This window comes from Ovis aries, chromosome 3, assembly GCF_016772045.2.
Source record: "Ovis aries strain OAR_USU_Benz2616 breed Rambouillet chromosome 3, ARS-UI_Ramb_v3.0, whole genome shotgun sequence".
NCBI classification, from domain to species: Eukaryota; Metazoa; Chordata; class Mammalia; order Artiodactyla; family Bovidae; genus Ovis; species Ovis aries.
Genome location: NC_056056.1, coordinates 68,400,429 through 68,461,613, shown reverse-complemented (window position 1 = coordinate 68,461,613; position 61,185 = coordinate 68,400,429). Strand labels below are relative to the sequence as shown.

General features: G+C 36.3%; 1 protein-coding gene across 3 annotated transcripts; it reads right to left on the bottom strand.

The window, feature by feature from the left end:
• Positions 1-3,420: 3,420 nt before the first annotated feature.
• Positions 3,421-43,698, bottom strand: PNPT1 (polyribonucleotide nucleotidyltransferase 1). 3 transcript variants are annotated; one of them, XM_004005936.6, is made up of 28 exons: positions 43,515-43,698; positions 39,242-39,302; positions 38,558-38,632; positions 37,808-37,913; positions 36,619-36,668; positions 35,571-35,634; positions 35,424-35,471; positions 34,399-34,512; positions 30,700-30,886; positions 29,629-29,680; positions 29,300-29,357; positions 26,739-26,835; positions 26,147-26,249; positions 21,719-21,789; positions 19,734-19,770; positions 16,995-17,061; positions 16,823-16,912; positions 15,594-15,647; positions 10,564-10,670; positions 10,026-10,097; positions 9,877-9,940; positions 9,471-9,554; positions 9,069-9,152; positions 8,179-8,285; positions 8,037-8,092; positions 6,509-6,587; positions 4,971-5,018; positions 3,421-3,785 (listed from the first exon to the last, which is right to left on the bottom strand). In XM_004005936.6, the coding sequence occupies exons 1-28, from the start codon at positions 43,673-43,675 to the stop codon at positions 3,627-3,629; spliced, it is 2,355 nt and encodes a 784-aa protein (XP_004005985.1). In that variant the 5' UTR covers positions 43,676-43,698; the 3' UTR covers positions 3,421-3,626. The 3 variants fall into 3 exon arrangements, with proteins under 3 accessions (XP_004005985.1, XP_012026598.1, XP_042102069.1); XM_012171208.5 differs by having other exon boundaries at positions 38,558-38,628; XM_042246135.2 differs by lacking the exons at positions 37,808-37,913; positions 38,558-38,632; positions 39,242-39,302; positions 43,515-43,698 and having other exon boundaries at positions 35,424-35,496.
• Positions 43,699-61,185: the final 17,487 nt, after the last annotated feature.

Below are 61,185 nucleotides of genomic sequence, written 5' to 3'. Positions count from 1 at the left end.
AGTGAGATAAGTGGAAATGAGCTTATACCATAACAGCAGCTGACTGCTATTTATTTTGGCAGATACACGTGCCCTGTTTTAAAACAATTTAAAGTGTGTTTTAGATAATCATCTGCAAATGTTTTTTCTTTTCCTCCTGTTTTTAATCTCATCACACTGGTTAGGACCTCAGAACACTGATGGTGTATTATGTTCATCATTCAACACTGATGAATCAAATAGTGGTGATTCTTGTTTTGTTCCTGACTTTAATGGCAACATCTTCAGTGTTATATACATGTTCTTCATTGCTGATAGATGCCACTTACCAAGTTGAGGACAAATACTAATATTCAGAATTCTCTAGGAAATGTACACTGAATCCTATAAATTGCCTCTCTTGCATCTAGTTATCATATGGTTTTTCTCTGTAATTCATTATAGAGATTATATGCCTACCCATCCTTGCATTCCTGTAGTCTATTTGGTCCTAATAGCTATTGCCAATATTTTATTAAAATAATTTATCTGTTTTCACAAATGATAATGGCCTACACATTTTAGTGTTTTTAAAAATATCATCTCTTCTGAGTCCTTTGGCAACTGCATTAAATTTTATGGCCACAATATCAAAACTATAGCCGGCTATGCAATTTTGGTTTTCATGAAACAATGGGTATTCTTTAGTGTTTCTCAGTATATGCAGAATAAAGTTCAGAGTCCTAAGTCTAATATCCTAAACCCCTCTACAATCTGGCCTCTACTTACTGCCTTCTTCATCCACTGCTAAAACTGTTCCATTCCACAGGCAGCCTTTCCCTTTATAATCATTCTTAAAAGCCCAACTCAAATATCACCTTTCCCTAATGATGTCCTATTAAATTCCACTTCTTAGAAACTTTCACTTTTTCTTCCAATTAGAATTAACCTATTCTTTCCCCTATTTTTTTATGACTTTTAAAAACCTTTACTAGACTGCTTATCAATCAGCTTTTCATAAACTACTGACTCTATATGTAAATCTCAGAAGGAAACAAACTATTCCATAACTTAGTACTGTGCTCATAATAGGTAGTTTTAATTACCTTTAATTTTGTAAATTTTAGAGTTACTCTGAAACCTGTTGCAGTGATTTGAGATATGCTTGAGATGGTAAAACTAAGATTGTTTTAAAATATTATCTCTGCAAAAGTCATTTATGCCTCAGTTGCTTTTTCAGATATTCAGGTGAATATCCAACCAATATGTTGGTTGGTGATTTCATGCTCATATTTAATAAATCAAACACTTCTTTCTTTAAAACTATTTACCCCTCCAGGTTTACTATTCATGTCATAGATCCACCTGTCTTCACAACCCTCAGGCTGAAATCTGCCTTTTCTTCTCTCACCTGCATCCTCTACTATCTGAGTTAATCTAAGTCTATCCATTTTCTTTTTATGTTTGTTCTGCAGTATCTTGGGTATAGGCTCAGTCCATTTTTTCTGTACATTCTCCTCGCCCAGGAATGAGCCCTTAAGAATTCCTCGTTGCACTAGGTTTAGGGTTATCAGATTTAGCAAACGAAAATACATGAAACCCAGTTAAATGTGAATTTCAAATAAATGAGGAATAACTTTTTAAAAATGTAAGTATATCCCAAATATTATAGAAGCCATACTATACTGAACATTTGTTTACCTGTAATTTCAATTTCACTTGGCATTCTGTTATTTTATCTGGCAATCCTGATCAGGTTTGACACCTTTCTCAAGTTAAGCCTGTCCTTTTCTCCTCAAGAAGTTGAACTCAGAGACAAGTAACTTCCTGTGGACAGCCATCTTTTGCCCCATGCTATGAAAATATATTGACTTAGAAGAAAAAAGCTGTTATATGGAAAGAAGCTCAAATGAGAGGTCATGAGACTCCACAGGTAGGGAGAACTGTCTTAGTTCCTAATAAGTACCTGACAGTCCTAGTTCCATTCCACCATAGGGATTGTGACTAATTTTCTGTAAAATAAATTCATAGTCCTATGATAAAATTCCCTCTTAGCTTTAGCTTAATTTAGATTGGTTTCTGACCCTTGATACCAAGATACATTCTCTTTTCCATTTTCGCTGCCTACCACCCTAGTCTGTCATGAGCCTGGAATTTTGTAAAAGCCACTTAAACTTACACGACCTTCATATCTTTCCTCTTCTTACAAGTAAGCAAACATTATTCTTTCCAGATTAAATGCTTTGAAAATTATCACCTTGCATTGATTATATCTCCTCTTATATTCTTTTATAAAATGTTTTCTAATTTTGGTGAACAACAGGCACACTACTAAGGAGTAAAAGGACTATGTGAAATTGGTTCCTAGAATAGAAAGGCTGCTGTATATTCTACACATACCATACTAATAAAGTTGTTAGTCCCTTTATTCGGAATCTTTTTTCCAAAATTGCTGTATATCTTCCTCCACTTGATTTAGGTCTCTGCTCAAAAGTTACCTATTCAGAGATGCTATTCTGGATCATTTTATCTACAATAGTACCTTTTTTTTTTTTAATTAAAAAAAAAAATCACTCTATCCCCTTACCCAGTTTTTCTTTAAAGAACCTACCACTATCTGACTTAGTTATTGTTTCCATCCACTAGAATGTGAGCATTGGAACTTTGTTTTGTTTACTGATATACCTCGTGTACACATTCTAGAACTTGGCACATAGTAAGTATTGAATAAATGAATGCTATGCTTGGCTGAACTGAAGTAAGAAAGATAATGATGTTAGATCCAGAAACTCAAGATATTCTATAAGAGAAGAAAAAAATTTTGTATTAAAAAAAATCTGTGATTTATGGGCAGGGAAGTGTTAGTAACAAAGATTATAAAGAAACAAGTCTTGTGAGTACCTATACTGCATTACTACCAAAGATAGGTAGTCAGTTTGAGTTATCATAAATTAGAGATCTTAGCATATAATAGCCCTCACAGAAAAACTTTATTGGAAAGCAGGGAAAACTACCAAGATATGAAGACAAAAAATAAAAAAAAGTTCAGACATAAAGTATATGACCTTGGTTTAAGTGGAAATGGAACCCTTTAGTGGTTTGTAGTTAGTGACCTATATTTTCAGTTTGTGGCACTGATGCTGCTACAGCTAAGTCGCTTCAGTCGTGTCTGACTCTGTGGGACCCCATAGACGGCAACCCACCAGGCTCCTCCGTCCCTGGGATTCTCCAGGCAAGAATACTGGAGTGGGTTGCCATTTTCTTCTCCAAGGCATGCATGCTAAGTGGCTTCTGTTGTGTCTGACTCTGTGCGACCCTACGGACAGCAGCCTACCAGGCTCCTCTGTCCACAGGATTCTCTAGGCAAGAATACTGGAGTGGGTTGCCATTTCCTTCTCCATTGGTCTCTAGAGGTTAAGAACTAGTTTTATTTTTCCAAATTATTAGCAATTGGGAGTCTTATATGTATAAATGTTTTAATAATATGTATTGATTTATAATGTAAATAATAATACAGGTAACTCAGAATTTAAAAAATGGAACACCTAAAGTAAGCATTTTCATACAAATCATTAGACTATATTTATATTATATATACATCTACACGTTAGAAGATGCTACTGAAATTTTGCTCTATAGAATATCACTCTAGAATTCTTAAAAAAAAATCACCAGGAAGAATTAGATGATGACTGTGAAACAGATTCTCCCATTACAATACTACTTCTGTCATTTAAAGTTTTGACAACAGTTGTAGCTGGAGACTGGAGCACTTTACGAGAAAGCCTCATTCTTCCATCAGCTGGATCACGTCCAAAGTATTTCACCTGTGTTAAAGAAACAAGTATACTTTAAATATACTGGTGTGCTTCAGTCCATGGGGTTGCAAAGAGTTGGACATGACTGAGTGACTGAACAACAACATACTTGAAAAGTTATAGCACACTGACTGATACCCAAATTAAAAGATACTTGGTCTAAAAAGGCAATGATTAAGGTTTTTACTTGTTCACTGAAAGCATACCTCAGTGCTAATTGGAGGTATATGCTAATAAATACTTGGTTAAGGAGTGATTTTAATCTTCTTTTAGACTTATCTGTGCCTTTTTGTTTGTCCCTATTATGGAAGAACAGTAAAAACTATGGTGAATGAATCTAAACAAGAGCTTCTTGACCCTAACTGTGCTACACTCTATATAGGATTATGCTTGGGTCACTCAGACTAACACTCAAAGGACCATCTATCATGTTGAAGGTTATTTGGCTTGACCTTAGACACTGAAAGTCAGAGGGGGATGTACTAACTTTTAAGTCCCTTCTGATGTAAAAAAAAAAAATCTTATACAGAGAGATTATGTTGTAGTTCTTAGCTTTCCCTGGAGGCTTTGTGAATAATGGAATGACAGATTGGGAATAAACTTATGTCTTAGTTTTTACTCAGGTCATAGGTATTAGGTACTACTGGAACAGAATGTAGTGTAGCCAAAAAAAACAAAAGCAAAACACCAGACTGGCAACCACTTCTTTCATCTATTCATAAGGACTATTACAAAGGTCAATTTGGTTATCAAAATTCCAGAACTGACATCATGGCTTTCATCAAACTCAAAAACTTTCAGCCTCAACCAGTATATACCAAAGCAGTTCAAGTCTTAACTCTCAAAGTTACCTATCATGTTCCTCATGTCCTATCTCTGAATCACTGATTATACATATCCATTGCTGAGTTGCTCATGTATTTTTTAAAGCTTTAAAGGGGGTCTGTTGTTCTAACTAACCTGTAAGCTCTTTGAGGGTTAAGAACTGTATCTAAATCCCTAATGAGTCTGTTTTAAGGAAGAAGTTAAAAAAGAAGACAGCATATAAATAATAAAAGTTAAAAAAGAAGACAGCATATAAATAATATAAACCACAAATGTAGATTTGAGTCTTTCAGCTTATTTGATTAAACAAATAATTGAAACTTACAGTATAATTTACAACTTCAAGGCTAAAAGGATGAATACAAGTACCTGAATTTCTTGGCCAACTTCTAATCCTAAAGCACTGGGATGTTTAATCTGAAAGACAACATGTTAATCTATTAGTTGTCATGCATAACTACCTACTATCCATGGTAGTACACATTTTTTTCAAAGTAGAAAATAGCTTTATTGGTTTAATCTATGAATCTAGGGAAAGGTATATGAGTATTTGGTCTATTACTTTTTCAACTTTTCTGTAGGTTTAAAAATTTTCAAAATGCTGAGAAAAAATAAATCGCAGTCTTATAATGATTATATATTCATGTCTTCATCTTCTCAGAACAATGTCCTACATGTGATGGGACTTGTACCAAAGGTACCTGTACCTTTACTAGACACTCTCCAAAAAGTTTGCCCCAATTCACATTTCTGTATGTCCATTTTTATCTCTACACTCTGATGCACACTGGGAATTTTCAACTATCTGAAAAGCTGAAAAATGGGAACTTGGCTTTACTGCATTAAAAAAAATTGCTATTGATACTGAATATCTTGGTCAGCTTAAAAAACAATTTTTCCATGTTCTTTGCTCATTTTTCCTATTGATACTCATCTTTCTTACTGGTATATGAAGTATATACCAGTATATGAAGCCTCTGTCATATGTTAAAGTATTTTTTCCCCTAAATTGCTGCTTGTCTTTCAAACTTACTATAATTTTGTCATAATTTTAAAAAGTGATGGGGTCAAATGTTATCACTTTATTTACATTTTTGGCTATGATATCATGCTGAAAAAGATTTTTCCAGTTCCAAGATTAATATCTATATTTTCATTTAGTGTCTTGCCTCAACCCTTACCCTTCCTGATGTCCAGATTTTCTTTTTCTGCCCTCACTGCCTTAAAATTTTTTTTTTCTTTTTTACATTTAACTCCTTGAGCCAAATAGGACTTTGGTATAAAAAGAGGAAAGATCCAGTTTTATGAAAACAGGCTATTCCAATATGATTTGTTGAATAATCTTGGTTTCTCAACTAAAAATGCAACTTTTAGTATGTATTATATTCTACGCACATAACTGGGTTTATTTCTGATTTTTGTTGTCCATTTCTGGGCCAGTAATCCATTGTTTGATCCTGTATTGCTTTATATAAGATTTTAATATTTGGTAAAACACCTATTATTTCTCTGCCCCATAGTATTCTTGAATGGTTTCATATTCTTAAGTCTTCCAAATATAGACTATAATAAAGATTAAGGACATCTTAAGAATTATCTTTCCATGACTGGCTAGTCAGGAAAATTGGGAAAAACAGGGCTATAGCTAGATATTTTTAGAAATTGCTATGTGTTAACTCTAGAACTGTTCCACCTCAAAACATTCAAGAATGTTTCTACTCCATCACTGAAGGAGAAACATTATCTGGTAAACAGAGTAAACCCTTTTGTCAAGCAGTATTTCTGTCTTTTTTGTTTTTTCTTTGTATTTAGTCTAGTAGTGGACAACGTGTATAGTCTTTATCAACCTAGGTAATTTCACTATGGTTATTTTAAGGCAGTTAATCAAATGCCTTTCTTCTTTTTACCTTTCGTTGATCAAGTTGTGTGTTGTGAAGCAGTACTGCAGTCATATTTGGGTAGAGTTTAACCATTACTCCAGTGTCTCTATAGTAAGGAAATAAGCCTGATTAGAATAAGAAGAAACCTTATTATCTACAGATAATTAAACTGTGGTTATGTTTTCACAGGAGAACAAAGTAAAAAAACACATAAAAACCACTCTCCAGTACACGTTTTTTATAACCATAAAAAGTACGATTATCTAAGTGGGATACTTATTTTTCCAATGGAAAATACACCTTGTATTTAAATAGTGATGGATCAAAGGACAGAGAGAAAATAAGGGGAAAATAGGTAGGGAAAAGCTTTTGGAATATACATTCTTTTATATTTCTTTTCATATTTTCCAAAAACTTTTGAAATGGCATTAAATATTTTAAAGTAAGTGTAGAATGATCAACCTGTTAAATAGTGATTTAAGGAAGTGAAGTGAAGTGAGTGAAAATGTCTGACTTTTTGCAACCTCATGGACTACATAGTCCATGGAATTCTGCAGGCCAGGATACTGGAGTAGCCTTTCCCTTCTCCAGGGGATCTTCCCAACCCAGGGATCAAGCCCAGGTCTCCCACATTGCAGGTGGATTCTTTACCAGCTGAACCACAAGGGAAGCCCAAGAATACTGGAGTAGGTAGCCTATGCCTTCTCTAGTGGGTCTTTCCGGCCCAGGAATTGAACTGGGCTCTTCTGCATTGCAGGCAGATTCTTTAACAACAGAGCTGTCAGGGAAGCCTGATTTAAGGAAGTGGGTTAGAGAAAAGCGGGTACTTATTTTATTAAAAAAATATCTTTTTTCCTCTAACCTACTAAAATAAGCCAGCCCATTTCTTAGTTTTCACCTGTGATATTAAACAAACTATTCCATTGTCTTTTATGATTCATTTCAATTAGTTCTGAACATTTATGTTACATCTGATAATTTCTTTCTTTTTTTTCTTAAGTGAATTTTCTTTCTTCTGGTGGGAAGGTGGGAGGGAGGGGATGTGGGATCATAATTCCCTGACCAGTGATTGAACCCACATCCCCTGCAGTGAAAGCCTGCAATCTTAACCACTGGACCACAAGGTAATTTTCTGATTGAGAAAATTCAGTCTTTTTAGCTACTTTCAAAAAATGAAGTTGAAACTGGCATTTAAAAAATTGTAATACTTAGGCATTTAATACTATCTTTAAAACAAGTCAACAAGAAACTACCAAAAAGAAAAAAGTACAAAGAGAAAGAAAATATGTTTATTGGAAGGTTAAAATGGTGGGAAATGTGGTTAAAGAAAACAATTCAGTCAGAAAAATCTATTAGTATAATAATCATCACAGAACCATGTTCATGAAAATCTACAAACTGGTATAGAAAATAAATTTTATCGTAAGAATAATGATTATATGGTAAATGACACTAATCTAAAAACCTTATACTTTCAAAATAAATAATGCAAATGTGAAGTTAATATTAATATAAAATCTTACAAAAAGTAGCATAGTATTTTAGTTGATATTACCTGATTTCAGTTATTGTGGCAGTGTACACTGCTCCAAATTCTAACTGCTGCTCTTGCTGTAAGTACAAAATAAACCATAAGATTCATAAAGAAAACAGTAACAAAAGGTAGGAAAAAAAACTATCAAAAGCTCAATACTTACATCATCTTTGCAGATATCAGTAATGAAGTCTCTTGCTTCATGCATGGCACTAGGTGTTGGTGCAAAGATAGAAAATGTTTCTTCATCTACCTGGCTAATAGTGACTCCTTTTAAAAAGATAATTTTACATATTGAAGTTAACTTGCTCATTCCGTGGAGAAAAGAAAAGTTAATTTGAGAGCAGGGGGTGACCTGGAAGTAGCTGGGCAGGGTTGTCTGTTTAATCACAAGGAATCACGAAGGGATTCGTTCATCAACAAATACACATGGCACACCTGCTATGTACCCAACACTGCGCTAGGCCCTGGGGATACAATAGTGAACCAGTGTCCCTACTTTCTTAGTGGGAGAAAACATTAAGTTCTAATTTTGGTTCTGTGCTTTTAATTAGAAGAAACTATAGAACACTTTCCTCACCGTTTCTTGTTTTTCCCTCTTTTTAGAGTGGTCCTCGGATGGATGAGGGATGAAACCATGTCATTTCTCAATCTTGGGAACTGCCTGAGGTTATTTGACTTCTTATGCTCCTTCTAGAACCTCAAAGCTGGTAAGTGACTAGGTATCCCAAAGATTGATTCCAGAAAAAAAAGCAAATTAAAGCATACTACTTCTACACATTCTCTAAAGAAAATAAGAGTCTAAATAAGACTAAGTGAAAAATAGAACTCATAATAAGAAAAATTAAAGAAAACTCTCTAATGTGAAAAAGTAGTTTTTCTAAATGTCTGATTTTAAAATGTTAAAGCAAAAAGGATTAATTCTAAGTCACCCTTCTTGAATATAACTAAAGATGATCATTTCAAACGTATTTTTGGAGAGAAACAGTAGAGATGTAATGGCAAACTTACATGACCTAAATAAAAAAATCCCAAACTTCATACAACTCTTACCTGTTTCAGCCTGAAGTTTTTTTAAATGATATCCACCCGGTCCAACAAATTTTGCTCGTTTTGATAACGGAACCTGAACAGTTTCTGAAATGTAGCATAGACAAAAATAGAAATAATTCATATTCATTCATATATATATGTATGTATGAACCTAAAAATGTACTGTTCAGTCAAGTCTTGGCTAAGACACTTGTACAAATATTTTAGTATGAAACAGAAAAACAGTTTACTACGTGACTAAGAAAGTTCTTATGTTTCAGATTATCCCCTCAAGTTTAAAGTATTGTAACTATAAAAGCATTTAAATTGTTTTGTGTATAGATTTTTAAAAAGTTTTTAAATAGCAGTGTACTTCCATATAATGTTTACCTTATCATCAAATCTATAATTTTAATGTATTACCTACAACAGGTCCATTTTCTTTTCTAGATGCTCGAGGTTTTGAAATAGTTTTGTTCATTATCTGTAATATCTCCTTTTTTGCCACTAGAAGAAATAAAAACATAATAATCAAAGTTCTTTGCATCTCAATTACCTTAAAAATTCTACTTGTATTCCCCTCTCCATAAATCCTATCTTGAGGAGTCAGTTTGTAAAAATTGAATTTTCACTGGTCATCCACTTTGGTGATAGTCATGTACCTAGAAACTTAATACTTCTTGATTTAGGTTATTACATTAAATTTCATTTTCTAAAGCAGTATTTTAGAATAAGCCTATTTTAAATAATAAGCCTAATGGGAAATATAATTCACGTTTAACACATAAACAGTGATGAAAGAAGAATCAGGCATACTGGCTTGGCATACCTGAGGCTTGCTGAATGGCCTCCATTACAATTTTTATTGGTATTCCAGGTAATTTGATGTCAGCCTAATATGGAAAAGCCAAAAAATTATATAAATATTGATTTCTGATATAATTTAAGTGTTTAAAAATAAAATAGGTTCTAAAATACCTGCAATGCAGTTATTCCTTTAGAAGTACCAGCTATTTTGAAATCCATGTCACCATGGTAATCTTCAATCCCCTTAAACAATTTAAAAAATTATGATATAGTAATAGTTGTAAACAAAAGTGAAATTCACCCATAGTCAGTATAGAGGAATTTTTAAAAATAGCTTTATAAGTACACTATGTCCTTTAGAACATACGTATTTCACATATTAATAAAGTAAAAAACTCATGTATTATATACAAAAAAATATGGAGTTTTAAGTTACATATATTTCATTAGAAAGTCAGTTTACTTTTAGATAATGTCCCATAAATGCATAAGGACTAATTTGTAATCATCCTAAAGTGAGCCAATGTGAATACTTATACTGTAATATTTGTTTTTAACTTACATCCTATAAAATACAAGGCAGATATGAAGGAGGAAAGTTAAGAACAGAGACTTCTATTTTTCCAGCACTAGCATTCTTCTAAGCACTTTGTTTACAAAGTGTGTGTAATCTTCACCACTAAACATTTGAAAAGGTGAATATACTTGCCAGAATATCTGTCAGCAAACGATAGTCTTCTATTTCACCTTTGTCAGGATTGTTTTTGGTGACCAATCCTATTGCCACACCTGCCACAGCAGATGAAATTGGAACTCCTATAATTGAGAAAAAGAACTTGTGTACAATGTATACATATCAGCCGAACACAGGTTATTCATCGTTCTGCTGACATTTATTTTCATATAACTGGATGGTGTTCTATATTGACAGTTATCAAAACTAAGTTAGAGGAAGTCAAAGTGAAAGTCGCTCAGTCGTGTCCGATTCTTTGCGACTCTATGGACTATATAGTTCATGGAATTCTCCAGGCCAAAATACTGAAGTGGGTAGTCTTTCCCTTCTCCAGGGGATCTTCCCAACCCAGGGATTGAACCCAGGTCTCCCACATTGCAGGCAGATCCTTTACCAGCTGAGCCGCAATGGAAACCTTAATAAATCATCGGCCTGCCTCATTTCTTCTTCAATATATAATAAAAGTTCTTTAACATAATTCTTTGTTCTCAACAAAAACTCCTCTAATAATGGCAAACTTAACTTTGAAAGTAATCCATTTCCTTGTGCTTTGCTTTTGGAGCCGCCTTTTTGAAAAATAATCATGTATTTGATAAATCTTTTTAGCCTGAGTTCTTCAGTCCACTTCCCCATGACCACCATTAGATTTTGTGTATCCTCCCAAAACTTATACCCAGGAAATCTAAATGTGAGTCTAATCTTTTCTTTACCTTATTCTTTTGAATAGCTGCAGAGTACTCCCTGGATGTGTTTATAAGCTACACAGTAGAAGTGGGGTTACTGAGTTGAAGCGGGTGTGGATTTACATTTCTTATAATGTCAAACTGTCTTCCACAATGTGTAGTATTTTATACTTTTACCAGCAGTATATGATGCTCCTTGCTATTCTACAGTCTTGTTAATTTTTGTTAAATCTTTTGACCTTTGGCATCTGGATGATAAAGATGGTAACTTACTCTTTTTAACTTGATTTCTGTTTTTATGATTGAAGTTGAACTTTTAAAAAATGTTTTTAAATCATTTATATTTCTTCATCGGTGAACTGGCTCTTCATGGCCTTCAGCCTTTTTCTTACATGGTTGTTAGTCTTATTGTTATTGATTTATAAGAGTTTTTAATATGGACTGACCTTTGTTAAATATGTAGACTGTTACAATAAATAAAATACAAATGTGAAATACACGATAAAATACTATTTTCTAGTCTGTTGATTTTCTTGTGTTTTTTCCTGTATAGGATTTTCTATGTAATCATAGTTCCTGGATTTTGCTTAGAAAGGTTTTCTTATTAAAAAAATATTTTGGCTGTACTGCATGGCTTGTGGGATCTTAGTTCCCCAACCAGGGGTTGAAGCCAGGCCACAGTAGTGAAAGCACTGAGTGCTAACCAATGGATGGCCAGGGAATTCCCTGCTGCTGCTGCTAAGTCGCTTCAGTCGTGTCTGACTCTGTGCGACCCCATAGACGGCAGCCCACCAGGCTCTGCCGTCCCTGGGATTCTCCAGGCAAGAACACTGGAGTGGGTTGCCATTTCCTCCTCCAATGCATGAAAGTGAAAAGTGAAGTAAAGTTGCTCATGTCTGACTCTTCGCGACCCCATGGACTACAGCCTACCAGGCTCCTCCCTCCATGGGATTTTCCAGGCAAGAGTACTGGAGTGGGTTGCCATTGCCTTCTCCAGGGAATTCCCTAGAAATGCTTTATTTTTTTCTGTCCAAGAGTTTCATAAAATCTTGTTTAATTTTTTAAAAGGAAGTTTAAAGTTTTGATCACTTGAAATTTACTTGGCATAAAGGAATGTGGTAGAGACCTCATTTCATATTCTTTACGCCCACAGTTTTAGCTATCACCTATAATGTTGATGACTTAAAAATCTATCCCTCCTACCTAGTTCTCTCTGGTAAACCTAGATCTGTACAACCCATCTGCCTGCTGGCTATCTCCAGCTAAATGTCCCTCAGTTCAGTTCAGTTCAGTTCAGTCACTCAGTTGTGTCCGATTCTTTGCGACCCCATGAACTGCAGCACACCAGGCCTCCCTGTCCATCACCAAATGTCCCTAATGCATCTTAAATATGTAGATAAATATAAAATTTTAAATTTCAAAATTTAATCACCCTCGATAAATCCCTTTTTCTCCTGCATTCCCTGTCTTGATTGAAAGCAATGGCATGCTAGAATCAACACTTCTTTCCCCATTTCCTTCATCTTAATCAAGTCACTAATTAGAGGTACATCCTCTAAATATTTTTTTGTAGAAAATTTGTCCTTTCCTCCAAATACTGAAATATCCATTGCTACTTCTTTAGTCCAGTTCACACTATTTTTCCCCTGGCAAGAGTTTCCCTGTCCAGTTTTCAGATTTTTAGTTCCCCTACCCCTACCCCAGCTCCTATTCTCTCCCACGTCATCACCTAGGTCTATCATGTAAGCTAGGAATAACTACCCCCAAAAGAATAGCATGTTCACATCATGCTACTTTTCTCTATAAAATCCTTCAAGTTCCCCATTACTTGCTTTCAGGAACTTTTTATGTAAGTTCTGTGGTCAAAAAGTTTGGGAAATATCCTGTTCCTAGAGATTCAATGTTCACATTAACCTATTTAAGTTTATTTAAACCATATTAACAAACTTGTTTAATCCCGTGTAAACGTTTTTTTTTTTTCCATAGTATATAATAACATCCTGTGATACTCTTTTTCATGGAATAGTGAGTTGGGAAAATTTCAAACTCCTTAGTATAATAATGATCTTTGAAAAAAGGTCCCAGTGTATTACATCATCACACCTTTCAAATATATTTCAGAAACACACTGTACTGTTTCATAACTTTGCACATGCTCCTTTCACATGAAATATGGGCCTTATTGCTAATATGCCTGGTCAACAACCACTCAACCTTTAAATTCAAATGAAATGTAGCTGGCTCTATGAAGCCAATTATGTTCAACCAGTTCTTCATCTATATTGTACATATTTGTGCCTTGTACATATTTGTGTTATCTCTTTGATGTGTTAGTATCTTTATGTTTGTTTCTGTTCCTGTAAACTTAAAAAACTGGGTATCCCTGTAGCATAGATAGTGTCTGATGTAAGACATTGCAAGCACTCATGTTATTTGAATTGAATACTATTTGTTGGCTCTTCCCTCATTCTTGTCAACTTCTTTTTCTATTTGGCTCCTTATTTTTTAATGTTAACATTTTTTTTTAAGAGATCAAAACTGTCATGTAACACATTATTCACATACTGCTTTTTATCAGTATCTTTTTTATTGGCAGACCAGTATTCTTAGTCAATTCAGTAACATTTTTAGTCAGTTTTTAAGGACAAGGTTTAGGATGGAGCATCTTGAAGCTCTAATTCAGAACTCTCTCCAACCTACTGATCAGATTATCTAGTTCTGGCTGCTCACCCTTCAACTAGTTATACACGGTATACTTATCACCCCTTATCAATTTCTGCATCCTTTTCTGCCAAGGTCACAAACTGCTAAGCTGAGCTGTAGATATACTATACAAGCCCCATCCTCCCTTTGCTCTATGGTATGGCTTGGAGTGACTCTCTTCTACCTCCTTGTTAAAATACTTATACACTAGGGTCACTGTCAAGTTCACTGGGTTATTACAACTTTACAGGAAATATATGTATCTTTTGAAAGTAAGAATTGTTTCTTTGGTATACTAACCTCCATGATTTCTCCAATACTGCCAAACTGGTTCAGTTATGTTATCCTGAAATTCTCATTACTTAGGATGAATTTTTGTCTAGACCTGAAGATCTGAATTCATTTAGAGCAGATAAAGACTCTCTTGTGATCTTTTATCTTTCAGGTCACCTTTTTCAGGATTTCTTCTGTATTTTCCAATATGAGATTGTAAGAGTGATAAATGCAAGCTGCATGAGACAGAAACTTTGTTTTGTTCACCACCAAGTCCCAGGAGTTTAGATCAGTGCTTGGCACAGAGTTAGCATATAATAAAGATTTGTTGAATTAATATATGCAGGTGACAATAGAAACGGTATTTTAACCAGCTGCCTTAAATATCAGGTTGTTTTCCTTCCACTGAACAGAACTAGAAAAGTGCCTTTAATTGCCTTTAGCTTTTTTTGCTTTGCCTTGTTTTAAGCTTTTTAGATAATGGTATCATGGTGGCTCTGTGGTAAAGAATCCGCCTGCTAATGCAGGAGATGTGGGTTCAATCCCTGGGTCGGGAAAATCCCCTGGAGAAGGAAATGGCAACCCACTCCAGTATTCTTGCTGGGAAAATTCCATGGACAGAGGAGCCTGTGGGCTACATATGATTCATGGAGTTGCAGAGTCAGACATGACTGAGTGATTGAACACACATTATACACTTACACCATTCTTTCATTTCATTCTTCATTATATCATCCTTTCTATCTTTCTCCTTTTCTGTACGGTAAATGTGAGAACTTATAGGGAACTCTGAGTGTCTTTAGGTTCCTCTTCTCTTTCTTCTTAAATAGCATCACTGGTAATTGGCAGATACTGTTTTCAGAGTCTCTTAACATGCTGCCTCTTTCCTTTTTGGTGTTTCAGATCCAGAGATTATACTGAACCACTTGCAGTCTTCCTTCCTAAAGTTCTGTGTACTCTTCTATGAGTGGTGTTCTTCCCAGGGTTTGCTTAAAACAACTGAAAGATTACATAAATTATTTTCCTTTATGGGTCCTAATACTGCTGCTTGCTAAGCCAACCTTACTTAGTGAATGGTATCAATTGCAGAGCTCTCAGAAACCTAAGGGGTCACCAAATAAATAATTTCAATTTATTACTTTTAGCCAAGAATAAGAATTTCAGCAGATATCTGTAGTTGAAACTGTGCTTTTTAATTATCTTCCTTCTGGCCTGGTTTGGTAATCTGTAATCTGACTTCTTCAAAGTCTTGCTAAAATACAGTTTTTAAAAATCCTATATTTTATTACTGATTAAGTCTATATTATATAAATAAGCTTTGGTAGTTTTGAGACATAATTCTTTTACCTGCATCCATTAAGGCTAAACTTCCACCACATGCGGATGCCATAGAAGATGACCCTATAAAAATAAAGGAAAATACTTGCTTTAATACTGATTTTTGTTAAATGTAGAAAATTGCTACTGTTAGTTATTTCCTTACAATTACTCATTTATAATTTAAATGTTCAGTATTCTTTCCTTCTTTTTAAAAGCACTTAAGGCAAGCTCTCCTAAACCACAGACTACAGAGAGCTGCACAGACAATGTGACAGCCATTAGCAACGTGTGCCTAAATTTAAATTATCTGAAATAAATTCAGTCCCTTAGCTGAATTTAGCACAGCACAGAGATAGAGAATTTCTGTCACCACAGAAAGTTCTACTGGACAGCAGTACTAGAGATTCTGCTTCTAAGAAACTACCAGAAAAACCAGCATGCCTCTTTTGTTGCTTAACTAGGAGGCAGTTAAAAATACAGGGCTCTAGCTCTCTCACTGGGCCATAAGCTATAGCTCAATCACACCCAGTAAAGAACTCAAAGTCCTTTTCTAAATTTTGAACTTTGGTATTTTTTACAAAATATCTATAACCATTTGATCTAGGTAGGCTACATGTTTGAGAATCCTGTGCCCTTTCTGCCTTTAATGATTATGCCACCTTTCCTTGACCTGTGGACCAAGTTTCAATTTAAAGTTGACTTTTGGAAATTTCCTGGCAGTTCAGTGGTTAGGACTCTGTGCTGTCACTGCCAAGGCCTAGGTTAAATCCCTGGCTGGGGATCTAAAAGAACTAAAATCCCACAAGCTGCATGGCATGGCAAAAAAAAAAAAAAAATTTCTCTTGAAAAAATAAAAAAATAAATTTGACTTTTTAAACCCAGCCTCTCTGTGTGATATCTTCTTATATCTGTGATACATGACAAGTGTCCCCTGCTTAAGTTCACTATATTCCCCGCCCCCCTTCTTCTTTCCAAGCTGGCCTTGCTCTATGGTTTGCTTATAAAAATAAGGAAACAACCAAAACTTGATCTACTGTAAAAGAGACACAAAGATAAACATTTTTTTATATTATATTGTTTTCAAAAACATTAGGTAAGAACAGAGATTCAGACAAGTATATGATTAAACACATTTTTCTCTTACAGTGGTTTTGGGTACTACAGTAATAAATGTAATGAAACATTACTTATGAAAAGCTAAAACTATAACAGGGAGTCCATTCTTTTTCATTAGGAAAAATGCTTCAAAACCATACCATTTGACTCTAGTACTTCCGATGTGACTCTTATGGTGAAAGGAAAATCTTTAGGAATAACGGGATACAGAGCTCTCTCAGCAAGAGCACCTAAATTAAAACAGAAAATAATGAGAAAAAAAATGCTAAGTCTCTGTAATAAAATCATGTACATACCGAGATTGGTACTTACCATGCCCAAGTTCTCTTCTATTTATACCAGTGACTTTGCCAATTTCATTAGTTGCATAGGGAGGAAACTTAAACAAACAAACAAAAAAGCACGTACATATACAATTGACATGGAAAGATATCCCATATATATAAATAAGTTACAAATATAAATAGAATCCCATATTTGTTAAAAAAAAAAAGAAAAAAGTACATTCATACACACAGAAAATGTCTGGACCTCTAAGACATATACCAAACTGCTAAAAGTAGCTATTTCTAGTGTTTATATGACCTGGGGTAGGAAATGGATGGTTATGAGGATTTACAACTCAAACTTCTATAATATTTAAATTGTTAACAATAACAAAATACTATATTTTTATAATATAAGAAATATACATTTTAAAAAAATGCACATCAAGGAAACATCTTTTCCAATAAGGGTATTACTTAGCCAAGAGTTGCAAACTATTTCATTTGACTGATATACCGTCTTAAAAGAATGTAAACTAGATGTAGTTGTTTAAAAAACAAAAATTTCCTGTAAAAATCTGGAATTCCACTTACTTTAACTAAATATTTTTAAAAAGAGAGATGGAACATGAATCTGATAAAGTCTCTAGATCTAGTGGTCAATTTGCAGGAGATAGACCATTGAACTGTACCATGAGTGCAATTAGCACCCAGGCTGTGGGGAATACTATAGGTCAGATGGCTCTGGGAGTTCAACAGAAAGACTGTAAAGAAAAGAATATGATGGAGGAGAGACCTATAGATTAAAAGAGACTTAAAGAATATCAAATTTAAAAAAAATACGGACAAGACTACACTGTTGTATCTAGGGATGTGTGACAGAAACCCAAGGGTGTGATTACTATTAATATAAAACTTAGAAGAGTAGTTACTTTTAGGGAAAGAAGGTTTTTAAGACTGGGATGAAAAACATGGAAGGACTGACTGGACACGTTCTATTCTACGACTTTGGTGGTAGTTATAAGGATGTCTGTCTTATGAAAACTCATTAAGTCATCCTTTGTTTTATATTGATTTTAGTATCTGTATTTTATGATAAAAATATTTTTTTAAAAATGAAATAAAATAGCAATACAGCCTGTATCTTTCTCCTGCCTCTGCCCTCACCTATTTTCCCAATTATCAGCTAGAGCTGTATATTTTGCAGGTGCCCTTTTTAAAGACTTTATAAAAGATTTTTTTTAAAGATTGCCATGTGCTCTTCACTTCCTGATCTAAGATTTACCTTATCAATTATAATTCCTCTCTGGCTTCTCTAGCATCTGTATATATCCCAAACAGGATATTAGGGATTTAAAACCTGTGAGAATCTCCAGGTTTAGATATTCTCTAGCATATATTTTCTACATGAAAGATTCTCTATTAGCTATAGCAGATTCAACAAAATTGAGATGCTGGGATTCTGGGCAGCCAACAGCAGCCACTCAAAAGGCCTGCTGCTGTACACTAGTCTCCCAAACTGTGTGCTTCAAATACTAAAATTAGAGTGTTGTATGGCTGTGTCACGTCTGGTCCTGAGAGGGTAACAGGCAGGAAGGCCAGGGGTCTCCAAACAGAGAAATAGCCTGCAAGTGTCAGACATTTTTATCTCTCTTAAGCGGCAGGAGGAAACAAACTAGCGATATTTTTTCCTTCTCTATACAAATTTAAAAGGAGGTTTCTCTTAAAATTCTGTGTTGCCATAATGACACCTGGTTTCACCTGAAGTTAACCAATGCCTTTTTCTTATAAAAATGTTTATCTTAAGCTATGCTAATGTACTATGCATTTACCCCAAACTCTGTCTTCAAGTCGGTTCTGCCTTTTGGGCTCAGAACCTACTTGATAAACCAGTATGTTATACTCCGATATTGTTCCTCTAATCTATGTAAATGAAACTATTTGTATGGTGATCTGCCCTTCTTCAAGATTCAAGTTAATCATTTTATGGCCCAAGATAAACCATCTGGTGCCAAGATTATCCCAAAATACATCTTATGGGTGAGGGGCCTGGTGTCATTCTGAGTTCTGAGACATTCCTTTCTTTCATTAACCAGCTGCTTTTGACTATATAACATCCAGCTGAAGACTAACAGGGGGGTACTCTTTCTGCCCCCTTCTGATGCCTATGTCAGAAGCTTTCTCTATCTCCTTTATACTTTAATAAAACTTTATTACACAAAAGCTCTGAGCGATCAAGCCTCGTCTTTGGCCCCGGATTAATTCTCCTCTGGGGGCCCAAAATCCCGGTGTTGTAATTCAACAACAACCTTTCAGTCCCTTAGAAAAGCTAATCAAAAACTCAATTACATGTACTGATATCATACATAAAATAATTTAACATTAAATACCTCAGTTCTTTTGCTGCTAATCAACTGAGTAAAAATATGAACATTTAAATGAACTAAAGGGAGATGGTGATTTGCCAGTCGAAGTATTTGAAAAGCCCCACTTGTTGGACATACGTGTGAACAGTTACAACTCTTTGACTAATACACTACTGTCTACTATACTTTAGCCTTTATCTATTGACTCAGAACAGGATGTTGTTGGTTGGAAAGGTATTACTTGTCTCTCTACTCTCTAAATACCTCTGCAAGCATTAAAATAAGTGCCCAAACCTTAACAGATATATGATAAAACTGGCATAGTAAAATGTTAATGGCAGGAACCTAGGTAGTGGATATACAGGTTATCTACTGTAAAAATCTTTAAAAATAAAATACTGGGAAAAAATTCACCTTACCTCATAGTGTAGCATGAAATTTTTATCTTTTATCCCACTACAAACAAAAAGCATAATATTAAAGACACCATGCAGATATAAATTTATTTAATAAACAATGAAAAAAGATGTAAGGGAATTTAAAAAACAACTGGTTATTAAGGAAAATTGGTCTGAAACTGAATACCAGAAGAATTAGAAGGATGAATGTCAGAGACAGTTGTGTCCCCTGACCAGGGTCGGGGCTTTTGAAGGAATTCTATACAGATTTAAGAAAACAATTTTGCTTCAAATAAAGACTTATTTGATATAGATATCCAAACTTAAATACTAAGACAATAGACACATTTTAAAGCATTAATAACTAGTGAGAATCCTAAATGTTATAAACATATCATTTAAATCTCAGTTATGATCTTCTAAGTCAAACATGAAATGAAAATCAATAACTGAAATGATATAACTGAGAACAATCAGAGGATATGACAGGCAAAGATTTTTTTCAGGGTTTGAAAAGATTGAAAAGAGAACTGTTACTGAATATACAACATTGGGAATAAAGATGAGAAGAAAAAATTCCTGGAAGCAGGAAACCAAATTTTTTTTAACTGAGGAAAAGACAGGCATACACAGGTTCTTGGCACAAACAGTGTTCTCTTTGAGTGGGATTACAAAAGGCACCTCTCTGTACAGAGGCTTTAGAAAGTCTTGAGCCAGGGCTGGATCTATACAACCATAAATTACAGCCTTTTGGAAGGAAATTTGAAAACAAGATACCTCCAGAAGACTAAAGCAATCATAGATTCAGGGGGCTAGAGAGGAGCCTAGGGATCATTAGCCAAGTACCTGCACTTTATAAGGTGAGAAGACAAAAGACCAGCATAGATGTGTGATATGTACCACCTCACTTACAGAGGTTAGAGACCTGGGACTAGAATGTAGAGAGGTACCCTGGCCAAACCCAGTACACACACTTATGAAGCTGTGTTGCCTCCTAGAAGAAAGGAGTCAGCATGAAGAAAAGGGCAATCAAGTTTTGGCCTAGGTGGGAATTTAAAATACAGAAGTTTAAGAGCTCCCCTGCCACAGAGAATCATCATTATGATGAACAGTCAAGTCTTATACATGCAGCTGCGTTGTTATTTTTGTTAGGTACATGAAAAATAATTAGTGATGCTGTCTTGAAGATGGGCATCCCTGGTAGCTCAGTGGTAAAAAAAAATCTTCCTGCCAACACAGGAGACACAAAAACATTTGGGTTCGATCCCTGGGTCAAGAAAATGCCCTGGAGAAGGAAATAGCAACCTACTCCAATATTCTTGCCTGGGAAATCCCATGGACAAAGGAGCCTACTGGGCTATAGTTCACGGGATCACCAAAGAGTTGGACACAACATGGTGACTAAGCAACAACAATCTTGAAGGTACTGGGGATTATCTTCATCAGTTGGGAAGCAGGAAATGGGAGGTGGTCCTTTGGTCATTTGAGACCCTTAATAAAGGAAAGGGAAGCAACCCTGTTAGGCACTGAGGAAAATCTGAGGCTGTGAGTTCAGAACTCTGCTGCAAAAATATTGGTGAGGACTGTAATTCTGATCATGTAAAATTGATCAACATGATTTTACTGCTGACTTTTTTGGAACAGAGGAGGAGAATCAAGTATTGTTTAAAACACAAGTTCAAATGTACCTTAGAAATAGGTAAAGTTTTTTCATTTAACAACTTCCAGATTCTTTTTGGGAACTGGGATTCTTGCTTATTATTAATAGAAAAATCTATCCAGAGTAATGATCTAGAGATAAGAGAATAAACTAAATGTATCCATGCTAGAGAATTAAATGCTTTGTTTGAATAAGTAAATCAGGAGACAAATATAGCACAAAAAAACCCTTGCAATCACTATTACATAAACAGAAAAATTAGGTAGAGAGATACAGGCTTTAAGAAATAATGATAATATGCCACATGAATTATATATTGTGACATCATAACCAGGAAACAACTTACTTTATAGCTGTTATAATTCGGTCTGACTTAAAATTGGATTCTAATGAATCAAATGTAACAGTACAAAGCACCTAAAAAAGAAAAAAAATAAAATTCTTCAGGCTTTAATTTACTAACAACAAAGATGAAAACAAAAAACGTGAAAAACTCATTTAGCTTCTAAAGAAATACGTACATTCTATTCAAAGCTTGCCAAAGTACAATAAACATTTATTCAAGGTACAGTAAACATTAGAAATTATATAATTTACATATAAATAATATATGTAAATCTCAATAATCCAGATGTCTAATATCACATAGACTACATATGAAAGGTATTAGGAGTGCTGGGAGAGGAGAAGAAAAGGAGTATTTATAAACCTGCCCATAAAGGAATCCTCAATAAAAGTTCAGCCAATAAAACTTCCTGCTTAAAACTGGAAAAAATTTTAAAAAGTCAATCTAAGAAGACTGGAGGGACATAATATAATCCAGAGACCCTACACTGTATCATTCACAACATCCAGGATACAACCTACAAGAAAACAGAAAACAGGGGCCCACTCTTGAAAGAAAAGACAATGAATAGAGACAGATCCTGAGCGGATTCAGATGCTGGATTAAAAGACAAAAGATTTTCAACAGCTAGTATTCAAGGACATAAAAAAGAACCAACAAATTCTAGAACTGAAAAATAAGATAATGCAAATAAGATAATGCAACAGTCAGTGAATATGAACAAGGATTGGAAGAAACTGCCCAACCTATAGAACAAAAAGCGGGGAAAAAAAGAACACAGCCTCCAGGACCTATGGGACAATATCAAAAGGCCTTAATATATATACTGGCAATCCCAGAAAGAGAAAAGTGAGAATGAGATAGAAAAAAATATTTGAAGAAATCACAGCTGAAATTTCTCAAGTTTGATGAAAGATACAAATTTACAGGTTTAAGCTCAGGAAACTCTTAGTAGGATAAATAAAAGAAAACCACACTTGTCATAGTCATGCTGCTGAAAACCAAAGACAAGGAAAACCTTGAAAGCACCCAGATAAAACAATGAATTACAGGGACAACGATAAATGAATGAGTCCTGACTTCTGAGAAAAAGGAAAACAAAAAGGAATAGGCCATTTCTTTGAGTGCTAAAAGATATCAACCCAGAATCTATATTCTGGCAAAAATATTCTTTGTAAAAAGATAAAGACATTTTCAGATAAATGAAAAATAGTAATTTGTTATCATAAGATCCAAAGGACAATACTAAAGTAAGTCTTTTCAGATTGAAGGAAAATAACACCAAATGGAAACTTGGATCTTCAGGAAGAAATAAAAACCATCAGAAATGTCAAATATGCAGGTCAATGTAAAAGTCTATCTTTTTTTCTTTAAATAGAAAATTGTTTAAAATAAAGGTCATAATGTTGCCTTGTCGAGTTGTTAACACATATAACTCGTGAAGTAAATACAGCATAAAGGATAGAATGAGGGGCAAATATACCGAAATGGTTGCACTTTACTCACTTTGTGTGAAGTGGGAAAAATTAACTGTAAGAAGACTATGAAAAGTTAAGGATGTATACCATATTCTCTAACAGTAACCATATAAAATAATATAGAAGTATAGCTAAAAAGCAAATACACAAATTAAACTGGAGATCTTAAAAAGTATTCAATTAATCCAAAAAGAAGGCAGAAGGAATAGGAAAAAAACAAAAAAAAGTGGGGCTAGACAAAAAACAAATAATAAAATGACAGACTAAATTCAATTAATAATTAAACTGAACCTTAATGAACAAAACACTCCAGTTAAAAGGCAGAGATTGTCAGAATGGTTAACAAAAGTATACAAAATATCTTAATGGAGCCATTTATTTTAATTTTTGGGAATTCCCTGGTGTCCAGTGGATAGGACACCATACTCTCATAGTGAGGGCCCACATTCAATCCCTAGGTGGGGAACTAAGATCCCACAAGTGACTCAGCATGGCCAAAAAAATAAAAATAATGAACTTTTACTAAAAGGCATAAAAGAAAACACAAAGAAGACAGGTTATATTTATTGAAAGACTGATTGAAATTGTAAAAATACCATTTTTTTACTCATTCCATAAAGTCAGTGCAAAGCCAAATCTAAATCACTGATTTAAATGAAGAAACAAAGGTACCAGAATAGCTAAGACAATTTTGAGGGGGAGGGAAGGAAGAATAAAAAGGGAGGTTTTATCCCTCAGGTATTAAAATATATCCCCCAACTATAATAATTAAAGGAGTTTGACACTGGCCCAGGGAACTCAAGCAATGGAACAGAGTATATAGTTCAAAAATGTACATTTTTCAATATGATAAGGTGACTACAAATTAATGGGAAAAAATGAATTTTTAGTAAACACTGTTGCAAAACTTATTCAATCTGGAGGGTTTTGCCTCACACCATGTATAGGAATAAACTCCAAGACAGATATAGCTAAAACTAGAAAGTTAATAGTAGGTGCATAATTCTATGCCTTTGGAGTAAGGATTTCTTAAAGAAGATCTCAAAATTAAAGATTTTAGGCTCACTGTAGACATATATAGGCATGCCTCATTTTACTGTACTTCACTGTATTATGTTTAACTTTTTAGTTATTTGCCAATAATGATTTTTTTTAAAGCAAGCTGAAGGTTGCTTGACCCAGGCAAACCTGGGTCAAGGAGGTATATCAGCACCATTTTTCCGACAGCATTTACTCCCTTCTTGTCTTTGTGTCACACTGTAGTTAGTTCTTGAAATTTTCAAAACCTCCACCAGCAAAAAGATTATGACTTGCTAAAGGCTCAGATGATGGTTAGTGTTTTTTTAGCAGTATTTTTAAATTAAGGTTTGTACAGTTATTTAAGACATATGCTATCATACTATGTACTATAGATTACAGATAGTTTAAAACGTAAGTTTTATATGTGCTGGGAAACCAAAAAATTTGTGTGATTTGCTTTGCTGTGATATTTATCGTGCTGCTTTGAAACTGAACTTGCAGTATATCCGAGGTATGCCTCTAGTAGACTACCACAGACAAAGCTAGAAGGCTTATGGCAAAGAGGGAGATGATACATACAAATTATGGTGGCTGAAAAGGATTCATATTTAAAACACATAAGAATTCACTAAAAAATAGCATGAAAAAACAGTAAACTATATTTAAAAAAAAGAAAAATCAGTCAAAGGATATAAGCAGGTAATTCATGAAAAAGCAAAACTAAAACTAGGGCTACCACTTTGTTGAACTCTAGGGACACTATCTATAGGAGTGCCTTGGAGGTATGCACCCCACAAGGTATGGTTTATACCATTATCATGTTAATTGGCTATCATATGAAGAGAGATCCATTCCTCATCAGGAAATATAAATGAAAGCAATGACATACCACTTTGTACCCATTGCTAATTGCTAAGTCACTTCAGTTGTGTCTGACTCTGTGCAACCCCATAGATGGCAGCCCACTAGGCTCCCCCATCCCTGGGATTCTCAAGGCAAGAACACTGGAGTGGGTTGCCATTTCCTTCTCCAACTGTACCCATCAGGTGGGCAAAATTAGTGATTTACATAATTAAAGCATTTTACCATACATGAAACAGTGCATACAAATATATGTTAAATATAAGAGAACAGGTGCCTATGTAAAGGAAAAGAATAGGACTGATGTTCAGGCTAAATGGAGAAAACAAGTGAGAGCCTCAAATAGACCAACAGTGACAATGTCATAAACTGAGGAGTAAACTGAGTAACTTGGGACTTCTCTGGTGGTCCAGTGGATAAGACTCCACACTGCCAATGAAGGGGACAGGGGCTCAATCCAAGATCCTACACGCCATGTGGTACAGCCAAAAAAAATGTGGGGCTTCCCTCATAGCTCAGTTGGTAAAGAATCTGCCTGCAGTGCAGGAGACCTGGGTTCAATCCCTGGGTCCGGAAGATCCCCTGCGGAAGGAAATGGCAACCCGCTCCAGTACTCTTGCCTGGAGAATCCCACAGAGGAGCCTGGCAGGCTACAGTCCATGGGGTCGCAAGAGTTGGACATGACTTAGTGACTTGACTAAAGAGGAAAAGAGAGAGATGAGTGACTGACTTAGTGACTAAAGAGAGAGATGAGTGACTTAATTTCTTATACCTAAGATTAAAAGAAAAATGTAATAAAACCACAGGTAATTCTAGAAAATGCAGCTAATTCGTAGTGATGAAAGTTGCCTAAGGAAAGGGAGGGGAGCAGGAAGAAGAGACCAGACAGCAATGAGGAAATTCTTGGGGGCAACTGATATGTTCATTATCTTTAAACATTTTTAAAAAATCAGATCTTCTCAATAGATAATATATTCTATATGCTAAAAACCTACAAAAATGTACCTCTATTAGGACTATCTAAACAATCATGTATTAGCAAATAATTGTAGCTTTTTACATATATTACCTGTGTCTGTCCCCTCTGAAATAATGACGATCCGTGAAGAATTTTAAACATATCTACCTCACAATTTATATTCCTAAGTGAAGTCAAATCTCGACCGTCACACCTAGAGTAATAAAGGAAATGATTATTTACAGCAGTGTTGTAAGTCAGAAAAATCACGTATTATCTCTTGATCACTACCACAAAATTCTCTAACTGAACTGCATATCATAATCACCTGCAGAACTTTAAAAAATAATATAGATACCTGGGCCCCATCCTAGGTCCCACTGAATTAGAATCTCAGAGGTTGTGACCCATACACCTGTTAAAAAGCTCTGCAGGTAATTCTGACATGCAGTAATGGCTTTGAGGCAATGCTCTACACATGAAGCCTAGAGAGAGATAGTCAAAACATATCAACAGAATCCACATGCTTGTCAACAGGTATCTATGTATAAAATAAACATTATATAATCATTTCCTGTTATTTGAAGGAAAAAATCCTAGTTTCTAGCTTTCAGCTAGTTGTCACTTTCAAGGAAACTTGCAGAGAGTACATGCTTCAATTCCATCAAAAAAGGATATGTAAAAAAAAAAAGGATATGTTTACCTTTTGTACTCATTCAAAATAATACTTCTAAAAACATCCTTTGTAGCAACATTGAAGGATTCTATTATTTCACAGGAATCAACCTCTGGAAATTTTTCTATAGAAGAAAGACAAACCAAAACAAAGATTTTCTCATTTTGGAAGATAAAATTTCTCTTTAAATTCACAGTGTCAAATCAATTAACTATGGAATTGAGCCAAAGGAGCTGACTGAACATTAGTCCTCTAAGCAAAAGTGTTTAAGTAGGAGAGACACAACTATTATACCTCAAATGTACCATTAATGGGAACCTAGTTTGCTTTCTACCAGAACAACAGTGCTTTAAAATCAACTATTTCATCGTTATCTGACATATCCAGCCAACCATTTTATGAGAAGATTTAACTGATGTTTTTAACAGTAGTCTCCTTCACTGTTTTGCTTTAGGAACTTTTATTTTAGTCCACAAATACAGGAATAATTTTCTTTATACATTACAAATCCCTACTTTTTTTTTTTTTAATAGACTTTCTTTTCTGTCTTTATTTTTGGCTGTGCTTGGTCTTTGTTGCTGCATGAGCTTTTCTCCAGTTGTGGCGAGCAGGGGCTACTCTTTAGTTGCGGTGCGCAGGCTTCTCATTGTGGTGGTTTCTCTTGCTGTGAAGCATGGGCTCTAGGGCGTGACTGCTTCAGCAGTTGTGGCGCCTGAGCTCTAGAGCACAGGCTCAGTAGTTGAGGTACATGGGCCTAGTTGCCTCACAGTACATGGGCTCTTCCCTGCTCAGGGATTGAACCCACGTGTCCTGCATGGCAGGCAGATTCTTTTATCAGTGAGGAAAGCCCCCTGCTGACTAGTTTTTAGTTAACATTTATCAAGTTCTTTCATAACCCAGGTATTTTACATGTTTTTATTTAAATACCTTTAATCTTTATAGGAATCTGTGAGATAAATGCTATTACTGTTATCTCTGTTTTACAGAAGAAAAAACAGGCCTGAAGAGAAGCAAGTTGCCCGAGATCACCCAGGTAGTAACTGACAGCTGTGACCTGAATAAAGATGTCTGCCTAGGCTTATGCTTTTCAATGTTAAGCTACTTTATCTTATTATCTTAATGTAGTTGATTCATGCCAAGTTCTAAGCACTGTTCTCTTAAGCATTTGGTTTATTAAATATAACTTGAAAGTGGGCAGAACATAAGAAATGGCCAGAGAGAGAGAGAGATATTGTGGCTTTGTCAGACAGGAATAATTTTTAATACGAATTTTTATGGTTTAACTAGGTTGCACTTAGAAAAATAATTAGTAACAAAACATACGTCTCCCATTTTGGCAGGCAGGTTCTTTACCAACAGTATCACCTGCGAAGCCCCACGACTATGTATTATTAAAATCACTTTCTTTTTAAATAAGGCAGCAGGTGTTATACAACTTTTTTTTTGCATCCCCCCCCCCAACTTTTTATTTTGTATTGGGGTATAGCTGGTTAACAATGTTGTGATAGTTTCAGGTGAACAGTGAAGGGACTCAGCTATGCATATACATGTATCCATTCTGCCCCAAACTCCCCTCCCATCCAGGCTGCTACATAACTTTGAGCTGAGTTCCATGTGCTATTCAGTAGGTCCTTGTTGGTTATCCATTTTAAATACAACAGTGTGTACATGTCCAAACCAAACTCCCTAACTATCCCTTCCCTCCTTTCTTCCCCCACTGGCAACCATAAATTCATTCTCTAAGTCTGTGAGTCTCCTGTTTTACAAGTAAGTTCATTTGTATCATTTCTTTTCAGATTCCACATATAAGGGATGTCATATGTTATTTCTCCTTCTCTATCTGACTTACTTCTAATCCTTAATAGGATGAAATATAGTGAGAAAAGACCAAACTTTTTCAACGGCAATTACACAATAGATAATGGATATAGATAATTATAGAAATATGTAATGGCCTTAATATTGATGTTAGCAGCAAAATTTTTGTCTTGAGATATGCAGGTGAGAGGATATTTGTCTATTAGCAGAAAAATTAACAAGAACTATATGTCATGCGTGGTACCTCAGTTTGTGTGACTACTATTAAGCAATAAAATCCTTTTGTTTAATAATTTGTAGAAAGAGTCTCTAAAATCTAAATTTTATAATTCCATATGTTAATACCATCAATTAACATTTACTGAAAACCTGCTATGTGTCAGGCACAGATGTAAATGATTTATTCATTCAGTCCTCACAAACTGTATTAGAATTGCAATTTTATAAATTAAACTCAAGAACTTTAAAGAGTATCTTTTAGGTTTTCATAGGAAATGATACAAGGATACCCATTTTGGAGTATGAGAGTTTGATCTAGAAAAGATTAGGAACACCTCATACTCAGCATTTATTGGTGCTCACTTTGGGTCAGGTGCAGTTCTTACCTATTCACAGAAGTCAGTTTAACAGTAACTTCGGGATGTATCATTATCACAAGTTTACTAAAGATGAAACTAAGGAGTAATAAGAATAACTGATCTCTTAACAACTGAAATTTTAAAATCTATTATTTCCTTTATTTTTTTATACTAGAAAAAACTAAAATTTACCTTTTAGTTGTTCCTCTGTATCTAATCTAATCTTATTAATAGCTTCATCTCTGGAAATCTAAAAGAAAGTTGAAGTTCAGTTGTTATATATGGCTTTTGTATTTAACATTTCTATTTTTAAAATTACTATACAGTTAACACTTTGTAATAGTAATCAGATTTCCCTAATGGTAATTTGTAAGAAATAGTACCTGTTTAATTCATTTAAATGTATTCACACACTGCCCTTTTCATAAAAATATGACAAATATTCATAAACAAAATTGTATGAGCTATGACAAAAAAGAATTCCCAGAACAATTATATAAACAAAATTCAGGTATACCTACTTTATCATGTTCATGATCTGTAAAAACTGTGTAGAGTTTTTCCATGGCGAGTCTATTTTAAGCAAAAAGTAAAGGTCAGCATAATATGTAGAAACATTAGGCAGTGTTTATTATAAACAAGACTGAAATATTTAACAGGCTAAAATACTTAACATTTCATAATTAAAAATATGTATTTATTGCTCTGTAACACTGCTAATCTGTTTACTATTTATGATGAAGTGAAAGTTGCTCAGTTATGTCCAACTCTTTGCGACCCCATGGACTATACAGTCCATGGGAATTCTCCAGACCAAATACTGGAGTGGATAGCTGTTCCCTTCTCCAGGGGATCTTCCCAGCCCAGGGTTCAAACCCAGGTCTCCTGCATTGCAGGCAGATTCTTTACCAGCTGAGCCACAAGGGAAGGAGAACACAAATTTCTTTCTCCTCACGTATTAGGGGAATCACTCACACATACCTTCCCTTAACTGTTCAATTAATTTCATCTTAGATTTTTCTCTCTTCACTCACTCTCATGGAACCAGCTGCCTTTTTTTTTTTTTTCCCTATGCATTTTGGCTGTTATTGCAGATAACCCTGTGATTGGGTAGTGTTAAAACTCTAATCTCTAAGTAATGGCTGTGAGACTCATACTAAGAGAAGTATGAACTTTTTCAGTTTATTTCAAATGAAATAATTCTCTGGTCATTCATTCATAATTTATGAGTACTTTATGTACAGGCACTAATATAAGGACTGGGCATATAGTGGTGGCTGTATTTGAGAACCTCAACAGTTTCCTTAGATATTCAAATATCTTTTGCTTTATACTCTTCTTCCTTGACAGAGAGAGAGGAGAATTATCTTAATTTTGACAAGTACACTCACTCTCCCCTTTCCTTTAAGATTTAAACTTAGGTCCTTGAAGAGAGATGTAGGTTTATCCTTCTAAAAGCATTAGACTGCTATTTATGGCAATGACTATTAAAATAGAAAGCTGGTATTTAGGAAGTACGTATGGACAGTGCTTCTATGAGAAGTTATTTCTGAGAGGAAATTAAATTTGGTGATACGTTCATATTTTCTTACTTATGAGCGTGTTTGACAATCTCTGGCGAAGGGACAAATAACTTCTGAGGTGTCCTCTTGGTAACACCATTTTCTTTTACCAACTGCTGGATGCCCTGAATTATTTGTTGTGTATGTTTTACTCCCACTTTGATAGCATGGCAAAAGTCCTGCTGTAAAATATTCTCTGCAGAGGCTTCCAACATGACTAAAAAGAAAAAAAGAAAAAAAAAGAACAAGACTGCCACTGAACCTTTTACCAATTTTCAAATGTTTCAGATTTGAATTTTCAAATATCAATTTTACCATTTTCAAAGACCATGACATAACAAATACTACAGATCAATTTTCTACCTTTTTGATTTCTCTCCTCAGAATTAACACAATTCCAAAATATAAACAGTAGTAAATGAATAAAGAAACCTTGATATTTGAAGTTAAGTATATATTCTTCATAAATTTACTGAGGAATTTCTCATTAAAAAAATGAAACAGAAAATGAAATGTGCACACAATTTTTTGTAACAGCTCTATAAGATATAATTAAAATATCATAAAATTCCATCCTTTAACATATACAACTGCATCTATTTTAAAAATGTATTTAAATTGAAAATTTTAAATATTAGCACAGTAGGTGTCCAATAACATTTCCTGTTTAACAGTTATTTGATGTGACCTCTCTCTTAATTTGGTCCTTGTCACATTTTCTAATTCTTGCCTGGGTCAGGAAATCTTTGCAGTGATATTGTTTCAAGTTAGCAAACTAGAGGACCCAAGCTACTACCATAAAATGGTTGTTTTTAGTTTTGTAAAGTATAACTCCTGTGGAAAGCAGGCAAGCTCCAAAGTAAGGCTTCTAGCATTTTAGCTTTGGTTTCTATAAGGCTGAATATGTGTGCCATTTCTGGCAGGTATCTCTCAACTTGTCCAAAGTCTAAGATCATGTAATGCATAGCTACCATCAAACTAGTGTGTTTAACCACATCATGTCATTAAGATTTATTATGGCTAAAAAGTCATAATGACTCACTTCTAAAAAGTCACTTCTAAGGCTTCTAAGCATAATCAAGAATGGAAAAAAAAAATCTTATATGCTTTACATGTTGGAATTACATCAGTCAGCTGAAGCAGATCTGTAAAACTATAATGGAAGATCTAACATTTCTGTCACTGCTGTCTTGGAAAGAGGAGAAAGATGGCAGGGCTGAAAAGTACTGGGGGAAAAATAGCTGGAAATTTCCCCAATTTGGTAGAAACATAAACCTGCATATTCAGGAAGCTGAATAAACCCTACATAGAATAACCCAAGAAAAGACATATCATAATTAAACTTCTGATAACCAAAGACAAAGGAAAAAAAATCTTGAAACCAGCTAGAGAAAAATGACACCATACCAATGTGGGAAAAGCAATTCAAACAACAGCAAATTTATCATCAGAAACCATGGAGGCCAGAAGGAAGAGGCATAATATCTTTCAGGTGTTGAAAGAGAAGAACGGTCAACCTAGAATCCTATTCCCAGTGAAAATATTTAAGAGTGAAGGAGAAATCAAAACTCTTAGATATAGGAGAAAGAAGAAAATGTGTCACCCTGAAATGGCTAAAGAAAGGTCTCTAAACAGAAAGAAAACAATAAAGGAAGAAACCATGTTAAGAACGTATTAAGCAGAAATATGGGTAAATACAACACACTGGAATACTTGTCTGCAATTTTCTAAACTGTCTGATGGTTAAAGCAGAAATTGTAACACTTCCCTGTTGTGGTTCTAAATGTAGAGAAATATTAAACAAATATACATGGAGGAGGATGAAGGGAGGTTAGGTTTCAGTTGTTCACTTGAGGCACAAAGAAGCTTCCTCTGATACCATGATATGGAGATGGTTATAGCCTTTCTCTTATCTGTGTTCCCATGACATCTCCTCTCCCTTTCACAGAATTGGAGGTTTCAAAACATGCATTTAATGTATGTAAACTGTACCTCAGCAAATTAATTTTAAAAAGAGCATAGGAACAGGTCAGAACAACAGTTGGAAGGCTGCCTATTGGGTTTCTGCATGCTGCAGATACAGTAAAGATCCTTGGTTCATTCCTCCAGTATCTCTTTAAAATTAGAGTGGTTCAGACACAAAGGCAGATAAAGGTATATGACCATTTAGAAGACGGTTTATTTTGCATCTTAACAGTAATATTAACCACTTGCTTACTAGGTTCTAGGTACTATGTGGGGTACTCTACAAACCTTGACTCTAATCTTCATAATGGTCCTATAAAGTAGCCAAATCAATTCACTAAAAAATTAGTAAATTTCTTTTCTTACTAATTTTGCTGAAAGTTACTAACTTTCAGCAGAAAAATTTCAAATATAGACCAAGTGAACTTCAAATAGCAAACCAACACTCTACTCAGGGCCCTTTTTGAGATGCTCAAATATAATGTAGGGGTCATTCATTATTCACAGCCTCCCCAAATCTTTAGAATCTTCTCTATATGGTGATAGTTCCCCACCTTCTCAGTGGGCACACATCTTTTTACTATTCCTCCTGGTCTCTTGTCCCTGCCTCTTTTTTCCCCTCCTGCCTGTAAGTAAGTTAAGTTGGCTAGAGTTCTGTTAGCTAGAGTTCTGGAATCCCATGATCAGACAAGCCTGGCAGGCTGCAATCCATGGGTTGCAAGAGTTGTACTCAACTTAACGACTATACCACCACTGGTAGCCAGTACATAACCATGAAGATGTGGGCAACACCCTAAGCACAGCAGAGTGGAAAAGCTATAAAACGATCTAGATTTCTTAAGGCATTAGGGGAGCTGCTGTAACTGTCCTGGACTCATTATCTCTGAATTTTTGTTACTTGAGAAGAAATAAGTTCCCATCTTGTTTAAGCCTTGTTATTTAGTTTCACCACACAATTCCTAACTACCATGTAGATAATACACAATTCCTCTTTCACGTATTTTGTCTATCATCTGGTTCTAAGTCATTATGAACATTCCAAAAGCAGCAGCTGGAAATGAGGTATTTTACATGTTAACTGAACAAAAAAAGCACTAAAAGTTTAATACATTTACATTTCATCAAAATGTTCACACATCAGAAGATTCTGTGTCAAAAAGTTCCAGACAACAAATATCAGGTAGCAGGATAAACTAAGAGACCTTAATTTATTTGTCCAAGGTTGCATGGTTAACTATGGCAGATTCTCGGTTTCAAACCCAAGTCATTTTGACTGTTAAAGGCTATTCCCCTTCAATAGAATTAGCCTCTGATTTTTGTTTATGTTGATTATGGCATTTTAGTTGGAAGGAGTAAAGGTGACCCATGGTCCAGTGCATATGTTTATCACGAGTTTCCTATGAGGAAATATGATACCTCTTTCTCAGAGGACAACAGGCTTCGAATGACTGCATTAACTAAATTAACATATTTAATAAAACAATTAATTTACTACCAGATTTAAAACTTCAAATTTTAGACTAGCTTATCAGTCTAAAAATAATTACTAAAATTATCTTAATAAAGATTTTTGCATTTCAATTAGTTATATAACATTCTATAATTCTAGGTATTGTTTGACATGATGCAAGAGCACTACCAAAATGGGGCAGCAATAAAACAAAACAAAAACTTTTATGGCTAATTAACAAAATACACATACATTTTTAGAAGCCAAAACCTGTACATAAAACCCAGAACAAATCTACCACATAAACTACTTACCAATCTGACTTTTAGGTGCTCCAGTAACCACTAAATTTAAAGTACTGTTAGCCATTTCTTTTCGTGTTGGGTTAACTACACATTCTCCATCAATCATTCCTATTCGTACTGCCCCTAAAATATATTAAAATATTGGCAATTGTTTAATAAAAACTCAGTTTTCAAGACATTCCAGTAATGGCTTCAATCCGTATCTTCAATTGTGACCATCTTCTGGCCTCACTGGGTGACTCAAGTTCAGCATTCATCTCAGTGGTCTTTTCCTAGTCTTGACTGTATTTTCTCTTAAGACAAGTGCTTACCTTCTGATCCTACTAAGGTACAGCATAAATATCAGTGACCCCTGAGAAACCCTCTCTGACACCTAACTACACAAATATAAACCTGCCCTTCTCTATCATTTTCTTAACACTCTGACTATACTTTTATAGTATTGTTTATAAAAAATTGTTTCACTCATGCTGAAACCAAGAACTGTCTCATTCATCTTTGTACTACTGATACCTAGTCTGCCTTAGTTTTTTCATTGCTAAGTCCAATATTGGGCATTTAGGACACAATAATTATTTACCTGAGAAATCATTTGTATATTGCATGAATACAACTTACATGAGCTATAAGTTACAAACAAGTTTATATTTCAATATTATCTTGAGAGAGTGTGTTTCCTGACAATTTCTCAGTCCAAAAATAGAGAAATTCTTCAAACAGAAGAGGCAACTAAGAAGTCACAGAATCTGAGAACATAAAATAATCTCTAACACATAACATATTGCTATAAGAAACAAAACCCAAAGCAAAGAGAAAAGTTTCTTAAAAGATCTGAAAGGACTCTTCTTAGAATGTCATCTAATCAGACTCCCCAAGAAACAGTAAATCAAAGTTAACAAATCTATGTCCTTGCTATAGCATGCTCACTCCAATTTTTTGAGAAAAAAAAAAAAAAAAAAGTTTCTTCAGTGCTCTTAGCCAAAAAGCTGAGAAGTGATAGAAAAAATGTTTTTTATTTTCAAATCCTAACTTACCAATAGGTCCATTCCAAGGAATATCTGATAATGAGAGGGCTACAGAAGCTTTAAAAAAGAAAGAAAATAATAGCTGAAATAAAAATATTTCATTGCTTAAAAAAGAAAATTAATAGTAATAATTTTAATCTTTATTTTTATACTTACCACCATTAATTGCCAGGACATCAGGTTCATTAACACCATCTACTGCTAACAGATTACAAAGGATCTAATGCAAGGGAAAAAAATGCAAAGCACTAAAAAAAAAATCTACTTGATGTGGGAGGATTATCATTTGGAATAACATTTTGGCCTAAAATATAGGAAAACTATATGATATGGTTCAAAGCAAAAGCTTTGTAGTCAAACCCCTTATTTCTATCACTTAACTACATGCTTGACTACAGAAAAAATTACTTAAATTAAGCCTCAACAGTTTCCTCATCTTTAAAAGGGAAAAATAATGGTATCTTCCTAAAAAGTTCTTAGGAAAATTATAGGAAATACTGTGTATAAATTATTTACAGTACTGAGCAGTAAATGTTAGTTAGCTATGTTAGTAAATGTTACATAAAAATATTGTTGTCTTCTGTTTGTTAAGCACAGACAAATTACATTGTAATAATATGCTTATGTCATGTACTTAGGAAAATAACTTCTTGAAGCAGTGACATTCTAACAAAGGAATATTTGCAAGGCATATTTATTTTTTTCACACATAAAATAGTTAATTAAAGTATATAAATGGGTCATTATTACAAAAGAAGGTATTATTCAGAAAGTAACAAAATATAACAAAGTAGAGGTTTAGAGAACCCAATGATAAAAAACAGGTAATAAAGACTAGTTGACAGTCCTTGTCTGTTACTAATATGACCTTCGGGGCCCAGTCTGAACTGTCCCCACCCACCTCAATTACTCTAACCTTTTTTCAAATTTACCAATTTCTTTCCTGCCCAAGGATTTTGTGCTTCCTGTTCCATCTTCCTCTACTCCTACATTGGTTAATTCCTACTCATAATTCAGGTATCAGCTCATATTGATACCAAATAAATGTTAGGTTTTAAAAACTAATGTAAACTGCAGCAGCATCACCAAAAATTCTTATTTTATACTGTTAAAATGTTGGGCCTAGGAAGTATTAAATAGAGATTACATCTTTTTTTTTTTTCTTTACTGACCTGGAAACAAATAAACCTAAAACAGAACATACCTGTGTATCATAAAAGTAGCCAGCTGGAAAGAGAGGTCTAATTGAACGATCTGCCAAAAGAAAAAAAAAAAAGAGATTAAATTGTTACTAGCAGAAGTTGCTTCACAATTCAAAACTTTTCCCCCATTAAAGACCAAGCTAAAAAGTAATGTAACTAGCCATTTAATAAAGCAAAACAATAACAACAAAAACAAAACCCTTGGACTAATTTACTCACAGGGACACAGATAAATATTAATATACACCAGATCCTAAAGATGAAAAACTAGCAGGACAGGAGCACCCAATTGTAAAATTGGGGAGCAACTTTTCATTCTGGTTCCACAGACATCAGAATTCATTGCTTGCTGCTGCTGCTGCTAAGTCGCTTCAGTCGTGTCTAACTCTGTGCGACCCCATAGATGGCAGCCCACCAGGCTCCCCCGTCCCTGGGAGTCTCCAGGCAAGAACACTGGAGTCGGTTGCCATTTCCTTCTCCAATGCATGAAAGTGAAAAATGAAAGTAAAGTCGCTCAGTCGTGCCCGACTCTTGGCGACCGCATGGACTGCAGCCTACCAGGCTCCTTCGTCCATGGGATTTTCCAGGCAAGAGTACTGGAGTGGGTTGCCATTGCCTTCTCCAACTGTTATTTATTTAAGCAGAAGAAAGAGGCTTCAGACCAACAGCACACCAAAATAAAACCCTTCCTTGGAATTCTGTGTCTGATGAGTGCGTATAAATATACATAAAGTAGAACTTTTGGTTAGAAGAACTATAAACTACAAATGATCCCATGATATTTAAGGATATCAAAGATTTGAAAAATCATAAACATATTTCAGTAGTTGATGAATACAACGCTTTCAGGAATTACTACGATGAACATACAAATGAAAAATACTTAGGTTCAACAGAGTAGAGGTGTGGGCCACAGAATTTATATGATTAATAGAGATTCATTCATTTGGTCAACAATATTTGTTGCAATATTTGCCTATTTTGTTCCAGGGAGTATGCTAGGTATAGGGGATTCAGTATTAAACAAAAATTTTTTTCTCATGAAGCCCACATTTGAATCGGGGATACAAAAAGTAAATAATCTTAGGTTGTGTTAATGTAATGAAGAAAATTTAAGACAGATTATAGAACACAGATGGAAGAGAAGAGATACTAACACAGGTATATATATCAGAGGCCATAATATCTTACCTATTACTCGACTTGTAAGAATTTCTTTATCAGAAGATCCAATCTCTCTTCTGAGATAGTTTGTGGGAATCCTACCTGCTGCAGCAGCCTTCTGTCTATAGTCAACCTGAAAGAGCGAAGAAAAAAAAAATGCTGTTCATTTGACTGACTTTTGTAGTGGCAGATTTTCCCCAAGAAATTACTATAGAGATACAATTGTCCTGAGGTTGCCAACAACATATTCCAGACTAAGAGTGAATATCTTGCTTACTTTTAGTGTTTTGTATCTCTTAGAGAAAGGAGAGGTGACAGAAATAGTCAGTAAATTGATTTTTTTAAAAGCCTTCCACTACCCAGTTAGATGACTGTGTAGACTCAATACTTCCCACAGTAGCTTATCCTGGTCGAGTTTAACACTGCCTTTTTTTGTGTCAACTCTGTAACTGTATTCCCCTTATCATAAGAAAAGAAGCCATAAAATACTATTTTCACCAAAAATATACTTGTAGACTCATACAAAGGGAAATCTACAAAAGCAATGAATTCACTGCTTACTAAACATCAAAGTACTTGTGCACTTCCACTGTTTCTGTCAACTTGATAAACCTGGATCTTATGATGACCACTGATATAATGACTGAATATCAAACAATTAAGGAAAATCCTTTATTGTGCAAAGTTTACAATTTGTACTCACTAGACATTGGACAAAAATATTACAATTCTATATTTATTCTATATTACAGTTCAGAAAAATCAGCAAATACTTACCACCAAAGGCATGAATTGGGAAGGTGAAGGTTTTGTTTTACTGACTGCTGTGACCATCACTGCAGTGTCACCTGACTTAAACATAAACAACAACACTGGTAAATTCCTTTAAAATTAGATATTAACATATAAGCAGTTATTCATATAAGACTGAATCCTCCCTCAGTTAAACCCAAGGAAAGAGAATTGTTATTCTGTGACACTGTGACTATGAACATAATTATTCACAAGCCGTCCAATCTTAATCACTTCTGCATAATCATGATCTATATTAGAACAGTCACTAAGTTTTTCAAAAGTAACAGAACTAAAAGGGAAAAGGCTCACTGATAGCTTAGTCACATCCAATCATATTTTCTACTTCTTATTAGGAAATTTAGGCTATAAATAAAGAAAAAATTATTACTATTGAAGAAACCAGTAAAATTACTTTCTCTAAAAGAGCATTATAGAATTTATTAACAGAATAAATTAGAACCCCAAGTTTGGAAGAGACCTTAAAGGTCATTTAGTATACTTAGTCCTCTGACTCCCTGCTTGTCTGGAATGATTCTGACACTCCAAATGGTCTGAATTAATTTCCAGTACCAGAATTCTAAGAAGTTACATGATGTTATGAAGATATTCAGTACCAGTCTCTATAAACATTTTTAGGGTGAAAATTTAACAATTTGGACTTTTTACCTGTACTACAGCAGAGCCATCTGCAAATCTGGCCAGTTTTCCAGAGGATATTTCTAATTTTCTGTTCAAAATAAAAATCCAATACAAAAGGACTTAGGTCATTAATACAATTCCTAACTTAGAATAAATCAATCAAAGATTTAAAGAACCAAAGGTCCCATAGGCCCCCAACTACCAACAAACAAACAAATAAACAAAAAAGGGACAGAGCTCACTATCATTACCAAAGATTCAAGGGGAGGTTAAGATCTCCTTTAGAAAAAATACAGAAACCGAGGCACAGAAGTAATCTGAATGACAGTATTTCTGAAGGGAAGAAGCTCCTTTCTTAAGGTTAATTTCCCATTTATCACATCTTTTCTCTCCTGTCTTACCACTCTTGCCTTGTTGACTAAAGTAGCCTTTTAACACACAAACTTTATCATTTCTCTCCTTAATTCCTTTAAAATCTCCCTCATTGCCTTTAAAATATAAACTCCAAAACTTCCAACAGAAACTTGCATGTTCTACAACAGTGCCAAGATAACTCAGTGGGGGAAAGAAACAGTCTTTTCAACCAATAGTGCTGGGACAACTGGATATTCATATGCAAAGAAGTTAATAAACGTTGGACCCTTTCCTCATATTATAAATAAAAATTAACTCAAAATGGATTATTGACATAAATGTAAAAATTAAGACTGTAATACTCTAAGAAAAAAATACAGGAGTAAATCTTCATAAACCTGGGTTACACCACATCTTCCTATAGATGACATCAAAAGCACAAATAAAAAAGAAAAAAAATAGATAAATCTGACAATCAAAATTAAAAACTTTCATGCTACAAAGGACATCGTCAACAAAGTGAAAGAAAATCTACAGAATAGCAGAAAGTATTTGAAAATCATATACCTGATAAGGGACTTGTATCTAGAATATGTAAAGAATGCTTACAACTCAAAAATAAAAAGAAACCCAATTTTATAAACTGGTAAAGGATTTCAATCAATGTTTCTTCAAGGAAGATCAACAGTACTGCATGAAAATACGTTCAACATCATTAGCCGCTAAGGAAATACAAATCAAAACCACAATGAGATACTATTCACATCTAGTAGGATGGTTATGATGGGTATGTGTTGATGGGCATGTGGAGAAATTGGCAGTCTCATACACTGCTGACTAAAATGTAAAATGGTGCACCTGCTTTGGGAAATAATCTGGCAATTCCTCAAAAGATAAAACACAGAAGTACCCCAGATGTTCTCAAACACAGGCTTGGATTAACAGTCAAATACCAAATCCTCCCACTTTCTTTGTTCTTTCTGTTGATCTACACAATGTCTCCTTTAGGTGTCCCAGACCACCCACCAGATAGTTCTGCCTTGGTGACTGACCTAATTTAAACGTTTTTCCCGCTAGGTGGTTACTTTCCATTATGTCTCATGATTTCAGCTGGTGTCTGACAGACACGTACTTTTTTCCTGTATTTCATGGTGATTTTACCTCTTATCAATTTGCTTGCCAATATTTTAATGTATAAAATACCTCCAAATATAAGATTGTTAACATATCAGTGGCTTCTGGAATTGGAACTGGATGGCTATGGAACCGTATGAGAAGATTTTTGAGCTTTTAAAATATTGAACGATGTGAGTGAATACCTAAATCAAAATATACTTTTGAAAAAAATAATAAAAAGGATAAGAAGAGAAAGGAGGTTCTACTGGTGGGCACAAGAGTAGGACGAGATAGCTTAGGAAGAGAGAAGGGAAAAGAGGAGCTATCTGCCACAGGAAGTAGAACTCCAGGGAGAGAGAGATGCAAGTATTTTTGGAGACACTTGCAAAATGGTATAGCTTCCTCTAAGAAAAATTCAGTAGTTCAAAACTCACGCTACTCCACCCCCACTCCAGCAAAAACAAAACAAACACCCACCTTTATGATTTAGCCTTGCCTTTGCTGCCAAACTCATACTTCACTTTTCACTCCATCCACAGTGAGTTATTTGTAGCTAGTCAATACACTCTCTCACTTCTCTGCAATTGCACTTGCCATTTTCTCTGCTACTTTCTCCTTGCTAATTCCTTTTTGCGTTTCAGGATTCACCTTCAACAGCAAGCTTTACAGTGGGATAAACACCCCTTTGTGCTCCTTCAGCACGCTATTCATACCTTTCCCACAAACTGATTTTCTTAGCACTGAATCTGTGTTCTTCCTCATCAGACTATCTCTAGTTGCCTTGGAACTCAATATAGTAAATGCTCAATAACTTGCTGAAATGAAAATTACTACAAAGTTTATTGTGTGTAGTAAAGACGTTTACCACAATAGTATACAACCTTCTAGGACATTGTAAAGGATACACATAGCAAGTATCAAGTTGGTGGTACAAAGCAGTCACCCAAAAAAGTTTGTTGCAAACTTATGACAAAGAAAATAATTGACCCAGCAGGTATGATATTTATGAATCTCACTGCTACAACACATGACACAGGTTTAAAAAGAGGTTACAAAAAAAAAATCCCAGTTGACTAATAAATGAGATTCAAAGTAGACTATTATGAAAAATTTGGAGGGCAAACCTAACCTTGTTGTTTTGAGTCCCTGCTGCTGCTGCTAAGTCACTTCAGTCGTGTCCTACTCTGTGCAACCCCACAGACGGCAGCCCACCAGGCTCCCCTGTCCCTGGGAGTCTCCAGGCAAGAACACTGGAGTGGGTTGCCATTTCCTTCTCCAATGCATGAAAGTGAAAAGTGAAAGTGAAGTCGCTCAGTCATGTCTGCCTTAGCGACCCCATGGACTGCAGCCATCCATGGGATTTTCCAGGCAAGAGTACTGGAGTGGGGTGCCATTGCCTTCTCCTTTGAGTACCTAGTGCCTAACAGTAGCTGTCTGTGTATTGAAATGTTCTGGGACACTTCTTCATAGAAGAATAAAATTTCAGTCCTTGAAGAATGGAAGAGATATCTTTCCCCTCAAAAATCAGAATCAAAGAATGCAAGAGGTGGAAAGAAAGACCTTAGAGATCATCTAGTCTCACAGTCTCTACAGCTCTTTTCTTTTTATAGTCTTTAACCTAACAACTTTTTTTTTTCCTACATTTTTAGAGGGTATGTAAATGCATATGATTATGTGACTGACACACAGTAGGCAAAACCAAAACACCCAGCTTTATGATTTGGTCTAAAATATTTATTATCTGACCCATTACAGAAAAAGTTTGCTGACTCTTGATCTAATAAAAGTCTCCTCATTCAGGGGAGTGGAAGGAGTGGTGACATGGTGACATAGCTTGTTCAAAGATCATTCAGTAAGTCAGGGAGGAAGTGTTGGATTCAAAGCCAGATTTTCTGATTTTTGTATGAATTAGGGTCAGCGTTTTTTAAAAAATACACGTGAAAAGTATATATAAAGTATTAGCAGTTTCATTTTTTAAAATGAATCCCATACTACTTTTATAAAAGTCGTTTTAGAAATGAATTCTGGGAAACAGACCCCAAGAGAAAGTATCAATCTGAAACACAAATTTAAAATCCACCTAGTCTCATAGGAGTAGCTTTGACCCTGAGAAAGTTACCTAAGCTTCTCTGAGCCTCTGTTGCTTTAACTATAAAATGAAAGTAATAGTACATTTACTACAGGCTTCCCAAGTGGCTCAGACCATAAAGAATTTGCCTGTAATTCAGGAGACCTGGGTTCCATCCCTGGGTTAGGAAGATCCCCTGCAGAAGGGAATGGCAACCCACTCCAGCAATCTTGCCTGGAGAATCCCATGGACAGAGGAGCCTGGTTGGGGTCGCAAAGAGTAGGACAGGACTAAGTGACTAACACTTGCACAGGCTTTAACAGAGTATCATATAACCAGCGTCAACAAACCGACTTTGTCCTTTCTTTCCTACCCAGAGTCATACGGGCCAAGCTTCTTAGCCAGTAAACTGGATTGAAGGACGTAAGCATCAATTGTTAACGCGTTATCTTTTTCATTTCATAGCCGAGGAATCACCAAAAGTAAAGAGAATGGAAATCAGGTGGGCAAACTCGGTTGGGGAAAAGAAGCTCGGAACAGGGAGAGAGGGAGGAAGAAGCAGCGAAGGGCACGGTACTGAGACAGCAAGAGAAGTAGGGGGATGGGGCTGGGGGTGCCAAGAAACAGGTTCCAAACGCGGAAAGGGAAATTTGTAACTTAGGTTTAGGGTAAAGAGACTTGGGTTGCCGGATTCGTACTCTAGGAAGTGAATGTACTCGGACCCGCCTTGTTAAAGGACAGAGAACACACACAGTTCCTTACCTGCTGCCTAAATCCACGGCCACGGATCGCGGCCCGATGCCACCCCATAGTGCTCGCACCTGTAACTGGGTGAGTGTCCTATCCCGCCCTGGCAGACGGAGGGGACCATCGCCCAGAGGCCGCAGCCGGAGGCACGAGCAGCAATGCCTGCAGGCCGCCATGACACCTGGCACGCGATCAACCCGGGCCGCGCCCTGATTGGCTTAATCTGCAGATAGTGGGGCGGAGCCTGATGCAGTTTCGTTTCCGCGGTACCGAGGGGAACGCCGGGGAAGCGGATACCTGGCCGCTTTCTACGAAGCGTAGAGAGGGTCAAAACTATCTGAACGCAATTGAGACAACTCATCCTTTATTAGCCAATCAACAACAATTAGTAAAATGATGTGAGTTTTTGGTTTGTTTTTCATTTTTCTATCGTAGTTTAAAAGAGAATCTAAAATAGCACAAGTATTTAAAAGAGTATTGCAGTAATAGCAGTAATCAGAAAACACCTTGTTGTTATCTGGCTTCTGCCAGCTGAGAATTAGGAGAATTTGCGTAGTGGGCCATGGAAAGAGAACTTTCTGTCTTCCATCGTACCCCCTGGCTTTTATTTTATAAATTTCAAGCAACAAATATATTACTACTTTACCAAGGGAGTACCAAGTACCACCATAGGAGCCCAATTTATTTCTAGTAAGTTAATTTCACCTCTGGTTGACCTGTGTTATCATTTTATATATTATTATGCTCATTTTGGGTTCATTTCCATTTTAATATTTAGCAATTAATTTCTCTATTTTTGTCAAGTGTTAATACTTTCTAAACCAACTTGCCACTATTTTTTAAAAGTTTTGGATAATGAAAAAAAAGTTTTTGGAATTTGATTTGGTAAATTTCTAGGGGGTGGATAAATTTCTCCCACCCCTCTTAATCCAGTCTGTTGGAGAAATCTTTATATGGTTCATGGAATGAATCAAATGATTATTCTTCTGAGGATCATATTTCTCTTTTAAGGTCATAACCCTGTTCTCCAAAGAAATCCGAACAACAAATTGCTCTCAAGAGCAATTTCAATCACTGATTTGGAATTTCCATGTCAATAAAGGGATTACAGATAACTCTGTTTATAGGTATTTAATGTTAAAGTAGTTTTTGCTTCTTTTCTACCTTTTTCTTTACCTTGTGTTGCCAGTGTTTTCAAGACCAATCCACTGAAACCTGTCATAAGAACAAATCTATCAGAATCTACCTGCCACAATTCAACATGATTTTAGTTTTATAAATTAAGAATATTAAATCACCTTTTAGTAAAGGACCTAAATACTGTATAATACTTTTCATTTAGGCCTAATAGTTTAGAGCATAGAATTGAAGTTGTTGTTGCTGCTGCTGCTGCTGTTGCTAAGTCGCTTCAGTCGTGTCCAACTCTGTGCAACCCCATAGACGGCAGCCCACCAGGCTCCCCCGTCCCTGGGATTCTCCAGCAAGAATACTGGAGTGGGTTGCCATTTTCTTCTCCAATGCATGAAAGTGAAAAGTGAAAGTGAAGTCACTCAGTCATGTCCAACTCCTAGTGACCCCATGGACTGCAGCCTACCAGGCTCCTCTGTCCATGGGATTTTCCAGGCAAGAGTACTGGAGTGGGGTGCCATTGAAGTTGTTACCAATCCCCGAAGAGTCAGTGACCCCTCAATTGGTCCTTTGCCTGGAGTTGCAAATGCCACTCAAATGAAGCCAAGTTTGGTATAGTACAGCAGAAGTTTTATTTATAGATTAAGGAATGGAGAAAGGAGAACTCATACTTTAAAAACAACTTCTCCCCAAAGGGAGGAGGAATAAAGAAATTTTAAGGGGTAGGAGGCAGATAAGTCATCAGGGCTCTAGGAAAGGAGTGGAGATTGCCAGCAGCTGGGACATATGTAGTCATTCACACTTCTTTGCAGAAGGCAGGCAGTATGCCTAGTATGCGTAGCCTAGTACAAATCATCCCCTCCCCACCCCTTCCTTAGGCAGAGATAGTAGCACAATAATGAAGCAAAAGTAACTTTTAGATACTTCCATAGTAGCACAATAATGAAGCAAAAGTAACTTTTAGATACTTCCAAGTCTTGTCTGTGTAGGTGAGTTCCTGTGGTAAAGTTAGGAGTTCAGGGCAGTTGACCACTACATATCTCTCAGCACAGCAGCAAAACAACTCTGTTAAATACCAGATGATTTCGAAACCAACAGAGATAAATGAAGGCAAGGATCTGTTAGTTCTCAGGGGCTGGTATGGATGACAAAACATCTCCTTTCTCCATTCCTTGATGAATGAATAAAGTTTCTGCTCTACTACAAGGAACCTGGTTTCATTTGGTTGACATTTTCAACTCCAAGCAAAAGACCCATTGACCCATTGAGGGATCTCCAACCCATTGGGGATCGGTAACAAAGTTAGTCTTGAGTGGTCCTAGTCTTGGCTTTGCCATTTCCTAGTTGTCTGACCCTATCTCTCTGAGCCTTAGTTTTCTCATCTATACAAATGGATAATAATACAAATCTCACAGGACTTTTTTTTTTTTTAAGATTAAATGTGACAGAGGGTGTAAGGTGTTTACAGTACCTGGCACACTGTCAGTTTAGTTCAATTCAGTCTCTCAGTTGTGTCTGACTCTTTGTGACCCCATGGACTGCAGCACACCAGGCTGTCCTGTCCGTCACCAACTCCAGGAGCTTGCTCAAACTCACATCCATCGAGTTGGTGATGCTGTCCAACCATCTCATTCTCTGTTGTCCCCTTCTGCTCCTGCTTTCAGTCATTCCCAGCATCAGGGTTGTTTCCAAAGAGTAAGTTCTTCACATCAGGTGACTAAAGTATTAGAGTTCAGCTTCAGCATCACTCCCTCCAATGAATATTCAGGACTGATCTCCTTTAGGATTGTCTGGTTTGATCTCCTTGCAGCCCAAGGGACTCTCAAGAGTCTTCTCCCCAATACCACAGTTCAAAAGCATCAGTTCTTTGGCACTCAGCCTTCTTTATAGTCCAACTCTCACAGCTATACATGACTACTGGAAAAACCATAGCTTTGACCAGATGGACCTTTGTTGGCAAAGTAATGTCTCTGTTTTTTAATATGCTGTCTAGGTTGATCATAACTTTTCTTCCAAGAAGCAAGCGTCTTTTAATTTCATGGCTGCAGTCGCCATCTGCAGTGATTTTGGAGCCCAAAAAAATAAAGTCTGACACTGTTTCCACTGTTTCCCCATCTATTTCCCATGAAGTGATGGGACCAGATGCCATGATCTTTGTTTTTTGAGTGTTGAGTTTTAAGCCAACTTTTTCACTCTCCCCTTTCACCTTCATCAAGAGGCTCTTTAGTTCTTCTTCACTTTCTGCCATAAGGGTGGTGTCATCTGCACATCTGAGGTTATTGATATTTCTCCTGGCAATCTTGATTCCAGCTTGTGCTTCATCCAGACCGTCATTTCGCATGGTATACTCTGCATACAGCAACTCAATAAATGGTAGATTCAGCTTTGATCCAGTCTTTTCATATTTTTTCCTCTAGTTTTCTCTGTTTGAAATATCGAACTACCTTCTTTTCCTCAGAAAAGAAGAAAAATTTCTTTACAGTCATAAAGAAACCATGAGTCAGTTACTTTTCATCCAGTTGGAAATGCTAGAAAGCAGTAATCGCACATTGAACCCATCTATTTCCTCCCACCAATCCAAAATAATTGAAATGGTAGTAATTGGATCATAAACTGAAAGGCAAATGTAGATGCTGAGATATTGTGGCAGAGCTTTGTTATGAAGTAGTCATCCAGACTGAGAGACTTCACTTTCACTTTTCACTTTCATTCATTGGAGAAGGAAATGGCAACCCACTCCAGTGTTCTTGCCCAGAGAATCCCAGGGACGGGGGAGCCTGGTGGGCTGCCATTTATGGGGTCGCACAGAATTGGACATGACTGAAGCGACTTAGCGGCAGCAGCAGCAGCAGTCATCCAGATGATCCAGACTATGTTCATATTAAGCATTTTAAGATTGACTTAGAAACACATGAGGTTTACATTCTTGTGGTTGCAGCTACCAAAGCTGTGATCCACAAGGTTCAATCTGAAATGTCACATTCTAGAAGTACAGTTCTGCCAAGTCTAGTTCAACAGGCAAAATATAATTTAAAATCAACTTCTTTACCTTGAAGCACATTAAAGGTGATTGAATTTAAATCCACCAGCAATGTTTCTCAATGTTTCTCTGTTCCTTCTCTTCTTTTCTTCAAACTCCAGTGAACCTGCATCAAAACAGTTAAGACCCTCTGAGTAGCAATTTCATTTAAGTAAAACACCATTGCATTAAATGATTGCTAATTAAAATTTAATTTGGTTTGTAGCTTGGTTTAAACCATATATATATATATACACATATATACAAATTTGTTGTTGTTTAGTTTCTAAGTTGTGTTCTACTCCTTGTGACCCCATGAACTGTGGCCTGCCAGGCTTCTCTGTTCATAGGATTTCTCAGGCAAGAATACTGGAGTGGATTGCCATTTCCTTTTCCAGAGGATTCTCCCGAGCCAAGGATCAAACCCATGTCTGCAACATTGGCAGGTGGATTCTTTGCTACAAAGCCACCAGGGAAATCAATATATAAATATATGTGTATATATACATACTTATGTATTTATTTAGTTTAGTTTATGACTAAGATACCAGAATAAGGAGCTTATGGTTTGTTTTATATATATATATATATATATATATATGTGCCTATTTAAGCAACATAATAAAAAGTGTCTTCAGATACTGAAGGAATTGATGAAAAAAGTTTTTTTCTTGAAAGAATGTAGCCTATTCAACTTTAAGAAAGTCTGCTCAACACCATTGCCAGAGGAATCTTTCTAAATCACAAATCTAACTGTGTCTGCACCTTGATTAAACTTCTTCAGTGCCTTTCTAAGTCCTTAATCTACACAATAAAATTTCAACTGCTTTGTGTGGACTATGAATTTTTCCTATTCAGCCTTATAATTTTTTTTGAAATAAATTTATTTATTTTAATTGGAGGTTAATTACTTTTCAACGTTGTATTAGTTTTGCCATACATCAACATGAATCTGCCACAGGTATACTCGTGTTCCCCATCCTGAACCCCCCTCCCTCCTTCCTCTCTGTACCATCCCTCTGGGTCATCCCAGTGCACCAGCCACAAGCATCCTGTATCCTGCATCGAACCTGGACTGGCGATTCGTTTCATAGATGATATACATGTTTCAATGCCATTTCCCCAAATCATCCCACCCTCTCCCTCTCCCACAGAGTCCAAAAGACTGTTCTATACATCTGTGTCTCTTTTGCTGTCTCACATACAGGGTTATCGTTACCATCTTTCTAAATTCCATATGTATGCGTTAGTATACTGTATTGGTGTTTTTCTTTCTGGCTTACTTCACTCTGTATAATAGGCTCTAGTTTCATCCACCTCATTAGAACTGATTCAAATGTATTCTTTTTAATGGCTGAGTAATACTCCATTGTGTATATGTACCACTGCTTTCTTATCCATTTGTCGGCTGATGGATATCTAGGTTGCTTTCATGTCCTGGCTATTATAAACAGTGCTGCAATGAACATTGGGGTACACGTGTCTCTTTCAATTCTGGTTTCCTCGGTGTGTATGCCCAGCAGTGGGATTGCTGAGTCATAAGCCAGTTCTATTTCCAGTTTTTTAAGGAATCTCCAGACTTTTCTCCACAGTGGCTGTACTAGTTTGCATTCCCACCAACAGTGTAAGAGAGTTCCCTTTTCTCCACACCCTCTACAGCATTTATTACTTGTAGACTTTTGGATCGCAGCCATTCTGACTGGCATGAAATGGTATCTCACTGTGGTTTTGATTTGATTTGCATTTCTCTGATAATGAGTGATGTTGAGCATCTTTTCATGTGTTTGTTAGCCATCTGTATGTCTTCTTTGGAGAAATGTCTATTTAGTTCATTGGCCCATTTTTTGATTGGGTCGTTTATTTTTCTGGAATTGAGCTGCAGGAGTTGCTCATATATTTTTGAGATTAGTTGTTTGTCAGTTGCTTCATTTGCTATTATTTTCTCCCATTCTGAAGGCTGTCTTTTCACCTTGCTTATAGTTTCCTTTGTTGTGCAGACGCTTTTAAGTTTAATTAGGTCCCATTTGTTTATTTTTGCTTTTATTTCCAATATTCTGGGAAGTGGGTCATAGAGGATCCTGCTGTGATTTATGTCAGAGAGTGTTTTGCCTATGTTCTCCTCTAGGAATTTTATTCTGGTCTTACATTTAGATGTTTAATCCATTTTGAGTTTATTTTTGTGTATGGTGTTAGAAAGTGTTCTAGTTTAATTCTTTTACAAGTGGTTGACCAGTTTTCCCAGCACCCCTTGTTATGTCTTTTCTCCATTGTATATTCTTGCCTCCTTTGTCAAAGATAAGGTGTCCATAAGTGCGTGGATTTATCTCTGGGCTTTCTATTTCAATGGTTTTCTTGAGCTCCCATTGCTTAGTTTGATTGAGGTGGGAAGGGCAGGGAAGACTCTGTCTTCCTCCACGGAAAGGGCAGAAAAATGCCATATCATTCCTTATTAGGCTAGCAAACCTTTACCTACATGCATGCATGCATGCTAAGTCACTTCAGTCATGTTCGACTCTGTGTGACCCCTTAGATAGCTGGGGTCCTTTGTCCACCAGGCTCCTTTGTCCACAGGATTCTCTAGGCAAGAATACTGGAGTGGGTTGCCATTTCCTTCTCCTTTACCTACATGGCTCTTCTTAATTCGAGTTCCAAATTGTTAGTGTTCTCTGTTTTGGCTGGAATGGCTGTTGGGAGTTGACAGTTATGGACTGGTTCTGCTGTCTTGCATCTTGTATAATGTTGGGGTAATTATCACTAATTATTTTTATTTTGGGAACCTTAACCCAAAGTGTGGTACAGTAGGAAAAGTCCTCACATAATACCCTGTTTTACACATACTGGGAGGAAATTTTCCTTCACAGAAATAAGGGAGAAGGTAGAGAGAGACGCAAATGCAGGTGAGTTTGAAGATTTGCCTAAAGGAGAATTAAGGAAATTTGTTTTACTTTAGTATCTTTAACGAAGTTTGAGATAAAACCAATAGCTGAGAGTTGAGGGTAGAAGGTTGTGGGGGAGAGAAGACATATAAAGTTTAGGAAGGACGTTATTTTGGGGGATAGAAAATTCAATCTTCTCAGGAAGTATGATGGGATTGCCAGACACTGGGGTTGCATGGCTGTGTGCCCTTAGAGATTTGTGATCATGTATTTCAAGGGAAACCAATCTATTCATTTGGGTGAATTTTTTTTCTAGCAAAGTCAGCTGTTTGGGGAATAAGGTTTATTTTGAGCTGAACGAAATTAAGAACCAACAAATATAAGAAAGATTCTCTGCTCTCCCCTTATCTGCCCAGAAATAGGGCATACATTTCCCTTTGCGAAGGTGGCATAAATTCCCCTCTACCCCTTGTTGTGTATCAGATTGAGGAGAATGGATTTTATCACTGGAAATGGAAGGCTGGAACTGAGATGAATCTGAATAAACAAAACCTTCCTAAAATAGCTCTCATTTTCCACTGGTTTCCCTCAATTGATTACTTTAGAAGCTTAACTGCCCCGCCCCTTCCTTTTGTCTAGTTGCTTTTCTGCAATTTATCACACTTTGTTAAAATGGTACAGCCCCTGGGTCTAAATGCTTTGGGTTTTCACTTGTTTCCTTTGAAGGCTCTGTTTATGTGTCAATATTAGCATAAGTAAAATTTATATACATTTTCTTTTATGAATATATCTTTTGTCAGTTTAATTTATAGACCTCACTTAACCTAAGAGGGTAGAGGAAAACTTTGAAAAGCATCTGTTCCTCCTTGTCATGGATTATTAAGAAAGCTGTGACTGGATATCACCACTGTCCCACATTTTCTGCTGTGAGGAAAGCAATAATGGGGATTAGGAAATTTTCCTTCTATGGAATAGTCACCCAGCCTTTCTGATACATGAGATAGCAGATATCTCTTTGGTATCTTCCCCAGGAACCAAGTGAACTGAGCAGTTTTAGGGCTTTGAATCATTTAGATAACTAAAAATTTCCACCTTATGGTGGAGGGTAGGAGCTAGTAAAGAAACACAGAGATAATACTTGCTGCTATTTTTGGGAGGAGAATGCGTGCTAAATCACTTCAGTCGTGCCCAACTCAATCGTGCGATCCTGTGGACTGTATCCTGCCAAGCTTCTCTGTCCATGGGATTCTCCAGGCAAGAATAATCAAGTGGGTTGTCATGCCCTCCGCCAAGGAATCTTCCAAACCCAGGGATCAAACTAGTCATTGGCAGGTGGGTTCTTTACCACTAGCACCACATGGAAGGAGAATAACGGATAGTAAAAATCCCTTCCACTTCTCTTTATTTTGGTGTACTGAAATTTCCCTCCATCCCAATAAAAGAAGAATCAGAAAGAGGTCTGTCCCAATGAAGGTATCATCCTAATTTTTCCATACCTTAAAACAGCTTAGGTTCTATATCCAGATCTTCAGTCTCAGGGGTGTTCCTCTGTGTCCTGATACCGTCAATCACCATTATGGTTATTTGTTACTCATACTACCACTAGTCATTGTCACTTTTCCTAATGGATGGGTTTTCCTATACTGATCACATTCCTGATGCATTCACTCATTGTTGAAGGTGAAGGTGAAGGTGAAGTTGCTCAGTTGTGTCCGACTCTTTGTGACCCCGTGGACTGTAGCCTGCCAGGCTCCTCCGTCCATGGGATTCTCCAGGCAAGAATACTGGAGTGGGTTGCCATTTCCTTCTCCAGGGGATCTTCCCAACCCAGGGATCGAACCCAGGTCTCCCACGTTGAAGGCAGATGCTTTAACCTCTGAGCCACCAGGGAAACACTCATTGTTACTGTCTAGGAAAAAGTTTTATAGAATTTTAATGAACAAAACCAATTTACAAATAGGTTTTTGCATATGTTTGTGTGTCTTTTGAATTCTAACTAATTGCATCCTCCACTGGATTGTTATTTAAATTTTATGTGAGTTATTCTTTGGATAGTGGAATCATTGTTCCTTCTCACAATACAGTTTCTTTGAAGTCCACATGAAGGAACAATAATTGAGCACAAAAGCCTGACCTTGCCAACACTGCATTGCATACTCAGTTAAATTAGTTCAGGCCACGATGGCTTATAGTAACTGTGTTTGTCATTTTTAATTAACATAGATTAAAATTTGGAGATTTTTGGGAGCTATTTTTTGGTAATGCTAGTGGAAATTTCAGACCATATTAAAATTTTCTCTTGCTTCTTAAATTTGTTCTGTGTCTTAACAGAATAATTATAACTTTAATCTGATTTTGGAATAGGCTGACATTAATGTTTGGTCAGGAACAACACAGAGCCATCTTTTGCACAATTTTCTCCTCTTCCCTTTGACAATTCACACAGAAGTCTGATCAGGAGAGAAGCAATCCACACATTGGAGTTTTGGCTATTGGGTAAGATGATAATGTTGATACAAATTTGGAATGTCTTGGAGAAACTTAAGGTTTTGTATTAAAATACACTTACTGTGTCTTGGATATGAAATAGGTGACTGCAAAAAGGTATGAGCTGTTGCTAATAAGTGGACTGTAGTATGCAAAGTAGCTTTATATTATCATCGTTAACCCTCATTAAAATCACAAGCCTTTAGCCTCTCACAGCTTGTTCTTTTTTAAAGAGATGATGTCTAAGGTCACACACTATTCCTTGAAATGCTTACATTTAAAATAAAGCTTCTCTTGTGGTTGTGCACATGCATCAGTCTTATGAGAGAAGAAGCTTTGAAGTTGAGTAGCAATATTAGCTTTCATATTTTGTTGTCCTTTTCAGTCTTTCATATAGCTTTCAAAAATCAGTAGGCATGTAAGAATTCCATCTGTGCATCTTTATTTTCTCTTCCTTTAAACAATTGGTATGTCTTTTTTCCTATTTCAAATGTTCATCCTTCTTATTTCCACTAAACATTTATGAAGCCCACACAATTACATGAGAAACCAGAGCAATTTTTGTAGCAAATGCCTGCACATTTTTGTTTCTTAAATACAGACTCTCATGGACTCCAAACAAGGCAATTCCAGGGTGAAGAGGGCAAATGAGATTTCTTTCAGCCTGCTGCCTAGTTCTCATTAAGCCTCCTTTAATTTGGTTTTGGCATTAGATACATAGCTTAGTTTAATTTTCCATGGATGGCTTCCCATCAAAGTTTCATTCCTCCCCTCCCATATTTTCTTATGGAAAACTTTAATTTTTATCTTTCATAAAGTTTGATTGCTTTGACTGTTAAGAAAGTATACTTCATTCAAACCTTGATTTCAGTATGTTGCTGCTGCTGCTGCTAAGTCGCTTCAGTCGTGTCCAACTCTGTGCGACCCCATAGATGGCAGCCCACCAGGCTCCCCCGTCCCTGGGATTTACCAGGCAAGAACACTGGAGTGGGTTGCCATTTCCTTCTCCAATGCATGAAAGTGAAAAGTGAAAGTGAAGCCGCTCAGTTGTGTCCGACTCTCAGCAACCCCATGGACTGCAGCCTACCAGGCTCCTCCATCCATGGGATTTTTCAGGTGAGAGTACTGGAGTGGCTTGCCATTGCCTTTTCCATGATTTCAGTATACATTTCAATTATTTTTCCTTTTGATGAAGAGGGAAATTTGGAAAAGGTACTTAAATTATTAGGGATTCCCAGGTGGCTCAGTGTTAAAGAATCTGCCTGCCAATGCAGGAGATTCAGGAAACCTGAGTGTGATCCCTGGGTTAAGAAGATCCCATAGAGTAGAAATGGCAACCCACTCCAGTATTCTTTCTGGGAAAACCCCATTGACAGAGCAGTCTGTGAGGGAGGAAAGAGTGAAAGGTGACTGAGTGACTGAGCATGCACACACACACACACACACACACACACACACACACACAATATTAGAGTTTAGTTTCAACAGTAATTTATTGAGTATGTTGGATATAGGCACTATACTGTTTTCACATTTATTATTTTACATAAATTTGGAAAAGGTACTTAAAAAAGTATTAGGGTTCAGTTTCAACAGTAATTTATTATTTTATCTAATTTTAGAGAAATAGGGGAGCATAGCCATGCAGACTTGGCTTAGTATAAATTCACGAGCTACAGGGAATTCAAATGATGCAGAAGATTGTTCCTCTTGAGACATTTGCAAGGAGACATACAAGTATAGGAAAATTATATTTTCAGATACTTATTCATCTTTTCTAGTATTTTTTGCTGTCTTGCCATTTTCCCTCACTTAGGAGGTAACTTGGGTATAATATTCTCACTGTCTCTGGGAAAGGTTATACAAAAGAGAAGATGATAGATACTTAGTTTATGAGTTTGAAAATAGATGCAGAGAATACTTTGAAATAAATTATCTGTGAGACTTCGGGCAAAAATTTCTGCATACCATAAAACATAGATTAGAAAGAATACAATATGATGTAATAATAATTTTTCCAGTTTGTGAAAAGATCTCTAGTGAGTGGATAAATACAGGTGGGGAAAGAGTGGCAATAGAAACATCATGGAAGCTTGAGGATCTGTGAGTAGAGGTGACTTCATCCATGAGAGCTACTTTCATTCCCTTAAAGAACCATGCTCACTTATGCCTTGATGATTTTGTTCTTACTTATACGTTTGCTTTCTCATCTGTATTTGTAGCTGATTCCTTTCTTTCAATATACAGCTCAAATGTTCTATGTATTAAGAGGTCCTCCTTAGCCCATTTCAGTCTACTGAGTTTCTGTAAATTGAGAGGGATTAACTCAGCAGGCCTGGGTTGCCCAAACCCTGCACATTCTGAAGGTCTTGAGGATGGGCCCTTGACGAATGACCTCCTGGCATATAACCTCTGAGCCCTTGAAATAATCCTTATTGACAAGAGTATATAACTGAGACTTTATACTGTGCCAGATACAGTTATCCTAGGACATTCCAGAGTTCTCTTTACACCACTTCACTTTCACAAAAGACCTGTGTTAGTTCTTGTGTTTGCTAACCGAAAGAAATCTGAAGAGGATTTTCACTTTTATGAGAAAAGAGAAAATAGTGTTCAGCGTTTGTTCTGAGTGAGCAGTTATAGAGGTAGGGGCACTCCCTGCAGCGGGAATGGCACCCTTAGCTCCTTCCCCAGAGAACGGCACTCAGCACCTCAGCATCCAGCAGCCATAGTTTTGAACTGGATTTATTTTGATTTATTTTGTACATCTGTTAGCAAGGTGTTTCCTAAGGTGATTGCTGCTTCACTTTACACCATTTGACTTATGAATGTTTTCATAGACATACTTTATTTTTGCCTATCTGGGGAAAACAATGGTTTATACTAACAGTATGATTTGTGGTGAATGCCTTTTTTTCATTCCTATCTTTAGGCTGGGAACAGGATACTGAATAACTAAACTCAGTCATACAGGTACTGTATGCCTTTGTGACTGACGGCCCCAGTAAAAATTCTGGAATCAAAGCTCAGGTGGGTTTCCCTGGTTGGCAACACTTTGCATGTGTTCTCACACATCTTTGTTGGGAGAATTAAGTGCTGTCAGTGAGACTCCTCTGAGAGAGGACACTTAGAAGCTTGTATTTAGTTTCTCCTGGACTCTGTTTTATGCACTCTATTTCCTTGCTGATTTTAATCTTTATTCTTCTGTAACAAATCATAACACACATTCGGTGAGTATATTCTGTGAGTATAACACACGTTGTGTCTTGTGAGTCCTTCTAGTGAATCATGAAACCTGAAGGTGGTCTTAATACCTATGATAATTTTATGATAAATATATAACACTTATTATATAGTCTATTCATTAGTTCATTTATTCTTCCATCCATCCATTTGACCAATTAACTACTGAATTGTACTACCATGTACTGAGTATTGTGTTAAGCCCAGAGATTTGGGGGTGAATGTTACAGGCAAAATCTCTACCTTCAGTGAGTTTATAGTCTGCTTGGAAAATAGACAATTAAACAGACAAGCACAATTTAGTAAGGTAGCACTGATGATGGGTATAATACAGGGAGTTTAGAATCCAACATAAACTGGTTATGGAGGAGGAGGTATCAGATGAGCTTCTAGATAGGTAGAAAAGTGGCCAAGAGATAGAAAAGGTGGTTAATGCGAATGCAACATACATATGGAAGCCAGAAGTGAGACAGGAATGAAATAAATTCATTGTGTCTGGATAAGGATGTCTGAGGGGGAAAGTGGCAAGAGATGAGGCTGGAGAAGGGGCCAGAAAATGCAGCATTCTTTTAGCTATCTTAAGGGGTGTGCCCTTTATTCTACTGCAAATGGGGAGCCATTGAAAAGTTATAAACAGGAGAATGAACTTATTAGATTTGTTTTTTAGAAAACTGGTTGTGGTTTGTAAGAATGAATTGGAAAAGCATAAGGGGGCATGGAGGGATACCCATGGCAAAGCTATTTCAGAAGTCCAGATATGAGATGATAGAGGTCTAAATTGGGATGTTGGAAGTTCACTGGAGAAAAGTGGACAGATTCACAAGATACTTAGGAGGTAGCATCTATAAAACTAGGTGATACCTTGGATGTTGGGGAGAAGGCATGAAAAGAGTCAAATGTGTCAGGTATGCCTGTCTTAGAGAGGTATGAGAAAACATGTCTCTCTTAGAGAAGTGGGAATAAGGCCAGATTTGGGGAAAAATATGAGTTCCAGTTTTGTCATGTTGGTGTTTAATGATTTTTTTTTTCTTCTTTAGTCTGTAAGCTCCATTTGATAAGCCAGTTGTCCCAATGCCCTTTCCTTTCTGCTATAACTGAATAGTATCATTCCTGAGATACTTCTCACTATGTAAGTATGTTATCAAAACAATTGTTTCAGTAGAAAAAGGAAATTAGGGGTTAGAGAGTTTTAGATTGGCAATAACCAAGTTATTTTTTGCTGTAGGGATTTCAATAATAAAGGAATTTTGAATAAAAGTATATTGAGTTATTAAACACTAAAATAATAAATTATATTAAAATAGAAAAAACAAAGCAATCTGCTTCATTTTCTTTACATTCCACTCACTCCAGAGCCTCATACCACTTTAATCTTAAGCCTTGACCTGGCAATTTTTCTTGTAGCATTACTCACAAACACCAAAAGTAAATATAATAGCAAATGTTATGCCCAGGTAAATAAATATTGGACATGCCAACAGAGAGGTTAGCCTTCCTCTGTTGTCCTATGCTTTATACACATTTTCTATACTTAGTGTTATCTCCCTATCACAATTAAATGATTAAACTATTGATCACAGAATATCTTATGGATATGATAAAAATTAGCACTATTGGAGAAATAATTGCTATCCTTCCCCTCACCCCCCAGTACTATGAAAGGTCACCTTTGTAATATACTCCTTTCTCAGAAGCTGTACTTAAAACTCTTCAGATTCTGATAGCTTTGTGTGTGATGAGTATAGAGAATGGAAAGATATGTACCAGAAGCCAGAATTCCTCCTCTCTAGGAAACCACAATCCTGACAGCAAAATGGCATGAATATAACATTTCAGTTTAACCAGTATTTATTGACTGTATGAAACACTGGGTTGGAGCTACAAAGATGAGTAAATCATGGTCTTCACCTTCAAGTCTGTTTGCCTCTTCAAGTCTGAGAGGCAAACACATAACCAGATGATTAAAAATAAATATGGCAACATGCTATACTAGAAGCCATGTGCACAGACTACTGAAGAATTCCAGAGAAACTTCTGGGAAAGATGAATTTCAAACTGAACCACAATAACAGATCTGAATTCATCAGGTACAGAAGTGGGGCTGGGGATGCCAGGGGCTACTGCTGGCACAGCTAATTGTTCAGTTGCGAAGTCATGTCGGATTCCTCGTGACCCCATGGATTGCTGCATGCCAGGCTTCCCTGTTCTTTTCTTTCCCTCAGAGTTTGCTCAGATTCATGTCCATTGAGTTGGTGATGCTATCTATACCATCTCATCCTCTGTCAATCCCTTCTCCTTTTGCCTTCAGTCATTCCCAGCATCAGAGTCTTTTCCAGTGCGTTAGTTCTTCACATAAGATGGCCAAAGTATTGGAGTTCAGCTTCAGCATCAGTCCTCCCAATGAATTTTCAGAGTTGATTTCCTTTAGGGTTGACTGATTTGATCTCTTTGCAGTCCAAGAGACTCTCAAGAGTCTTCTCTAGAACCACAATTTGAAAGCACTAATTCTTCCCTTCTTCATGGTCCAACTCTCATATCTGTACATGACTGTTGGAAAAACCATAGCTTTGACTATAAGCAGCTTTGTCGGCAAAGTGATCTCTGCTTTTTTATATGCTGCCTAGGTTGGTCATAGCTTTCTTTCCAAGAAGCAAGCATCTTTTAATTTTATGGCTGCAGTCACTGTTTGTAGTGATTTTGAAGTCCAATAAATTCAAATCTGTCACTGCTTCCACTTTCTCCTCTTCTGTTTGCCATGAAGGTTTTTGAATGTTGGAACTAGATGCCATGATTCTAGTTTTTTGAATGCTGAGTTTTAAGCCAGCTTTCCCACTCCCCTCCTTTACCCTTATCAGAGGCTCTTTAGTTCTTCTTCACTTTCTGCCATAAGGGTGGTATCATCTGCATATCTGAGGTTGTTGATATTTCTCCTGGCAATCTTGAGTCCAGCATGTGATTCATCCAGTCCAGCATTTCTCATGATGTACTCTGCACAGAAGTTAAATAAACAAGGTGACAATATACAGCTTTGTTGTTCTCATGTCCAAATTTGGAACCAGTCTGTTGTTTCATGTCCAGTTCTAACTGTTGCTTCTTGACCTGCATACAGGTTTCTCAGGAGACAGGTAAGGTTGTCTGGTATTCCCATCTCTTTAGGAATTTTCCATGGTTTTTTTGTGATCCAATTAAAGGTTTTACCATAATCAATGAAGCAGAAGTAGATGTTTTTCTAGAATTCCTTTGTTTTCCCCATGATCCAACAAATATTGACGATTTGATCTCTGGTTCCTCTGCTTTTTCTAAATCCAACTTGTACATCTGGAAGTTCTCAGTTCATGTACTGCTGAAGCCTAGCTTGAAGGATTTTGAACATAACCCTGCTAGTGCAATTGTATGGTAGTCCCACCACAGCACTCCAGGCCTCCCTGTCCATCACCAACTCCCGGAGTCCACCCAAACCCATGTCCATCGAGTCGGTGATGCCATCCAACCATCTCATCCTCTGTCATCCCCTTCTCCTCCTGCCCTCAATCTTTCCCAGCATCAGGGTCTTTTCCAATGAGTCAGCTCTTCACATCAGGTGGCCAAAGTATTGGAGTTTCAGCTTCAACATCACTCCTTCCAATGAACATCCAGGACTGATCTTTAGGATGGACCGGTTGAATCTCCTTGCAGTCCAAGGGACTCTCAAGAGTCTTCTCCAACACCGCAGTTCAAAAGCATCAATGCTTTTGAACTTCTATAGAAAGAAAGGAATCTAATAGAGCAACAGGTTTATGGAGGTAATATGTGCTGGAAGTACTAGGGGGCACCTTCAAATAGAAGACTACCTATGTCCTCGCTTGTCTTTTTCTTTCTTAAAAGCAAAGAGATAAAAATAAAACAAAAAGGGAGATAGTGTGCCACACTGCTAAGAGTATAGTTAAGGCTTCTTGGGTTTAAATCTCTGTTCTGCTCTTAATGAGCTATACTTGGGTGAGTGCTCCAACCACTGTAAATCTGAGTTTCCTGATCTGTAACATGGAAACAGCAAGAGTGCTCATCACGTAAAGTTGCAGTGAATAGCTATGGTAGTTATTAAGTGCTAAGTGTTATTATTAAAATCCTAAAAGGAAGGAAATACTGCTAAATATGTCAGTTTCTATGTTAAAAATATAGTTCATTCAAAATTTTCATCAGCTCTTCTAGATGGATTGAAGGTTGGTAGGAAGATATCAATATCATGTAATAATATTCCAACTGGTGGTTACTAGCAACTGAGCAAGTGCTAGAGATTACCTCTTAGACTTTATTACTAATTTAAAGATGTTCTGAGCTGAATCCCTTCGGCCTGATTCCGAACCTGTAGGTGTGTGCTGTGAATTCAAAGAGATATATACAGCCAGTCAGTATGCTTTACAAAACACAAAAGAGGGCTTTTCAAAGTGTCAAGTAAATGGAAGCAAGCCTGGTGACTTAAACAAAAGACATGGGCATTTTCAAGTGAGACCAGCAGAATATTTATAACTTGAGATAATTTCAAGAGTTTACTAGAATCCTAGGTTTGTAAACTCCTAGGACTTCCCTGGTGGCTCAGACGGTAAAGCATCTGTCTAGAATGCGGGAGACCCTTGGGAAGATCCCCTGGAGAAGGAAATGGCAATCCACTCCAGTGCTATTGCCTGGAAAATCCCATGGACAGAGGAGCCTGGTAGGCTACAGTCCATGGGGTCGCAAAGAGTCGGACACAACTGAGTGACTTCACTTCATACTTCAGGTTTGTAAATTAACTATTGTTCAAGTGCTTTGGAATGTATAATATAAATAAAAATATTTTTCTGTCATCATCATAGTAATTGATTCAGGCAAGAATCATCAGTGAAGCTAAGACTAGTGGGTAAAAATTTGAAGAGGAACAGATTTGATTTAGATCCATATGTTAGATCTAAAATTT

What these genes read in the sequence shown, in the direction of transcription:
- PNPT1 (XM_004005936.6), bottom strand. Translation starts at nt 43,675, where the DNA reads ATGGCGGCCTGCAGGCATTGCTGCTCGTGCCTCCGGCTGCGGCCTCTG. An exon ending in ATTGTCAAACACGCTCATAA is followed by an intron (nt 29,681 to 30,699) that starts GTAAGAAAATAT and finishes TGCTTAAAATAG; the next exon opens with ACTCGCCATGGAAAAACTCT. An exon ending in CTGATATCTGCAAAGATGAT is followed by an intron (nt 8,093 to 8,178) that starts GTAAGTATTGAG and finishes TTGTACTTACAG; the next exon opens with CAAGAGCAGCAGTTAGAATT.